At 38.9% G+C, this 60,948-nt stretch overlaps 4 protein-coding genes and 1 pseudogene across 4 annotated transcripts; 3 read left to right on the top strand and 2 right to left on the bottom strand.

The window, feature by feature from the left end:
- Positions 1-971: 971 nt before the first annotated feature.
- Positions 972-1,904, top strand: LOC129402435 (olfactory receptor 2G3-like). The gene has a single exon (XM_055128998.1). The coding sequence runs from the start codon at positions 972-974 to the stop codon at positions 1,902-1,904; it is 933 nt and encodes a 310-aa protein (XP_054984973.1).
- A 13,732-nt stretch (positions 1,905-15,636) lies between these two features.
- Positions 15,637-20,320, bottom strand: LOC129402431 (olfactory receptor 2G3-like). Its single transcript, XM_055128995.1, has 2 exons — positions 19,406-20,320; positions 15,637-15,672 (listed from the first exon to the last, which is right to left on the bottom strand). Exons 1-2 carry the CDS (start codon positions 20,318-20,320, stop codon positions 15,637-15,639), a joined length of 951 nt encoding a protein of 316 aa, XP_054984970.1.
- A 9,041-nt stretch (positions 20,321-29,361) lies between these two features.
- On the top strand, positions 29,362-30,297 carry LOC101558304 (olfactory receptor 2G3-like). The gene has a single exon (XM_004622137.2). The coding sequence runs from the start codon at positions 29,362-29,364 to the stop codon at positions 30,295-30,297; it is 936 nt and encodes a 311-aa protein (XP_004622194.2).
- Positions 30,298-42,418: 12,121 nt separating this feature from the next.
- LOC129402429 (putative olfactory receptor 2B8) lies at positions 42,419-43,350 on the bottom strand (annotated as a pseudogene).
- A 9,931-nt stretch (positions 43,351-53,281) lies between these two features.
- LOC101540015 (olfactory receptor 2G3-like) lies at positions 53,282-54,217 on the top strand. Its single transcript, XM_004622104.2, has one exon. The coding sequence runs from the start codon at positions 53,282-53,284 to the stop codon at positions 54,215-54,217; it is 936 nt and encodes a 311-aa protein (XP_004622161.2).
- The last annotated feature ends 6,731 nt before the right edge of the window (positions 54,218-60,948 follow it).

Here is a 60,948-nt window from a genome sequence, read left to right as displayed (position 1 = left end):
ATACATATGTAAAATCTGTAAAAAATATCCAAGATTGGTAGCGTTCTACTTTGAACTCCATCAAATGTGGTGCGGTGCTCTTGGAGTATGGGTAATGTGTGGCATGAAGTGTCCAGGGGTAGGATCACCTGTGGGTGAGACTGGGCCCGAGCATGTGGTGAGTGGCCGTGAGCAGGTGGCAGTTGAGTTCTGGAGGTTTGAAGCTGCTGGGCTGGGTCCCTTGGGGGAGAACGGGATCTCACCCGCCCCCACCTGGGTTCCCCGAGTGAAACAGCCTGGCACGGGGTCAGCAGCACGGTTATGGCGAGGGTCATGTTATGCTCCCTTCCGGGAGAGAGAAGGACATGAGACTCTGGATAGTGGCCCGTGACGAGATTATTTGGCGAGAGTCAGAGGCGGCTTTTGAGTGTGAGTGCTGAGTTGCCGGAGACAGGGGGATACCCAAACATTATTCTAAACCTTTTTTTTAACCTAAGTGTGTTTTTAATCAAAGCGTATGTGCATTAGCACACATCTGTATATTCCTTTACTTCCTTGTCTACTAGCAAAATTGCATAACTCAAACCGAAGCTTTAATGATAGCACTGTAGCACTGTCGTAGCACTGTTATCCTGATGCTTATCAATTTGCTTGAGCGGGCACCGGTAACGTCTTCATTGTGAGACTTGTTGTTACTGTTTTTGGCATTTCCAATATGCCACGGGTAGCTTGCCAGGCTCTGCCGTGTGGGCAGGATACTCTTGGTAGCTTGCCGGGATCTCCGAGAGGACTGGAGGAATCCAACCCAGGTCGGCCGCGTCCAGGGCAAATACCCTACCTTCGGTGCCATCGCTCCATCCAATGATAATTATCAAAAAATATGAAATGGATCTAATGTGTATTGAGACAAAAATGATAATAAAAAGAATAATTTTTTTGGATAAAATTCCCCCTGTTCATTTTTTATTTTTTTTTTTTATCCCAACAGACCAATGGAACAAAACAATGAAACAGATAATGGATATTTTGTCTTGCTCGGATTCTCAGACCAGCCCCGAGTGGAGTTCATCCTCTTTGTGTTGGTTTTGGTCTCCTACCTTCTGACGATTGTTGGGAACTCAGCCATCATCCTGGTGTCCCGCCTGGATGCCAAACTCCAGACACCCATGTATTTCTTCCTCACCAACCTCTCCTTACTGGACCTGGGCTTCACAACCAGCACTGTCCCTCAGTTACTGTGGAATTTGAAGGGACCATCCAAGACCATCACATGGACTGGCTGTGCCATCCAACTCTACGTGGGCCTGTCCTTGGGTTCCACGGAATGTGTCCTCCTGACTATCATGGCATTTGATCGCTATGTAGCTGTGTGCAAACCTCTCAATTACACCACCATCATGCACCCCTCCTTCTGCAAGGCCCTAGCAGGAGTGGCATGGGCGAGTGGATTAGGAAATAGTCTCATCCAAGTATCGATCACACTTCGACTTCCTCGATGTGGGCGTCATCGTCTGGATCACTTTGTATGTGAAGTGCCTGCCATGGTCAAGTTGTCATGTGTTGACATACATGCAAATGAGGTCCAGCTTTTTGTGGCCACACTAGTTCTCATCCTTATTCCAATGTCACTGATACTGCTCTCCTATGGCCTCATTGTGCAAGCAGTGGTAAAACTTAAGTCAGTCCAAGCTTGGCGCAAGGCTCTTGGGACCTGTGGCTCTCATCTGATAGTGGTGTCCTTCTTCTTTGGGACCAGCTCGGTCATATACATCAAACCACAGAAGTACTACGGCTATGTCGACGGAAAGTTCCTTACACTCTTCTATGCAGTTTTTACTCCCACCCTTAATCCCCTCATATATACTCTCAGGAATAAGGATGTGAAGGGAGCTCTGAGGAGATTGTTGAGAATAGATGAAAAGTGAGTTTCTTAGTTGGAAAGTGACTTAAGATGTATGTTCTTGCATATAGAATATACCAGTTTATTATTTTTCTGTATGTACGTACAGTGTAAATAGCATGTTTTTGAAAAAATTTTGCTTTTTGGATCATACCTGGTGATGCACAGGGGTTACTCCTGGCTCATACACCCAGGAATTACTACTGGCGCTGCTCAAGGGACCATTTGGGATGCTGTGAATTCAACTCTGTTCGGCTAAGTGCAAGTCAAATGTTCTACCTGCTGTGCAATCACTCCAGCACCCCCCCAAAAAAACACTTTTATGTTCATCTTGGAAGGTCATGGAACTTCTTTGTCTGAATATTTATGTTGTGCGTGGGAATAAAAAAAATTGAGAGATTAAAAAATATTTTTTTAAATTATTCTGAAGGAAAAACTCATCTATTTACAAGCATATGTGTTAAGTATAATTTATTGGTTAACTCTAGGTGGAATAAAATGATGGGATAAGAACAAAGGGGAAATGATAAAATTATTATTATTTTGAAATAAAGCAAAATAGTATCTTTGGTGTGATCAATTATAGTTTGTATTAAGAAACATGGGTTATATCTTTCAATACTATGCAAATTGTATTTTAATATCAAAAAAAGAAAAATTATGTTGTATATAGAAGCAATGACTTTTTTACCTCTGGTAATTGTAGTGTTAAGGAAGCTCAAGTTTTGTTAACTGTAAAAAACTTCTGCCAGGGTGCGACCGGGGGAGAGCCCCAGCAACTCTCCCTGTTGGCTGCCCCGGGTTTCGGGGAGTTCGTCCCCGGGCCAGTCGCCCAGCTGGAGCGGTCCATGGGGCAGACGAAAGAGGAAACGAGGGCCAAGCCGGTTGATTGATCAGATGCCCTTGATTCCTTTCTCTCCACAGGCCTGTTCCAGCCTCTCTGAGCTCTAGCTCTCCATTTCTCCTCTCTCCTCTCTCTCCCCCAGCACTCTTCCTCCTCAGCTCCTCACTGCATCATTGCTGTCTGGATTCTCTTCTACTTGTCTCTTCCCCCCTTCTTGTTTCTCTAGGCTAAACCCAGTCTGGCAGTAAAATCAACATAAAAAAGCCCTTCCTGAGGGCCACCAATTTCAAAGGAAACACCACCTAGGGACATTCCCAAGCCCTTCCTGACTGCCAGCAGGCAAGTTATCTCTTAAGGTGTTTTCCTCCTTTCCTCAGTCCAGAAACTCATTAACATCTTAATACTAGTTATTTTTGTATGGACACAGTAAAAGATACCTTGAGGCTTGCAGGGCAGCTCTCCTGGAAACATCTTGCCATAGACTCAGACTACTGTGATCAGGCCATTTTAATCATTCCTCACCCTAGCAGGGTCTGAATCTAGTTATTGCTTTTTGGATCATGACAGCATTTGTCCATGATCAAGCTCTTAACTTATAGTTAAGCATTAGGCACGTTGGCCAGGCCCATCTCGATGCTAGAGTAGCACATAACTCACCGCTTGCCCTGGGTCCATCCCGTCCCTTGTTAGGACCCTGCTTTTGGGGGTGCTAGGAAGTAAGGGCAGCTAAGGCTTAGGTCAAGAAAGAACAGATGCCCAGGAGGAAAATAATTCCTCCTATAATAATAATTTATTCAATAATTTATTGAAAATAATAATTCAAATGATTCCCAGGTTACAAAGCATAGCATTTGCTACAGTCTTCCTGTTCCCATACAAAAGGACATGACTTTGAATAAACTATGCAAAGGACACAAGGAGAAGAGAAAAACAATATTTATAAGTCAACAGCACACAAAGAAAGAAGTTACAAATAAACACAGAGGAAAGTTCCCAATAAACCTAAACTACCTGATGCTAAGTTATCCTAGAGTTAACAAAGTCCATTTAAAAAGTACAGAAGTTTTTCCAGTAACTTTCCTATGTTCAACCTCACTTTGTTGTCACATGATAAACACAAAACTTGGCTGATATGGGATTTATTTTTTTTTTTTTTAATTTATTTATTTTTAATTAGAGAATCACCGTGAGGGTACAGTTACAGATTTATACACTTCTGTGCTCACACTTCCCTCATACAAAGTTTGGGAACCCATCCCTTCACCAGTGCCCATTCTCCACCACCCGTAAACCCAGTGTCACTCCCACCCTCCCCAATCCCATCTCCCCCCCACCCCACCCTGCCACTGTGGCAAGGCATTCCCTTCTGCTTTCTCTCTCTAATTAGCTGTTGTGGTTTGCAACAAAGGTGTTGAGTGGCCGCTGTGCTCAGTCTCTAGCCCTCATTCAGCCCGCAACTCCCTTCCCCCACATGGCCTTCGACTGCAATGTAGTTGATGATCGCTTCTCTGAGTTGACCTTTCCCCGGAACGTGAGGCCAGCCTCGAAGCCATGGAGTCAACCTCCTGGTACTTATTTCTACAGTTCTTGGGTGTTAGTCTCCCACTCTGTTATTCTATATACCATAGATGAGTGCAATCTTTCTATGTCTGTCTCTCTCTTTCTGGCTCATTTCACTCAGCATGAAACTTTTCATGCCCATCCACTTAACTACAAAATTCTTGACCTCCTTTTTTCTAACAGCTGCATAGTATTCCATTGTATAGATGTACCAAAGTTTCCTCAACCAGTCATCCGTTCTGGGGCATTCGGGTTTTTTCCAGATTCTGGCTATTGTAAACAGTGCTGCGATGAACATACATGTGCAGATGTTGTTTCGATTGTACTTTTTTGCCTCTCTGGGATATATTCCCAGCAGTGGTATTGCTGGGTCAAATGGGAATTCAATATCTAATTTTTTGAGAGTCGTCCAAATTGTTTTCCAGAAGGGCTGAACCAGTCGGCATTCCCACCAGCAGTGAAGAAGGGTCCCTTTCTCCCCATATCCTCTCCAACAGCGGTTGCTTTTGTTCTTTTGGATGTGTGCTAGTCTCTGTGGTGTGAGGTGGTATCTCATGGTTGTTTTGATCTGCATCTCTCTGATGATTAGTGATGTAGAGCACTTTTTCATGTGCCTTTTGGCCATTCGTATTTCTTCCTTGGTAAAGTTTCTGTTCATTTCTTTGCCCCATTTTTTGATGGGGTTGGATGTTTTCTTCTTGTAGAGCTCAACCAGTGCTTTATATACCATTGATATCAACCCCTTATCTGATGGGTATTGTGTAAATATCCTTTCCCATTCTGTGGATAGTCTTTGTACTCTGGTCACTGTATCTCTTGCGGTGCAGAAGCTTTTTAGTTTAATGTAGTCCCATTTGTTGATCTCTGTTTTTACTAGATTGCTTAGTTCCGTGTCACCTTTGAAGATACCCTTATCTTCAATATCGTGGAGGGTTTCTCCGACCTTGTCTTCAATGTACCTTATGGTTTGTGGTCTAATGTTGAGGTCTTTAATCCATTTTGATCTGACTTTTGTGCATGGTGTCAGGTCAAGGTCTAAACCCATTTTTTTGCATGTGGTTGTCCAGTTGTGCCAGCACCATTTGTTAAAGAGGCTTTCCTTGCTCCACTTCACTTCTTTTGCTCCCTTATCAAAGATTAGATGGTCATACATTTGGGGTTGTGTGTAGGGATATTCCACCCTGTTCCATTGGTCTACGGCTCTGCCTTTGTTCCAGTACCATGCTGTTTTAATTGTTACTGCTTTGTAGTAAAGTTTGAGGTTGGGGATGGTGATGCCTCCCATCATCTTTTTCCCAAGAATTGTTTTAGCTATCCTTGGACGTTTGTTATTCCATATGAATTTTAGGATTGCTTGATCCATTTCTTTGAAGAATGTCATGGGTATATTTATAGGGATCGCATTGAATCTGTATAATGCTTTAGGGAGTATTGCCATTTTGACAACATTGATTCTCCCTATCCACGAGCAGGGTATATGTTTCCATTTCCTCATGTCCTCTTTGATTTAATGGAGTAGCGTTATGTAGTTTTCTTTGTAAAGGTCTTTTACTTCCTTGGTTAAGCTGATTCCGAGGTACCTGATTTTCTGGGGCACGATTGTGAATGGGATTGCTTTTTTCATGTCCCTTTCCTCTGCCTCATTGTTTGCATATATGAAGGCCATGGATTTTTGGGTATTGATTTTGTAGCCTGCAACTTTACTGTATAAGTCTATTGTTTCTAAGAGTTTCTTAGTAGAGGTTTTAGGCTTCTCTAGATATAGTATCATGTCGTCTGCAAATAGTGAGAGTTTGATTTCTTCCCTTCCTATCTGGATGCCCTTAATCTCTTTTTCTTGTCTAATAGCTATCGCAAGTACTTCCAGTACTATATTGAAGAGGAGTGGTGAGAGTGGGCATCCTTGTCTTGTGCCTGATCTCAGAGGAAAGGCCCTTAGTTTTTCCCCGTTGAGGATAATGCTTGCCGTAGGCTTGTGATAGATGGCTTCGACTATCTTGAGGAAAGTTCCTCCAAACCCCATTTTGGCGAGGGTTTTCATCATGAAAGGATGTTGGATCTTGTCAAATGCTTTCTCTGCATCTATTGATATGATCATATGGTTTTTATCTTTCCTTTTGTTGATATGCTGGATTATGTTGATTGATTTCCGAATGTTAAACCATCCTTGCATCCCTGGGATGAATCCCACTTGGTCGTGGTGTATGATCTTTTTGATGAGTTGTTGGATCCTATTTGCTAGTATTTTGTTGAGGATCTTCGCATCGGTGTTCATCAGGGAAATTGGTCTGTAATTTTCTTTCTTAGTGGTGTCTTTGTTTGCTTTTGGTATTAGGGAGATATGTGCTTCATAGAAACTGTTTGGGAGAGTTCCTGTTTTTTCAATTTCCTGGAAAAGTTTGAGGAAAACAGGCAATAGGTCTTCTTTAAATGTTTGGAAGAATTCGCCAGTGAAACCATCTGGGCCTGGGCTTTTGTTTTTGGGGAGGTTTTTGATTACCGTTTCAATTTCCTTAACATTGATGGGTCTATTCAGGTATTCCAGGTCTTCTTTCTTCAGTCTTGGGAGATTGTAGGAATCAAGGAATCCATCCATTTCTTTTAGGTTCTCCTTTTTTGTGGCGTAAAGACTTTCAAAGTAGTCTCTAATGATCTTTTGAATCTCACTGGTTTCTGTTATGATGTCCCCCTTTTCATTTCTGATTCGATTTATTAGAGTTTTCTCTCTTTCTTTCTTTGTGAGACTTGCTAGCGGTTTATCAATCTTATTTATTTTCTCAAAGAACCAACTCTTTGTTTCATTGATCTTTCGGATTGTTTTTTTGGTTTCGATGTCATTAATTTCTGCTCTAATTTTTATTATTTCTTTCCTTCGGTCTGGTTTGGGGTCCTTTTTCTGGTCCTTTTCTAGGGTCTTGAGTCGTAAAGTCAAGCTATCTATGTGGGTCCTTTCTTCCTTCCTGAGGAATGCTTGGAGAGCTATAAATTTTCCCCTTAACACGGCTTTAGCTGCGTCCCATAGGTTTTGGTAGCTCGTGTCTTCATTCTCATTTGTTTCTAAGTATCTTTTGATTTCTTCCTTGATTTCCTTCTTGACCCACTCATTGTTCAACATGGAATTGTTTAATTTCCAGGTGTTTGATTTGATTTTCCGTATTTGTGGGTGGTTAGCTTCTATCTTCAGTGCATCGTGGTCTGAAAAGATGGTTGATACAATTTCTATTTTTCCGATTCGATTGAGGTATGTTCTGGGGCCCAGTACATGGTCTATTTTTGAAAATGTTCCATGTGCACTGGAAAAGAATGTGTATTCTTTCTTTTTGGGGTGTAAGGCCCTGTATAGGTCTATTAGGCCTCTCTCTTCAATTTCTTCATTCAGGGTCAGTGTTTCCTTGTTGAGTTTTGTTCTTGTGGATCTATCTAGAGGTGATAAGGCCGTATTGAAGTCTCCGACTACAATTGTGCTGTTAGTGATGTCCTCTTTGAAGTCTGTTAGGAGTCGTTTTAAATATTTAGCCGGTCGTTCGTTAGGAGCATATACGTTTAAGAGTGTGATTTCTTCCTGTTGTACATATCCCTTGATAAACAGAAAATGACCTTCGCTGTCCCTTTTGATCTTTTTCATCCTGAAATCTATGTTGTCGGATACCAGGATGGCCACTCCAGCTTTTTTAAGGGGGTTGTTTGCTTGGAGGATTGTTTTCCATCCTTTGACTTTGAGTCTATGTTTACTCTGTTTGTTCAGGTGTGTTTCTTGCAGGCAACAGAATGTTGGGTTTAATTTCCGGATCCATTTAGCTACTCTGTGTCTCTTGATAGGTGCATTTAGGCCATTGACATTGAGAGAGATTATTGTGATGTGGTTTTGTGTCATCTTTCTGTGGGATTTGTTGTTCTTATGGGGCTCCTCCTTGCCTTACAGTAGCCCCTTTAGACCTTCTTTCAAGATTGGTTTTGAGTCTATGAAGGACCTGAGCTGTTGTTTATCCGAGAAGTAGTGTATGGTTCCTTCGAGTTTGAGTGAGAGTTTAGCCGGATAAAGTATTCTTGGTGAGGCATTCATTTCGTTGAGTTTTTTCACTATGTCCCACCATTGTCTTCGGGCTCGGAGGGTTTCTTCTGACAGATCGGCCGTAAATCTGAGGGGTGCTCCTTTGTATGTGATTTCCCTCTTTGACCTTGCTACTTGTAGAATTGTGTCTCTATCTACAGCATCCGCCATTCTGACTATGATATGCCTTGGAGTCTTTTTATTTGGGTCTCTTTTTGCTGGCACTCTTCGGACTTCTTGTATCTGGACGCCTGCCTTGTCCAGCTCTGGGAATTTCTTAGCGATGATGTCTTTGACTATGTTTTTTTCATTGGGGTTACTTCCCTGTGGTTCTGGTACTCCAATGATTCTTATGTTGTTCCTCTTGAAGTCATCCCCCAGGGCTCTGATTCGCTCTATAGCCATTTTGAGGTCTTTGGCCATGATTTGTTGCTGTCTGTAAGCTTTCTGCAGCTCATCCTCAAGCTCGCTGATTCTGTCTTCGGCTGTAGTCATTCTGCTGTTGAGGGCATCTAGTGAGATTTTTATTTCATCTACCGATTGCTTTATTTGTGAGACTTCGGTTCGAAGGTTTGAAATTTCTGCTCTCATTTCTGCTCTGATTTCTTCCTGTATTTTCTTGGTAGACCGTTCGAGCGCTTGATTCATCTCCTCCCTTAATTTATTGGATGTCTGTTCCATATTTGCTTGGAGTAGGTCGACTCTCCTCCATATTTCCTCTCTGAATTGTTTATCTGAGAGGTCGTAGATGTTGGGAGACTCTTTTGAGGTTTCTAGTATCTTTTGTTCTCCCTCTCTTGGTGGAGGGGATTTTCGCTGTTTCTTCATATTGTCACGGAAGTGCAGAGTTGGAACCTTGTAGTTCTTTATTCCTCTTCCTTTTTGTGGGAAGAAGGGGCTCCGATTGTGCTAAACTTCCCTTATTCACTGATAGCTTTTATAGTGTCAGCCTAAGCTAATGGCTATTTTGCGTAAATGTTTGAGATTGCAAAAGTGAGTTTTGAAAGGAATACACAGTACGGATTGAGCTGAGGTAGCAAAGAATAACTGCGGCCGCGTTAGCGTTGGCCGCTCCGGAAATAAGCCACGCCCACTTTTTAGGCCACGCCCCCTGAGATGAGGACACGCCCCTAAGCAGCAGAGTGGGGATTGGTCAGGATCCGACGGCGGCGGCAGACAGGTGCCAGGCAGGGGCTTCAGGAGAAGCCCCGAGCCGCGGCGGGCAGGGGGCAGGGAGGGGACTTCTCCGCGCTGAGGCAGGCTCTCCAAGGGATTGCCTGTTTACCTGCAGGATGGAGATTGGTCAGGATCCGACGGCGGCGGCGGACAGGTGCCAGGCAGGGGCTTCAGGAGAAGCCCCGAGCCGCGGCGGGCAGGGGGCGGGGAGGGGACTTCTCCCGGGATTTATTTTGAATAATTAAAATTATCAAAATATTATTTTTTGGGCTTATTTTGGGTCACACCTGGCGATGCACAGGGGTTACTCCTGGCTCTGCACTCAGGAATCACTCCTGGCAGACTTCAGGGAACTATATGGGATGCTGGGAAACAAATTTGGGTCGGTTGCATGCAAGGCAAACACCCTACCCGGTGTGCTATCGCTCCAGCCCCCAAATAAATTTTTTAATACAAACTTCTACATAAAATTTCTATTTCCAAGAACTTGCTGGCAATAAGTGAGGGCTCATTGTATTGCTTGCAACATTTTGTGACTGAACAGGAAAATGCAGAACACTAAGTGGAAGTAAAGAATTAAAACATGTATTCTTCAAACATTTGAGAAATTGGAGTTTATTTTATTATGAGAACAAGGAGTCACATATAGATAAAGTTAAATAAAATATTAGAGGAGGTAAAACTATGAGTGAAAAATTTAGATACTTAATAGGGCAAGAAAAGAAGAAAATAGAATATCTTTGGAAGATTCTTGGAAAAATGTAAGATAAATGTTTTTGCTGAGACTGGAGAAGAGAAAGTCAAAGTGTAGTCTTTGTAGAACTCCCAGGACTGGATTTTCTTCTTTTAGTGAAGGGTATGAGTGTACATCAGTTTCCCATGATAGATCTAAAGTTCATTTTTGCTTTCTTCCTCCTTTTCAATATCCCATAGAATCTGTCTTCTTTCCTTATCTCACTTCCTCCATTTCTTAGGGGTTTTTTTTCATATTTTTTGGGTCACACTCGGCAATGCTCAGGGGTTACTTCTGGCTCTGCACTCAGGAATTCCTCCTGGTGGTGCTCAAAGGACCATATGGATCCTGGGAATCGAACCTGGGTTGGTAGCGTGCAAGGCAAACGCCCTACCCACTGTGCTATCGCTCCGGCCCCTCCAATTCTTATCTCAATCACATCTTACAAGTGAATATTTGGTGGAAATGTGTCAGAAATTTAAATGCAAATTCAAGAATGTGTTTAAATTTCTTTAAGATCCTGGGGTTTGGGTCATACCCAGTGATGCTCCAGGGCTATTCTTGGAGGCTCCCTGGCAGTGTTGGGGGCGGGGCGAGGGGGGAGACAAACCATATTTGATGCTGGAGATCTAACTGTGGTTGGTCACATGCGAGGCAAATTTTTGTTTTTGTTTTTTTACTTCTTGTGCTATCTTCCTAGTTCTACTTAAAAAAAATATTTTAAAACACGGCAAATAAGGTCATAGTGTTAAAAATAAGAAACAAATAATCAAGTTGGTGGAAACCTGGAATTTTATGCTCATCTGGAGTCATTTAAACTAGAATAAAATCACCTCTGGGGCAAAGTTTCTAGGGCAATTAAAGCTATAGCTAAAAACGTAGAAAAATAGGACAAAATAAGGTATGAATAAGCCAGTTCAGGTATTTTTATCAATGTGATCACAGATATCAAGATGTTAAAGTGCCTCAAAAGCTGGCATGTGAACTGCAAGATCTTTGTGGGCCTGAAGGGAAGGGCTATTGTAAAGCAGAGAGTGTGTTTCCTTGCTAAGGGCATTCGCACTCACAATTAAACTCTGACCTTCCAACCAGACATGCTCCCAAACTCTTCAGCTCAGAAGAAAGGATGAGGAATGTGAATGAGATCAAAGGAATGAGTTGAGACAACTTTAGGGTATTAGGTGAAGACTTTTGGGGTCTGGAGATGTAGGTCAGGGATTAAAACAAACTTCCCTTGCATGTGTCTGGCCCACCCTTGTTTGAATCTCCAATACCAAGTATGTTCCCCTGAGCTTTGCCAGGGGTCCCATTTGAGCACAGAGCTAGGAATAGCCCCAAAGCAGCACTGGGTGCAAAACCAAACTGAAGCAAAGCAAAAATGCCCACAGGGCTGGGAAGATGTACTGTGGGTAAGATACTTGTTTTGCACACGGTCGATCCCATTTGATATCCAGCATGGCATATGGTCCCCTGAGCACCACCAAAAGAGAGACCCATGCACAGAACCAGGAGCAAACTCTGAGCACTTCTGGGTGTGTCCAAACCCTCCCCTCCAACAAAAGTTTAAAACGATTTTTTATGCACAGACCTAAATAGAGCAACGTAAATATGCGCAGGGATTTCACTTAGAGTTAGTGTTGAGTTAGGTCTCTATAATGTTTCTTTTAAAGACAGTAATGACATCAGGTATTATTTTAATTCTTTAATTTCTCTCAAGTTCATGTTTGTAAGTGCTTTAAAATAGGTGTTCAGATTTATACTTCTGCATGTGGCTATTCAGTCTTCCCTGAATATTTATCAAAAAGAACATTCCTGCTTTTTTTTTTTTTTTTTTTTTTTAAAGAGCATTCTTCTGAACAGCCATGATCCCAGAGGCACACAAACCAATCACTGGACCAAGTGGCTTTTGGCATAAATGCTCCTGGACTGTGACTTAAGCTATGGCCTGGTGCTGCCCTGGGGAAAGAGCATTGTCCCTTCTGCCTTCTCCCTCAACAGCAGATGGCGACTGACATCTTTCAGAGCTATTGAACAGAGAGGTATGAGCTTGCAGTGATGGCGCACATGGGTACTCTCGGGATGGGGGTTGGGGGCTGAACCAGCCCAGTTCCCAGCCAGGACGAGACCCCGAGCAGCCACCCACGAGCGGCTCCTCTGCTTCTGAATGGCCATGATCCCAGAAGCACATAAACCAATCTGAGAACCCAGTGGCTTCTGGTGAAATCTCTCTGGACTTAGATGCTCTTCATTATCAGCAATAGAAAACAAATCATCTAATGATGACTTTTCGGCAGGTCTGATTGTTGGGGGAAAGTTCTAAATAATAATAGTGGGTCTTCTGTTGAAAACTCAAATGTAATCAAAGTAAAGAGAGTAAGTGAAAATCTTCTGCCACACAGATGGGGTGGGTTGGATAGGGGGCATAGTGGGGGTCTTGGTGGTGGAACATGTGTACTGGTGAAGGGATGGGTGTTTTGATCATTGGATGACTGAGAATTAAAACTGAAAGCTTTGTAACTGTTCTCACGGTGATTCAAGAAAGATAAATAAATAAATAAATAAATAAATAAATAAATGAAAAGAACATTCTTTCCTGTTGATTATTCTTCTTTTCCTTGTCAAGAGTTTGCTTACCAGGTGTGAGAGTTTATTTCAGTCTATTCAGCTTCTGTATCTCTAGTCTACTTGTCATATGTCACCTGTAGTCCCGTTGATCTTCGATTTGCTTGAGCGGATGCCAGTAATGTCACCATTTGTCCCTGTTGTGTGCTAGTGCAGCACAATGATATTTGCTTGATCCAGGAATGGGAAGAGCCTAAAATCGATCATTCAGGGATTTGACGAAGAAATCTGACCATCTAGTTGGTGGGTGGCCACGTGGTCTTTTGACGTCCGGTGGAATCCAGTCGGTAACAGCTCTAGTCCAGCGGTCATCTCTGAATCACATTACATGTACAGCCCATCTGATTTTTGATGCCTTGGCAAATGAGACAGCATCCCTGATTCTTGACCGTCGAGGGAAGGCAGAATTCCGGATTCCTTCTCTCACTTGAGTGAGATGTGATACTCCTAGCATAGCTCTTTTGATTCCTCTTTGGGATACCCGAATAGTGTTCTCATCCTGTTTGCATAGGGCCCAGGTCTCTCTTTTTTTTTTATAAGAAATATTTTATTGAATCACCGTGAAAAAAAATTACAAAGCTTTCAGGTTTAAGTCACAGTCAAGTACTGATTAAACCCTCATCCCTTCACCAGTGCACATGTTCCACCACCAAGAACCCCAATACACCCCCCTCCTGCCCCACCGCCCACCTAAGTAGCTAATGATATTCCTGTTATTCTCTATATACTTTGAGTACATTCCATATTTCCATACAGAACTCACTATTATTGTTTGGAAATTTTCCCCAACAATCAGGCCTGCTGAATAGGCATCATCTAATAATTTCTCTTCATTGCTGAGAGTGAAGACTCTGAGTCCGCGCGGCTGCAAGAGAGGCCCTTCGGTTTTGGGTTTCTAATATTTTAGCTCAGTTCACAGTCAAAATGCATGGCTGCAAGAATCCGCTCTGGTGCCAAAATGGGTTAGGAGACCTCAGGATCACAGTCTCTAGGCGCGGAGGGTCTGCTTCTCGTGCCGCAGCTCCAGATCCAGGGCACAGGTCTCTGAGGCATATGTTAGTGCAGGAAGAATGGAGGAATCGAAAAGATGTGCCCAGAGTTGGAGGTTCTTCGTCCTCTTAACCACTTCTTTGATGCTCTTGAAGGTATTTCACGCTGCTCTCTTTCTCCTGCGCAGTTCTGGCCCAAGTCGTTCCTCATGTTGATTTCTCGACCCAGGTACACATAGCTGCTGCATTCGGAGATGTTTGTTCCATTGAGAGCAAATGGAGCTTCAGGGACTAGTTCGTTTTTCATGAGCATCGTCTTGTTGAGATTCAGCTGCAATCTTACCTTTCCACACTCGAGGTAGAAGTCGGCTAGCATTTGTGCTGCTTGGCCAATGTTTGGCGTTATGAGAACAATGTCATCAGCGAAGCGGAGGTGGTGTAATTGTCGACTGTCTATCTTCACTCCCCTTCCTTCCCATTCCAGTTGTCGCATGATGTTTTCAAGGGTGGCACTGATGAGTTTCGGAGAAATGGTATCACCCTCCTGCACCCCTCTCTTTACATCAATGATCACTTCCTTGTAGAATGGTGAGACAATTCTGTGACAGAGCCTGGCAAGCTACCTGTGGCATATTTGATATGCCAAAAACAGTAACAAGTCTCACAATGGAGACATTACTGGTGCCCGCTTGAGCAAATCAATGAAAATGGGATGTCAAGCTGTTAGCTAAAATTTCCTTTCTCATCACCTCTAGTCTCTATTCTTTCCTCTCTCTTTTCTTCCTGTCCCCCTTCCATTTCCATTCCGTTTTTTTGCTTCATTTTTAAGAGTCACTTACCTATTACTTGCTCTTCTGCTTAGATATTTTGTCTCTTCTCTAGTTTACTCTAACAGTTCCTAAAAACAATTATCTCCAAGAAAAATGTCCTGTTTATCACAATATAAAGATTTTATTTTGCTCTTTGGGGTACAGTGAAGATGTTGGACCAGAGGACTTAGATCTTCTACTTCATAACTGTCTTTTCGAACTTCATAAAAATTTAGCATTTTTTATATTCAGATTTATGTATGAGTGAAAATGAGATGAGATATATGTGCAAAGCAAGGGATAGTCAGGAGTAACAATAATTGTATTTTTGATCTTGTAATATTCTGACATAATATTCTCCTAATTTGATCTAATTTATCCTTATTAAATTTAATTATCTCTTATACAAAATCTCCAGAGTAGTTACACATTTACTTTTATATTTGGGTAAAGTTGCAGTCACCCGAAAACATGGGAAAGTAATTTAATCCTCTTTTGTCTTGAAATATATGGAAAAATGTGATTTGTTTTCTCTGCTTAAGTATGAAAAGTGCAACACACTTATTTTATGTGTGTCACCCTTTCCATGGTGGTAACAGAGCTTAAGAGCCTAGATCATGTCCCCACAATTTATTTATTAACTCTATAATTCATGGTAAATTCCTAACATCTAAAACTCACAGGTTTTTCTCTGTCTAAAGTGAGAACTTCAAAATATTTGTTCTATATTTGGAAATATAAGCTATGTGGTAAAAACTCAGCATATAAAACATATCAACTGTCATCAGTGAAATGTTGATATTACTAATAATCAGGACATTAAACCAAGTGACTCTAATGGCAAAATATACATGTTTCCCAGGTATGAACCATGAGGGTAATCACTTGTCACTATTAATACGATACAGTCCCATTTGTGATGATCATGCATTCTGATTTCGACAGCTGACCAAACACTTTTTTAAATTTTAATTTAAACATGCAATAGACAATCCAATAGTATTCTGGTCTGATTTAATTATTTTGACCCAACAAAACCTAATGATTGTAACAATTAAATTTACTTCTTATTTTACTATCTGTAGTTTCCCACTCCCGAGTCTAGGGGAAAACATAGTTCTCACACAAGTCTAAATAACTGTCACTGTCACTGTCACTGTCATCCTGTTGCTCATTGATTTGCTTGACGGGCACCAGTAACATCTCCATTGTGAGACTTGTTGATTACACTATGCAGCACAACTCACACTCAAATAGTCAACCTCCAAAACCATAATTTAGGTCACACGGCATAGCAATATCCAGTGAAGGCTTGGTTGGCAAAGTTTTAAAAGCTATCTTCGTGTGATATGTTACTCACCTGTATAATTTCCCATATTTTTGAGTTTTCTTTTATATAGCTTTGTAATGGCAAAATGTTTCTATTATTTTCAGTCACCACTTTCACATTATTATAATCTCTTACTCATTTATCACATTAAGATTTAATCAAAGTAAATTTGTATGACATAAACATACAGTCTATGCTCTTGAATAACATTTTTCAGATGAAAACTAGTACAAATATATGATAGGCAAAACCATAGATCACTGTCACTGTCACTCTCATCCCGTTGCTCCTCAATTTGTTTGAGTGGGCTCCAGTAACATCTCTCATTGTGATACTTAATGTTACTGTTTTTGGCATATCAAATACTCCACGGGTAGCTTGCCAGGCTCTGCCATGCGGGTGCAATACTCTCGGTAGCTTGCCTGGCTCTCAGAGAAGGGCAGAGGAATTGAAAATGCATGAAAGGCGAACCCCCAACCGCTGTGCCCAAACCATAGATAAGCATATAAAATTTATTCTTAAATAATTTATCTAAAATTTTTGCAAAACTGTATGATTATCACTTTGAAGTATTAGAACACCTGAGAATTCCCCACAACTAGCTTTTGTCATTCTAGGCAATATGTTTTGTGATTTATGCAACAATTAAAATAATTTGTTACAGTCGGCATAAAATAAAGCAAAAGACAAAGTATATTCAATGTTTTACATTTGATAAATTGATAGTAAAGATTATATTTATTGAATACCATGAAGAACTTTTCACTTATTCATTTTGATTTTTTGGGGGCCACATCTGATAGTTTGTGGGGGCTACTCCCGGTGTGGTGCTTGGAGGTACTGCAGACAGTGCTGGGGGGACGATGCAGTACCTGGGTTTAACCTGGGGCACTCTCATGCAATGTATATAGTCCAGCTCTTTGAGCCATGTCCTAGCAAGAGTACTAGTTTAGAGGAAGACATTAAATTACAATGATGTATCTTAGGGGCTGGAGCCATAGCACAGTGGTTGGGTGTTCGCCTTTCATGCGGTTGATGACCCGAGTTCGATTCCTCCGCCCTCTCGGAGAGCTCAGCAAGCTACTGAGAATATGGAGCCTCGCGGCAGAGCCTGGCAAGCTACTGTGCATATTGGATATGCCAAAAACAGTAACAATAAGTCTCTCAATGAGAGATGTTACTGGTGCCCGCTCGAACAAATTGATGAGCAATGGGATGACAGTGACAGTGATGTAACTTAAGTTAACAAAATTACTTTCCAACTGAAGAATGTCCTGAACCTGTTCAGGCTGAGGCCATCAACTATGGAGGATAGAAATCAAATCACAGATTTTCAGTTGGACACACACACACACACACACACACACACACACACGTCTATATATATAAATAAATGTAGGATGGCACCTTTGATTTTAATAATTGTATTAATTTTTTATTGAATAAAAAGTCAAGTCGCCTGTTTTCGAGTTCAGTCCACATTTCTCAATTTCATCCTCAAAATCATTAAAGTAGATAGACATAGAGGCTGTGTAAAATAGCTGATTAAGGATCTGAGGTTGGAGAAAAAGATGTTTTTCTGGTGTGAAACCATGAAATTAAATTCTACACAAAATGATATGAATCCAGAGGAATGGTTAAGAGGAACCGAGGGAGACAAGAGAGAGGTTCTGGAAGCTAAGATGGAAGAACTAGTGATTTCGAGCAGAAAAGATTGCTTTGAAGAAGACTGGGAGAACAGGAGGAGCAGGCAGTAGGAGTAAAGGCACTTTGTATTGCAGAGTCCCCAGTGACACTTGGACGGTGGTGAGAATGCGTGTTGTAGAGACAGGTTTGATGGGGAGGCCAAAAGCCTTAGGAAGGCACTGTCCTCAAACCGAGGTGTCATACCACCACAAGCAAGAGCGAAAACTACCTTTCACTAAATTCTAAATACATAGAAAAAATAAGTCAGCTCTTAAGTATTTTGTCTAATATGGCCTTCAAATTAATACCTCACAACATTATTTTGGTTATTCTACATGCATGGAAATTGCTGACCTAGAAGTAACATTTATTGCCTGAATGGAGGAGAGAAGGTGGTGTATGGGAGGGGTCCTTGGGACACTGATGAGGGGAAGTGGGCACCACGTGGTGAGTGTGGTATTGAAATGATGTTGCAAATATACTGTCGATCATTAGCAGTATTATAAACTAGATATCACAAGAAAAATGGAGTGTGGAAAAAAGAAAATTCTTTGTTATAATTAATAAGAAAATCCTCCTGGGCCAGAGAGATAACATGGGGGTTAGGAGCTTGCCTTGTTTGCAGCTGACCTCAGTTTAATCCATAGCATGGCATATGGTTTTCCAAGTACCCAGGAGACATCACTGAGCATAGCCAGGAGGAAGCCCTGAGTACTCGGGATGTGGCCTATTTCCCCATTTGTCTTAGAGTGCATGTCTAAAGTATTGATAAAGAGAAATCAAAGGTTTTTCCATGCTGGTAAGAACCGAATAAAAGAAACATTCAGTTATTGACTCAATATCCCTTGGGCCTCTTTGTCCATGAGAGGGGAAGGTTAGAAATATCCTTGGGTGTAATTAATCCCAGATGTCTCTACTGAATGAAAAGGAATCAACAATTCTCCGAAGAAGGCAAACTGGAAGGTAATGACGAGTTTTCCAGCGGAAACTATGAATGAAACCTAGCGCACAGGATCATTGATTGTGAGCCTGAGAGGAAGGAAAAACATCCTCAGGTCAACCCAAACCTTCATACAATGCTATGATCTGAGTTCTCACTTCGTGAGGGAGAAGAGTCATTACTGTGATGACAAAATGGATTTATACAATATCTGTAGGACATTAACTCCAGGATATCATGATGTCCATACATACATACATACATACATACATACATACATATACATAGATATTCATATATATTTTTACAAAATACAGCACAGTGGATAGGGCATTTGCCTTGCACACAGCCGACCCATGTTCGATTCGTCCACTCCTCACGGAGAGCCTGGCAAGCTACCGAGAGTATCTTGCCCGCACGGCAAAGCCTGGCAAGCTACCCGTGGCATATTGGAAATGCCAAAAACAGTAACAACAAGTCTCACAATGGAGAAAGATGTTACTGGTGCCCGCTCGAGCAAATAGATGAGCAACAGTATAACAGTGACAGTTATAGGATTTGTTTCTGGATCTTTACAAAAGGGCCCCTCTCCTTATGCCCCTGGAGACTAAGATTTCAAGTTAGTAACTTCAGATATCATTGAAAGGAAATTATGTTGTAATTTTATTTAGATATAGCTGTAGTACTTTGAGTGAGAAGAGAAAGTATGACAAAGCTTAACAGTCCTTAATATTTTGGTGTCAGCATGAAGTGATTTTGCACTTCAGCCTAGGGGGGGTCTCTGACCAGCAGCCTTTTTAAGGCTGACTTAAACTCTTTGTTCCTCAAGGTGTAGATCAGAGGATTAAGTGAGGGTGTCACTACAGTGTAGAAGAGGGTGAGGAATTTTGTGTGATTCTGTGTGTACTTACTCTTAGGCTGAATGTAGACAGCAATTGCAGTCCCGAAGAACAAGATGACAACAATTAGATGGGACCCACAGGTACCAAACGCTTTCTTCCTGCCCTCAGCTGATTGTATCTTGAGCACACTTCTAACGATGCAGCCATAGGAGACCAGGATAAGCCCTAGAGGTGTGACCACGTACAGGACGCTAGCTACAGAGAGCTCATGTTCCAGGAAGGCTGTGTTGCCACAGGCAATTTTAATCAGTGCAGGTTCCTCACACATGAAATCATCCATCCTGTTGTGGCCACAAAGAGGCAGCTGGAAAACTAGGATGGTCTGAACTGTGGATTCCACAAAACCACTGATCCAGGCCACTGCTGCGAGTCGCTGGAGAAGCCTGGGGTGCATGATGACTCCATAGTGGAGGGGCCGGCAGATGGCATTGAAGCGGTCATAGGCCATCACGGTCAGGAGGACACACTCTGTGGAGCCCAGCCCCAGGGAGATGTAGAGCTGCACCACACAGCCCGTGTAGGTGATGGTCTTCTTGGGGCCCCTGAGGTTCCAGAGCATCTGTGGGACAATACTGGTAGTGAAACAGAGGTCCAGGAAGGAGAGATTGGAGAGGAAGAAATACATGGGCGTGTGGAGTTTGGGGTTCAAATACGACACCAATATGATAGCTGTGTTCCCCAATAGGGTCATGATGTATATGACAGAGATGACCAGGAGGAGAACCAGCTCCAGCTGGGGCTGGTCAGAGAAGCCTAGTAAGATAAATTCTGCTGGCTGGCTAAAATTTGTCTCTTTCATGGCTTCTGATGAATCACCTGTTTTGATCATTCCTGTTTTCTGCCTGTGGAAATAAAATCAGATATCCTATCCAATGGAAATATTAATTGAACAGAAGGATGAAATAATGCAAAAAAATGAAATGAGATAAACTGCTATCAAAAAAGAGACCGATGTGCAGTACCTAAATAGCAAGTGTGTTGAAGTGGAAACATTAGAATTTAGAAAATGTATTAAATTTGTATACCAAGAACTTAATATTAATAGCAAACAATGATGATAAAATACATAGTCCATCAATGTGCACACTGCCAAAAGAAAGGAAATAAAAATTAACATGATTGGTATATTGTTATTTAAATCATAGATATAAAAGTTAATCTTAAATAATGTAAGTGTGAACAAGAATCAGTTATACACAAAAGGAAATAGAAAAATTAGGTTAATTATAATTTTCTAAAGAAATATAGTTAGGTACGATTACATATTGTTATCTGTTTTTGTTTGAAGAATGTAACTCCCAGAGATGTGACTACAAATTGATAACAGTTAAGGAAACTGACCTGATTTCCCTATTTTGATTTTTGCTCTGCCATCTGTGTAGTTACTGCTCTCTAGAAAATATAGTTTACAGTTAGATAAGCAAATGTCAAACCCTGTGACAACTACTTCCACATGCCATTGTGGCAATCACATCCTAATACAATCCACTGATGTTTTAATTTATTTATCATGTGTCATTAAAATTATTCATTGCAAGGATTCAAAAATAATTTTATGAAAGTTTATATTTCTGGACTATCATTTTTGGAGTTCACAATATGACTGTAGTAGGTTGATTATCTTAAGATGAAAAACCTAAATAATGCCCTTCAAAACAAACACTCTGAATAAATGTTTCTTACATATCTTTAAACATTTTGACTAGAGAATAAAGTTCTTTTTCTAGAGTCCTAGACAAGTGACTAGACAGCTAATAAGGGTAAGGTGCATTCAGGTGGTCACCATATTCAATCCTTATTACTGCATCTGCTTATAGTTACCTAAACACCACCAGAGTTTCGAGTAATCTCTGAGTTTACTGTTTTTGGCTAAAAAAAAAAGGCACCAGACTGATAAGTCTGAGGTACATTTCATAATTTAAGAGGGTAAGTGGTTTTATTTTTCTCTTCCTTGGCAATAATTAGGTGTACTTTTGCTAAGGTTTAACTGTTAGGTGATTTGGAAAAGATTCTTCTATTTTTTAATAACTAAAAAGAAGGTAAACAACCATGGTGACCACATTGTTAAACATGTATGTTTCTGGCAGAGTATTTTCATGGTAAAACAAAATATTGAGTAGAGGGATGGGTTCTCGAGCATTGTATGACTGAAACACAAGCACGTAAATATGTAAATCTGTAGCTGTACCCTCATGGTGATTCACTAATAAAAAATAATAAGTTAAATTTTTAAAATGAATTTTTTTTCTAAAATTTGTTTAATTCAAATTAAGAAGTTACTTGTTTTGATAGAGTTTCAAGCGTTATAAGGGATGTGAAACCCCAACAAGTTTGTAACTCTATATAGCTTCCATCAGTGTTAAGTGTATTTTCAATTACTGGTGAAATACTGTAGCCTCAAGTAAGCATATATTTGATCAAATTAATTAAACACAAAATAAAATGCTGCTTTATTATAAAAAACATTTGAATGCATTTATAAAGTTAGATATTTGAAAACATTGATGTGCTAAAATAAAATATTTCAATGCATTGATAGATGTTGATGTACCAAAATAAAACATGAAAAGCATTGATATTTAGATAAATATTTGAATACATTGACTTTATCTGGATAAATTTACTATACTACACAGAAAAGAGTAAAAGCATGCTGTTGAAAAATTGGATATCTACTAAAGAAAGACAATGAGTGGCCTCACTTTGCTTGATGAATCTATATTATCAATTTTCCCTTGTGGCTTTATATTCCAAGATAACCAACATTCTACAATGAAACATCACACTGAAAATTTTCTCTACTCCTTTAACACACCATTTAACCAAGTTGAGATAAGGAATTTATGCCTGTAAAGAGAGTGAGCATTTTAGGCAATGACATAGTAATTATATATAAAAATTGTGTCCTAAACAAAATATCCCCGGATTGCCTCAACTTTTAAAATACATGTTCTTCTCCCCACCCTTTCCCACAAACACTCCCTGCCCAAACACGAGGAAAGATAACAAACCAGGCACTGAGGTTGTTGCTTCATTCACAATGGTAGTTCCTTGACCGATAGACAGCAGACAAAGCACCTGATGGGCAATCTGCAACCTCATGCTCTCCTGCAAAATCCTCAACATGCTCAAGCTGTCTTTAGATGGGAGATCAGTGGTGGTGAGCTTGTTCGCTCAGCAGTAGACATCTCTGGAGCTTTTCTCAGGCTACTTCCTGCTGCTATATTAGGGAGGGAGATGGGTCTCTAGAGAGAGCAGAGACACAGAGGTATGTACTTCCATGGGAAGACAATAGATTGTTATCACCATAAATTGCTATTAGACCCACATGTATGCACACACATATTTTTTTGCAGAGGTATTCTATTTTTTATTGAATCACCATGAGATAAACTTGTAAAACTTTCATGTTTAACTTTCAATCATACAATGATCAGACTCCCAACCCTCCATTAGTGCAAATTCTCCACCACCAATGTCTCTAGTATACCCCCCTCTCATTTCCAAGCCTGCCCCTGCCTCCATGGCAGAAAATTTCCCCCATACTCTCTTTCTATTTGGGGGCATTATGGTTTGCAATACAGATACTGAGAGGTTATCACGTTTGGTCCTTTAACTTTCAGCACTCATCTCCCATCCCGAGAGATTCCTCCAACCATCATTGTCTGACTGATCCCATCTTTATTCCAGCTGCCTTCTCCCCCAGCTCTTGAGACAGGCTCCCATCTCGGGGGCAATATACCTGGCCACAAAGGTATTCTTAACAGATACCTTTACTTGACCATGCGAGGTATTTGTTATCTGCTATGGAATAAGAGTCAGGGAAAGGAATTAAAATAGTAGGCAGTGAGAACATGATTTGGTTCTACTCAAAACAATTTCACTAGATGTCAAAAGCCAGTAAGTTAAACTATTTTTTCAAATAAGCTATTCAAATGTTAAAAATAGTTCGTTGGGATTTTTTTTTTGCTTTTTTTTGGGGGGGGGGGTCACACCTGACCGTGCACAGGGATCACTCCTGGCTCTGCATTCAGAAATTACCAGTCGGTACTCAGGGGACCATATGGGATGTTGGGAATCAAAGCCGGGCCAGCCATGTTCAAGGGCAAATGCCCTACCCGCTGTGCTATCACTCCGGCCCTCATTATGACGTTAAATGTAACCGTCATTGTTGTAAATTCTTTTTGTATATATGAGTTTAGAGATGTTTATATTGGTATGAAGTTTCCTGAAATGAATACCCAGTGATTGAAGAGTTAAGAAGTGGCTGTAGGGAAATAGCATATATTGAGAAGGTGTAATTGGGGATTATACGTATTGGGGATTCCTGAAAAGTTATACACAATGGGGTAAGACTGATATTTTGTATAAAAGGAAGAGAAATATTGCAAACTCTAGGATACTTTTAGAAATGAATTTAAAACAGCCTTCACATCATAACGGAATTAAGCCAAAGATGCAGAATTGCCACATCATCTTAAAATATGCAATGATTTTCTGCATTTATCCCTAAAACAGCTGGCATACTCTACACCAATGTCCTCATGTTACTTCCAGTTTACTCTCTCAACCCCAGCAACCACTTCCTGCTTCCTGTTCTCAATTCTGCAGTCCAGGTCCAGGGAGAAGGTCTGTTATCATTTGGCACGCACCCCCATTGAATCTCTTCTACACACAGATGAGTCTGGTCATGTTGCATTTGTCCTTCTACCTCTGATGTATTTTGCTTAAGTTGATGCCCTCCAATTCCATCCAAGCTGCAGCAAATTGCATGGTTCGTTTTGGGGGTATTTGCTGAGGGCGCTACCTGTTCTTATGAGAGTCTCCCTGATGGTTTCCATAGAGGCCGAGGTCATCTGCATTCCTACTGATGGTGGGTAGGAATGACATCCCCCGCCTCACCCCAACACTGGTTGTTTTTGCTCTTTTGATGCTTTTCAGTCTCACTGATGTGAGGCAATATCTCATTATTGATTTAATTTGTCATGAAGATTGCATTTTTATGTACCTATTAGATATCTGTTGGTCTTCTTTGAGAAAGTGTTTATTCAGTTCTCCCCATTTTTGATGGAATTTCTGCAGTTTTGTTCATTATGCAAGTGCTTTATGAATCTGGGATATTAGCCCTTTGTCACATCTACAAATCAGAAGAACTATCATCCTTAAATTAAGTATATAATTATTGTAGAAATATTTAAACCAAATATATCATTATAAATATAATTGCAGAAATTAATAATTGAAGTTAAAATTGTAAACAAATTTAATGATCAATAAGACAAAACTTATTTAAATTAATGTGCTTACCATCTATTGACATGAAAATTATTTATATTTATTATTTTTTCAATGCCAGAAATCAAACCTAGGCCTCACAAATGGAAGTCAAGTGCTCTACCTCAGAACCACATCATGGTCCTATGCTTACTACTGAACAGACCTGTAATTAAAGCAGAACTTGTGTTGCTTATATGATTATATTCATAATTTTGAATAGCAAATATATTGCTTCCCTGTACCCCTTTACCTTTTCACATGAGAAAGAATATACTAACATTTACATTTATTCATATTTTATTTTTATAAGGTTTTCCACAATAATGCATTACATTTAATATTCCAACACTAATCCCACCACCATTAGACATTACCACCACCATTAAAAGGTTTGAGTATGGATGAGAGACTTTTTCTATAAAATTTCCTGGCAGGGGACAAAGCAAAAGTTTACTTGGAAAATACCTTCATTTAAACTTCTCCTGAGAAAACCCAGCTCTGGACAGTGTACAGCTCCACAGTAATTAAAAAATCCTGAGATACAATCCTCAGGGTATTAAGAGACTCCATATCCTATGTTCTTTTAATTTTCTCTAATTTGATTTTTATCTAGGGATTGTTGGTTAAGAAATATTTACTTTCACCCAGGCTATAGATATTGGACAGTGATATTCACTTCAAGGAAGAAATTCTAATATGTTAAAGTCAGGTCACAATTTCTTCTTTTCTGTATGATAGTGAAGATAAAAGATAGAAGGGGATGACTATATAAGTAAGTAATCTCTCTTCTCCCATCTCTGGAACTTTTTCTCTCTGATTTTGTTTCTGCTTGCATTGACTGACTCAACTACTGTAAAGAGTCACAACGTCTCAGCTATAGCTACTTCTCAGGAGCCCTTTGAGAAGTCTAACCTCGATGCATCTTTGCATAGCCATGTTCACACATCAGGAATAACCAGAAAAATGTATGGGGAAAATACACTTGAGCTTTTTGCAAAGCTGCTCTTTTCCTGGCCAGGTCTTCTTTCTCAAATAGCCCATGATCATTTCTGTTCATATTTCAGGATTTGGAATGATGTATTTGTATTTTGCTATTATGTTTTGGGCTTAACATGTAGGTAGATAGATATAGATACCTTATGTGCAAACATGAATTTCTATTCTTCTACTTATTAGGTGTCATGTCACCACCCTTTAGCCTACAGACACACCAGTATGCATGTGTACTTGACTGTAGAGGAGCAACTTCAAATTTTATTCCAATTAAAATTTAATATAGTTTAGGGTAAACTAATGTTATTATAAATATTTTAAGTTAATATGACAAAATTAATAAATTAATTGGTAATTTCATTTATTCTCAGATTATTTTAATAGAGTCTTCAAACCTTATATCTTCGATTCAGGTTGTGAAGAGATTAGAAATGACATCATATTTCCAGGTCCAGTCTATAGGTTGGTCTACTTACAAATGAGAGAAAGAGGAGAGAATGTAGGACTATTTTCAACATAATCAGGATAGGAAGTTAGCACTTATGTAAGAGTAGAAGTGAAGGTGTTCCTCAAAGCCTTCTTTTAGAATTCTTGTCTTTGAAAAATTTCAGAGAATATTCTACTCAGTACAGCATACAACTCCATGCTAAACAATAAATTTTGAAGTACATGTACTATAGATAAAATATACAAGGGGAATAATTAGATATATGAATTTTTTAAATAAATCTCTTATAAATCATTCACTCTGAAGATCCACATGTATGCCGTTAGTTCTCATAAAAGTAACAAATTTATTTCTGATTTTTGTTTCTGCTTCTGTTATAGCTTAAGTTAATATTTCATTACATCAGGTGATTTTGAAACTTGATGCCTAATTAGAGAATGGGTAATTCAAAAATTTCTGTGCTTTGGGAAATGTAAATGAATATTTTGGAAGATAATACTTTACAAGCAATTCAATTTTAAGCTGGATTTTAAAAACTTTTTAAAGTATCTAAGTTATGTTATTTTCTGGAAATCATGGAAATAATATATATTTTAATGTGATATAATTTTTTGAGAGTTCTAGAAACTTTGATTGTCAAAGTGGAATACTTAGAGAAAAGATTTATCTCACTTTCTCAAATGTTCATAAAAGGAAAAGGTTGAAGTAAACTTTTTTTTTTGTAAAAGCATAAAGGAAGTGTGACTTTTAGAAATGAAAGCTAAGATATAAACTTGGGAAATTTTAGTATTTGATTGTTGAACAGAATTAGGAGTATGTGGGTTTTAGAACTTTATATAACATGAATTCTCATACTTTTTCAGTAGAATTTGTTACTTGCTATATAAATATAAACAGCTTTAGACTAAATAATTTAGGGACTTCTTACACTATTTTTATAGGAACATAAATTGGTACCACAATTCTGGAAAATAATTTGATTGTTTAAAATTAATATGTCTCAGAAATATGCAGTCTCGCTCCTGACAGTATATTATTAGAGAGACATTTCTTGTTTATAAGATATGCATGACATATATGATGTTATAAATAAATAAAATATCAATATCAGTATCTCAGAGATCTGTGCACACCATGTTCATTGAAACTATGCACGATAGATAATAAATTGGAATAGCCGATATGCCCTTCAAAGGTGAATGAATACAGAGAATAAATGTTTATGAAGAGCATACACACATATTAATATTGTTTAGCATGAGAAAGAAAGAAATTCTTCCATTTGGTATAATCTGGAAAATCAGGGGACATGGTGCAACATGAAATTAGACAAAAGCAAATATCATGTGTTATAACTTATATGAGGAATCGAAAAATACAAAAAGGCTGACATAATAGTCACAGAGAATAGAATAATGAAATCCCAAGGCTGTGGGAGAGAGAGGAGACATGAAGTTCATGTAATAAAGGTACACATTCTCAGTAAAGACATACGTTTTGAGGAGTTAGTGTGAAACATAGAGACCATAATTAGTAAAATGACATTGTTTACTTGAATGTTGCTATAAGTAGAGTTTAAACATTCTGTCTTCTGCTCCCATATACACACACAAAGTTAACTATATTATATATGAGGACCAGGTGTGAAATTTTTGTTCTATAAGATCATTCTGCTTTATAAAATATCAAGTTATCCTTGTGTATAGTTTCAGGATAACAATTATATTTGAAAAGTATTCAGTGCCTTAAAAATTTAAAAAAGAAAAAAGAAAATAGTTATCTAAACTTGCAATTATCCAATTTCACAGGCAATTTTATTTTCTGAAATTTAAACATTTTTGAACAAAACTACAACTTAGCTTTCACTTTTCCAAAAAATAAGTATTTCAGTAAGAAACTATCTTAAAATGTTATCTTAAGAGAGATCAGATGATGTTATTGAAAAATTCTAAGGGAAGAAATGTGGTAGAAAATATAATTCAGAACATTTATTGTGCAAAACACAGTAACATACGTGACAAAGATATACTATTTCATAATTTTGCTAAGTGACAATGCTTTTCCCTAGATTTGTGTTACCTTGAAAAAAATGTCCTGTGCTTATGCTTCAGAAGTTCAAGTCAAAAGCTTTACCATTGGATCACATATGTGACCCTTTAACCTTATTATTTTTGACTTTATATTAATATTTTTATTTTTATTTATTTTTTTGCTTTTTGGGTCACACCCACCGATGCATAGGGGTCACTCCTGGCTCTGCACTCAGGAATTATCCCTGGTGGTGCTAGGGGACCATATGGGGTACTGGGAATTGAACCCATATCGGCCACATGTAAGCAAACCCCCTACCCGCTGTTTTATCAAATGTTTTCATCAAAAGCACTTGTGCTGTCTAAAGAGGTATCACATCTGAGTTGTGTGTTTGTGATTTTTGTGTGCATGTCTCACAAATATCTTTTCAGTATCAAACTTAAGCTCAAGTTTTATGGTAAAACATGCAGCTGCTGAAAATTAGAAAATCATTTCACTCCCCTTTATATTGAAATTGAGACCGTTACACCGTACTGGATCAGATTATTGGTACAAAGCTAAAGTGGATGCTCAATAGTCAAAACACATATTGCATGTTTGAGACTCAGGTTTAATCCCCGGCATCATCACTCTAAATCAAACGACAAAGGAGACATAATACCACAACCCACCTTGCCATGAGTTAGAGAAAATATATTTGTTTTCCTAACATATTATATTGCTGTACATTATTTTTGCATCACAAATTCTGTTAGAATGGACAATTTCATCACTCATAATTGATTTCTTATTGGACGTTTAAGTCAGTCTATCTTTATTTCCTTTCCCTTCCCCTCTACTAACAAAAGTATAACCCAAACTGGAAAGTTTAATAATAATCAAGAATGGGAAATGTAGCTAATGCATTTTGAGACAAAAAGATGAAAATGGAAAAATAAACAAAGTAGCAATGCAATTTTTTTCTTTTCTGTGTAACCTCACTAATTAAAGTAACTCACCTAAGAATTTACTGCAAATATGGTGAGTGAGTCATCACATTTTTCTCAATAGAATTCCCTGTGTTCATTTTCATCTTTTATTTTAACAGACCAATGGAACAGGACAATGAAACATCTGAGGGAGATTTTGTCTTGCTCGGATTCTCAGACCAGCCCCAACTGGAGCTCATCCTTTTTGTGGTGGTTTTGGTCTCCTACCTTCTGACAATAGTTGGCAACTCAGCCATCATCCTTGTGTCCCTCCTAGACCCCAAACTCCAGACACCCATGTATTTCTTCCTCACCAACCTCTCCTTAATTGACCTTTGCTTCACTACCAGCATCGTCCCTCAGTTACTGTGGAATTTGAAGGGACCATCCAAGACCATCACCTGGACTGGCTGCGCCATCCAACTCTATGTGTCCCTGTCCCTGGGTTCCACAGAATGTGTCCTCCTGACTATCATGGCATTTGACCGCTATGTAGCTGTGTGCAAACCTCTCAATTACACCACCATCATGCACCCCTCCTTCTGCAAGGCCCTAGCAGCAGTGGCATGGGTGAGTGGAGTCGGGAACACTCTCATCCAAGGCACCATCACCCTTCGGCTTCCTCGATGTGGACACCATCGTCTGCAACACTTCTTATGTGAGGTGCCTGTCATGGTCAAGTTGGCTTGTGTTGACATACATGCAAATGAGGTCCAGCTTTTTGTGGCCACACTAGTTCTCATCCTTATTCCCATGTTATTGATACTATTCTCCTATGGACTCATTGTGCAAGCAGTGGTAAAACTTAAGTCAGCCCAAGCTTGGCGCAAGGCTCTTGGGACCTGTGGCTCTCATCTGATAGTGGTGTCCTTCTTCTTTGGGACCAGCTCAGTCATATACATCAAACCACAGAAGTACTATGGCTATGTTGAGGGAAAGTATCTTACACTCTTCTATAGTGTTGCGACTCCCACCCTCAACCCCCTCATATATACGCTGAGGAACAAGGATGTGAAAGGAGCTCTGAGGAGATTGTTCAGAAGAGAACCCAGTGCCTAAGCAAAGGTCAGGGAAAGTGACTTTTTGTGCTAGAAGGTAATTTAAGAAGCATATCATTAAATAACTGCTACTACAGATGGAAGAAACACGTTGATGACCTTTCTGTATTTACATATGATATGACTAATATTATTTGAAAAAGAAACATTTAGATTCAACTGTAGCTCAGGGTTCCATGAGTGTGAGTGAGAGAGTGAGAGAGAGAGAGAGAAACAGAGAGAGAGAAAGAGATGAAGAGAGTGATGGAGAGGGAAATATTTTTACATTCTCTCAGTATCTGGAGAGTTGAAGAATATACTAAGATTATTGTCTTTTACAAAGAATTTATCTTTCTAAGTAAATGGATTTTTTACTCATTTGTTTGTGATTAGTTAATTCATGTTTATTCAAATAGAAAAATTTGAAGCATATATTAATTTCAGGAAGTCATGTAGTATTGTCTTTTCTTTTACTTTTTCTTTTTATTAGTGAATCACCGTGAGGGTACAGTTACAGATTTACATATTTTTTGCTTGTGTTTCGGTCATACATTGCTCGAGAACTCATCCCTCCACCAGTGCCCATTCTCCACCACCGATGATCCCTGTATCCCTCCCACCCCACATCACATGCCTCCCGCCCCATCCCACCTCTGTGGCAGGGCATTCCCTTTTGTTCTCTCGCTCCTTTTGGGGGTTGTGGTTTGCAATAGGGGTATTGAGTGGCCATCGTGTTCAATCTATAGTCTAATTTCAGCACGCATCTCTCATCCTGAGTGGGTCCTCCAACCGTACTTTACTTGGTGTTCCTTTCTCTATCTGAGCTGTCTTTTCCCCCAGCAGGTGAGGCCGGCTTCCAAGTCATGGAGCCAACCTCCTGGTACTTATTTCTTCTATTCTTGGTTGTTAGTCTCCTATTCTGTTATTTTATATTCCACAGATGAGTGCAATCTTTCTATGTCTGTCTCTCTTTCTAACTCATTTCACTTAACATGACACTTTCCATGTTGATCCACTTATAAGCAAAGTTCATGACTTCATCTTTTTTAACAGCTGCATAGTATTCCATTCTGCAGATGTACCAAAGTTTCTTTAACCAGTCATCTGTTCTCGGGCACTTGTTTATTTTTCCAGATCAGATTCTAGCTATTGTAAAATAGTGCTCCGATGAGCATATAAGTGCAGATGTCATTTTGACTATACTTTTTTGCCTCTCTGGGTTATATTCCCAGAAGTGATATTTCTGGGTCAAATTGGAGCTCGATGTCTAATTTTTTGAGAATTGTCCATATTGTTTTCCAAAAGGGCTGAACCAGTTGGCATTCCTTTCTCTCCACATCCACGCCAACACCGGTTTTTTTGTTCTTTTGGATGTGTTGCCAGTCTCTGTGATGTGAAGTGGTATCTCATAGTTGCTTTGATCTGCATCTCCCTGATGATTAGTGATGAAAATGTAGTATTTTCTTTGCAAAAGAACCCTGAAATATTATTTTAAATACATTGCATACATGATCCTCAATCTTTCTGTATCTATCAAATCCTGAACTTGATAATTATAAGGATACTGGGAAAAGCAATGGGTATCAGATAGAATTAAATAGTAAGCTTTTCCTTTAGAGGCAGAATCCATTTTATGTATAGTATATGAACTTCTGGTATTTCATTATAATTTCTGAAGTATACTTATATAGCTTAGCAATTTTTTATATTTTTATTTTAAAAGGAAATATTTTTGGGTAGATTCACAGATTTGTTCTCTCACATAAAAAACATTTTCAGAATTTTCTTGTAAACAGACTGTGCAAACTTAGCAACAATGTAGTAATAGCATTGTAAATACATTTTTTCTTTTGTCTGATTTTGGTTTTTCCCTTTCATTAATCACACCTATCCATTCTCAGGGCTTATTTCTTGGAGGACCACTTGTTGTGGCAGGGATGGGACCATGTACAATGTTGGCCATACCTGGTGACCACATGTGGTATCCAACTGTATTTGGTGTGAACAGAGACCAGCAAGCACCTAACCCGGTACTGTCTCTCCAGCTCTGAAATCTTCATGATTTCCCTAATAGCATTTTTCATTACTCTAGCTTCCTTTACTGTAAAGGATACAGTATATGCCACACAAAACATACACCAAGTGACTATTCATGTTAATGGTCAGAGTCTGGTCAACAGCAGGCTGTTAGTTATGTTTTGGGCCAGTCAAAAGTTATATGCCAATTTTCAACTGTAGTTCATTTGTGACCCTCGTGTTCTTAAAGGTCATCTGCATTTTGCTATAAGATATTTATCTGTATTCCTTTGAGAAGTATATTTAACTAAAAAACAAAATTAAAAAATAAATATATGCATACTAAGGAAAATTCCAGTAGGGTGAGTATTCATTTAGCGAATTTTAGCCTTTACACTTTAAGGACACTAATTCAAAGTTTAGCTTAATTAAAAAAACAAACAAACAGAAGCGCTACCGTTTCTTTATTAAATTATAGAAAAAAGGGGGAGAAGAGGAGGCAGCTGTGGGGCTCGGCCCCACCCCGGCCTGGCGCTTTCTGAGAGGGTCTGGGGGAGGCCCAGGGGATCAGGCAGGGGAGGGACGGCGGGGACATGAGGCTGGGATGCCAAGGGGAGGACCCAGAGACATCAGAGGAGGGACGGGGGAGGGCGGGGGAGGGGGCGAGGGCTGGGACTGGAGCAGGGGGCAGGGCGGAGGATGCACCGCGGCAGTGAGGACGGGGGCCAGTGTGGAGGGGCGAAATGAGGAGGCTGGGGCGCACGGGGAGGTGGCAGCTCCGGGGTGGCCGAGCAGGCACCAGGTAAGGGCGGCCGAGCTGGTCTGGTCCCACCTGCCTGGGAGAACCGAGGACAGAGGGTCCTGTGCGGCGAAACCTGGTGCCCGGGCGCGGGCACGGCGCGGGGGGAGGGGGGAGTAGGGGTCTTAACTTAATGTTTTAATGATTTTTTTTAATTTAATGATTTTTCCACTTTATTCATGGTTATAATCTCAGTCTCTGCCGTCAGACTTTTCAGTCATGGTATTAGTTTATACTCATTATGATTGCAAATAGAGAAATGTGTGAAATATGACAATAGGAGTGTGTGCACAGATATGTTAATACATCTTACCTTCACTCCTAGCTCCATCTCACTCTCTGAAAATAGTATGTGTATATAATAGCTCTGAGATATTCTGTTTTTATATGTTTATTTAAAAATGCATCGCAATAGCTCATTATGTGAAACATCTTAAACTTTTTTTTTCTTGTTGGGTCACACCTGGAGATGCACAGGGGTTACTCCTGGCTCTGCACTCAGGAATCACCCCTGGCTGTGCTCAGGGGGCCATATGGGATGCTGGGAATCGAACCCGAGTCGACTGCCTGCAGGCAAATGCCCTACCTGCTGTGCTATCACTCCAGCCCCAAACATCTTAAACTTTTGTATTGAATACACTCCTATAATTTTTTTTACTGATGTTAAGAGTCCACACCAGTTTTTTAGCTATAGGCTTATCTCATTATTCTGAATGGATACATAATGTTACATTAGAAAAGAGTATTCAACAACTTAAGGCCTGTGGTCATTTATGTTGTTTGTATTCTTTTGAGAAGGCAAATAATGCTGCAGTGAAGATTTGTGTATACCTATCTCTATTTTCACGTGTGAAAACATTAAGTGAATGTTTATAATTAAAATTTCTCAAAGAGACACATTCATTTTATGTATGATAATTAATTTTTTTACAAATATTTTAAAAACAAAGGGGATTTTCAACACACTATTAGATAAAAATGTTTTCATGACAAACCTTAGTTAAATATGTATCCCAAGGTAAATAAGTTTTCTCTGCATACATGAATAAACCATTTTATCATATTTAAAAGACACCTGTTTGTGTGTTTCTGTGTTTTTATTTCTTTAAGTCTTTTATATGAAATCAGTTACTGCCCTCCTGCAATACCAGTTTATTAATCAAGTAGTGTGTTAAATGATTTTTTTGTAGATACTGATGATATCCTCACCTTTTCTCATTTTCTATAAAATGGATTAAGATGTTGTGAAATATATATGGAATTAGACATTATACAGCTCTAAAAAAAGACCCAAATCATGCAATTTGTAGGGTAACATGGTGGAGCTAGGGGATATCATGTTGGGTGAAGTCAGTCAGAAGGAAGGGGACAGATACAGAATGACCTCACATATGTGGGAACTAAAGTTGCACAACAAGGTAGGGACAAAGGCCAAAGGCAAAACAACAGGAAAGCTGATCCACACAATTGAGTTGTCAGCAGTGGGAGTTAAAAGAGAGAAACTCTGGGCTCCTTAGGGAAAGAAGATGGATACACTGCTGATGTGTTTTCAAACTGTGTGCATGGGAAAACACTAGCTATCAATATTGTAAATCACAGAACCTCAATCAATAAACTCACCCTAAAGGCAAACCAACCAAAGACCTAGTGTTAAATACTGAAATCTCAAAAATACTCAGATTGATTCATGAAGGCACAAAATGAGAAATCCTTAATATCTACACATATGTGTGTGCATAAAATATACACTGAATCAGGATCAAAAGGATACTTTTGATACAGATACTTCAGAAACAAAGAAAAGATCAAGCGAGGTTAATTATAAATAACCTTATGCCCCTCAGATGGAGGAGTCAGAAGAAAGGGGTCCATTTTTAGGATGACTGAACCTCCTGAGACTTCATCAAATATCCTGGACAAGTCAACCATGATTAAGAAAATAGAATCTGCAATGAAAAAAAATCTCCCCAAGTCCAAAAGCCTGGTGCCAAATTGTTCATTATAAAGTTCTACCAAATTTTAAAGAAGATGTGCTACCTGTACTCCTCAAATGTTCCAAATATCAGAGACAGGAATCTTTCTGAAGAGCTCCGATGAAGCCAACATTATTCTAATTCCAAAAACTGAATGAGATATTTCTACAAAAGGAAATTGATCAACACGCATGATTAACACTGATACAAAGAGCTGCAAGAGGATCTTCTTGAACCAAATCTACCAATATAGTAAGAGGATCATACCCCATGATGAAATTGAATTCATTCTAGGAATGCAAGGATAATTTAATATATGCAAATAAATTAATGTAATTCACCATATCAACCAAGGAGAGGACTAAATATAATATGACAACATCAATTGATAGGGTACTTTGGCAGGGTCCAATATCCATTCATGATAAAATTTTAATCAAAATAGGGAAAAATCAGATATACCTCAATATTGTAGGTATGTTTACCACCTTCATTATTATTAATTGTAGTTTTAACTTGCCTTATAGCAGTTATGCAATAAAATTAATGCAAAGAACTCTTGTGATTTTACTTTATGCTTTGTAAATTTTAAATTTATTGCATAATTGAATCAAGGTGAGATACACAGTTACAAAGTTGTTCAGGACTGGATTTCACTCATATAATGTTCTAACACCCGTCCCTTCACAGCGTACATCCCTTGTGATTTTATGTGCTAATAATGAACCAGACAATAACGAAGCACCGAAGACAGCTCCATAGTGAGGCGCATGTCTTGTGCGTGGCTAACCCAGGTCTGACCTATGGCACTCCATATGGTCCCTTGAGCTCCAGGAAAGATTCCTGAGCACAGAGTTAGGAGTAAGCCCTGAGCAATGCTGAGTGAAACCCCAAACCCAGGAAAAAAACTAACAGTAAAATGAAACAAAAACAGAATTAGAGAGAACAGATACTTCTATGAAATGGGCATATGACTGGCCAATAAGCATATAAAAAAGTGTTCATCATCACACTATGGGGGAAATGCAAATCAAATGGCAATGAGGGATGTTCTCATGCCAGTTTGAATGACGTATATCCCCAACAAAGACACTTCAAACACTAGAACCAACTAGTGTTGTTGGGGATGTGGTGCAAAGAAAAATCATAATTGACTCTTGGTGGGAATATTTTCTGGCTCAACTTCTGTGGAAAGCAGTGTGGATGTTTCATAAGACCCAGCAATGCTACTTCTAGGCATCCAGCTCTCCAAATCAAATCCATTAATTAAAAAAGATATATGCAGACCCTATGTTTATTGTAGCACTTAGTACAATAACGTGGGTATGAAAACAACCCAAAGGTCCAAGGACAGGTGAACAGGCAAAGAAGTTGTTGCATATATAAGCAATGGAATACAGTGTAGCCACAAGAAAACAAATTGAGGCTCACAGTTTGTTGCAATTTGGATGAAGCTGAAGGGTATTATGTCAAGTGAAACAAGGTAGAAAGAGAAGGTCAAGCACTGAATGATCTCACTCATCTCTAGTGTGTCGACAAACCAAGAAAGCGTATAAAAATATGTTGTTAACAAATCCGGTCCTGTGTATTACAGATTGGACAGTACCAGGTTATGGATGAGTGTAGCAAGAATGAAGAAGATTGGTGACTGGAAGTGAGTAACAAAATCTTTTCCTGGAGGGTCTTGGCATGTTGATGGTGAAGAGGTGAAATAATTATGGACATCAAAACCATGCATGTCAACATTACCATAAACACATGACCTAAACAATAATAATTAAGCATTTTTCAAAACAGTGGCAGAAGGTCATCAGCATTTTGGTAGAGGTGCAAAATCTTTGTACACCAGAACTAAAGTTGTTAATACTATTGTAAACATGTTATTGAAACTAACAAACTACAGTAAGTATTGAAAAATTTTAAAAAGTTGTAAAACCTGGAATAAATCACTTCAAGGGCCATCCACAATAACTTAATAGATGATTGGCTTATTGATGAGTAGAATTTCTTTATAGAAACAAAGAGTTAATAATAGAGACAAGGAATTAATAATATTAATAATAGAAACAAAAATTTCTTAACAGAAACAAAGAATGATCTTTCAAAAACCACTAAAGATCAAGTTCAAAGAGTTTGCATTTCAACATTATAAAGGTTCATATATAAATGCTTATAATTGAACCCAAAAGTAGAGAGAGAGTATGGGGAATATTGTCTACCATAGAGGCAGGGGACAGGTGGGTAAGGTGGCGTATACCCGGGATATTTGTGGTGGGGAATGTGCACTGGTGGAGGGATGGGTGTTTGATCATTTGAGATTGTAACCCAAACATGAAATCTTGTAACTATCTCACGGTGATTCAATAAAATAAAAAAATTGATATATTACATTAAGTAATACCTAATGAAATTTTCATTGTTTTCTAATTATTAATGGAAAATATATTTGTATTTTTTATATTTCTTTCTTCCTTCCTTCCTTCCTTCCTTCCTTTCCTTCTTTCTTCCTTCCTTCCTCCTTCCTTTCTTTCTTTCTTTCTTTCTCTCTCTCTCTCTCTCTTTCTTTCTTTCTTTCTTTCTTTCTTTCTTTCTTTCTTTCTTTCTTTCTTTCTTTCTTTCTTTCTTTCTTTCTTTCTTTCTTTCTTTCTTTCTTTCTTTCTTTCTTTCTTTCTTTCTTCCTTCCTTTCTTTCTTTCTAACTTTCTTTCCAGGAAGGGAGCATACAATGAGCCTCCCATAACTATGCCATCAGACTTTGCGTCAAGCTGTTAACACACGAGGTATTATCACTCAGGTTGCCCCAGAGGGGTGCAGATGAGAACTCTTCCCTCCCCAAGGGAACCAGCCCTGGCAGCCGACCTCAACTACCCAACTGCTGCCATGCTTCAGGCCGCTTTTTACATGCACAGACTGAGCCTCATGCTTGTGTGAACATATTCCTGGAATGCATGGCCACTTCTCTTCGAGAGCCCAGCAAGCTTCTTTGTTAAAAGAAGTCATCTGTTCATGGTCATCTGTTCTTGGGCACTCAGGTTTTTTCCAGATTTTGGTTATTATAAACAGTGCTTCGATGAACATATATGTCCAGATATCATTTCGACTATACTTTTTTGCCTCTCTGGGATATATTCCCAGAAGTGGTATGACTTGGTCAAATGGGAGCTCAATTTCTAATTTTTTGAGAATAGTCCATATTGTTTTCCTAAAGGGCTGAACCAGTCGGCATTCCCACTAACAGTGAAGGAGAGTCCCTTTCTCCCTACATCCGCTAACACTGGTTTCTTTTGTCATTTTGGATGTGGGCCAGTCTCTGTGGTGTGAGATGGTATTTCATTGTTGTTTTGATCTGCATCTCCCTGATGATTAGCGATGAAGAGTATTTCCTCATGTGTCTTTTGGCCATTCAGATGTCTTCTTTGAGAAAGTTTCTGTTCATTTCATCACCCCATTATCTTTCTTTCTTTTTTTTTTTGCTTTTTGGGTCACACCTGGCAATGCACAGGGGTTACTCCTGACTCTGCACTCAGGAGTTACTCCTGGTGGTACTCAGAGGACCACTTAGGATACTGGGATCAAAACCTGAGTCGGCCGTGTGCAAGGCAAATACCCTACCCGCTGTGCTATCGCTCCAGCCCCTCATGGCCCCATTTTATGATGGGGTTGGAGTTTTTCTTCTTGTGGAGTTCAACCAGAGCCTTATATATTCTTGATATCAACCCAGCTTACCTCCCCACCCCAAGCAGAGCTCCTGGTGGCTGAAGACCTCTGGAGCCTAGCCACAGCCATGCTCAAGGCCCCTCTCCACATGTTCGTATGAGCCTCAAGCATGAAGGAACTGGCAGAGGAACCCAGGTGTGTGGGACCTGGGGCTGAGACGTCCAAGGCTGCTCGGATCAGGACTGGGCCTCCTCTGCCTAGATTTCCCATCTCCCAGTAACTAGGTGGTGGTCACACCCAGGGACTTTCCCTGGCGCTGTGTAATCCTGTCAATGGCCAACATCCAAAGATTTAAAAGCCAGGTCCCTCTGGGAAAACCTGGCAAACTACTGGGAGTTTCACGCCCAAATGGGAGAGCCTGGCAAAGTCCCCATGGTGTATTAATATGCCCAAACCAGTAGCAAGCTGGGTCTCATTCCTTTTACCCTGAAAGAGCCTCCAGTACGGCATCGTTGGAAGGATGAGTATAGAGAGGCTTCTAAAATCTGAGGGCTTGGACGAATGGAGATGCTACTGAGACCACTCGAGAAATTTGACGATCAATGGGATGATGATGATGATGATGATGATGATGATGATGATGATGATGATGATGATGATAAGCTAGTAGTTCCCCACAACTAGTTTATGTTAGGTCTAGGAAAAGTATCTTTTGATTTGTGCAACAATTAAAGCATTTTATGTTACAATAGGCATAAAATAAAGCAAGAGGAAAAGTATTTTCAATGCTTTATGTTTGAGAAATTGAGAGTAAAGGTAATATTTATTGATTACTGTGAAGAAGTTTTCATTTACTCATTTTGGTTTTTTGGCTTAAAAGCAAGCTCCCGGAAGAGAGCGATGCAGAGTCTCTTGCCCACACGCCTGACTGTCTTCCCCGGGGCCCCTTGGAGGAGATGGGCTCCAACTTCCCTCCCTGCCCCGAGCAGAGCTCCCAGCGGCCTAAGACCTCCAGAACCTAGCCACCGCCACCGCCATGCTCCAGGCCCCTCTACACACGTTTGGACAAGCCTCAAGCATGAAGGTGCCGGAAGAGTAACCCAAGTGTGTGGGACCCAGGGCTGAGACCTCCAAGCCTTCTCAGATCAGGACTGGGCCTCTTCCGCCCAGATTGCCCATTTTCTAGTAGCAGGTGGTCACACCCAGGGACTGCACCCTGCGCCATGCAATCCCATCAATGGCCAACATCCAGAGACTTAAAAGCAAGTTCTTGGAAGTGCATGGCCTTGAAGCTGCTCTGCAATATCTTATAGCCTAGATCTCCCTCTGGGAGAAACTGGCAAGCTACTGAGAGTTTCCTGCCCACAAGGGAGAGCCTTGCAAACTCGTCATGGTTTACACATATGCCAAAACCAGTAACAAGCTGGGTCTCATTCCCCTGCCCCTGAAAGAGCCTCCAATGCGGCATTGTTGGGAAGGACAAGTAGAGAGAGGCTTTTAAAATCTCAGGGTTAGGATGAATGGAGATGTTACTGAGACTGCTTGAGAAATTCGATGATCAACAGAGTTTTTTGGGGGGCCACATCTGATAGTGCTTAGGGGCTACTCCCAGTGTGGGGCTTGGAGGTACTGCAGACAGTGCTGGGGGTGACGATGCAGTACCTGGGTTTATCCTGGGACACTCTCATGCAAAGTATATAGTCAAGTTCTTTGAGCCATATCCCTAGCAAGACTACTAGTTTAGAGGAAGACATTAAATTACAATGATGCATCTTAAGTAAACAAAGTTACTTTTCAGCCAAAGAATGTCTTGAGCATGTAAAGGATCAGAGGACATCAACTATGGAGGATGGAAATCAAATCACTGGTTTTCAATTGTACGCACACACACGTATCTATATATGTATACTAAATGTAGGATGGCACCTCTGATTTTAATAATTGTATTAATTTTTTATTGAATTAAAAAGTCAAGTTGCCTGTTTCCAAGTTCAGCCCATGTTTTTTTTTTTATTTCATCCTCAAAATCAGTAAGGTAGATAGACTTAGAGGCTGTGTAAAAAAGCTGATTAAGGATCTGAGGTTGAAGAAAAAGATGTTTTTCTGGTGTGAAACCATGAAAATAAATTCTATACAAAATGATATGAATCCAGAGGAATGGTTAGGAGGAACTGAGGGAGACAAGAGAGAGGTTCTGGAGGCTAAGATGGAAGAAATAGTGATTTCGAGCAGAACAGATTGCTTTGAAGAAGACTGGGAGAAAAGGAGGAGCAGGCTGTAGGAGTAAAGGCACTTTGTGTTGCAGAGTCCCCAGTGACACTTGGACGGTGGTGAGAATGTGAGTTGTAGAGACCGGTCTGATGGGGAGGCCACAATCAATGAACAAAACCCCCTTAATGGTGGCTGCTCCCCTGGGTCCCACCCCTAAAGAGCCTTAGGAAGGCATTGTCCTCAAAACCTGCTGTCAAGGTAGTGAACTACCTTTCACTAAATTCTAAATACATCAAAGAAATAGGTCAGCTCTTAAGTATTTTGTCAAATATGGCCTTCAAATGAATACCTCTCAACATAATTTTGGTTATTCTACCTGCCTGAAAATTGTGACCCAGAAGTAACATTTATTGCCTGAGGAGCAGGAGAGGAGGTGGTGGATGGGAGGGGTCCTTGGGACACTGATGAGGGGAAGTGGGCACCGGGTGGTGAGTGTGGTATTGAAATTGTGTATGCAAGTAAACTGTCAATCATTAGTAGCATTATAAATTAGATATCACAATAAAAATAGAGTGTGGAAGAAGACAATTCTTTGATACTATTAATTAAACAAAAACCCTTTGGGGCCAGAGAGATAACATGGGGGTTAGGAACTTGCCTTGTTTGCAGCTGACCTCAGTATAATCCATAGCATGGCACATGGTTTTAAAGTACCCAGGAGAGATCACTGAGCATAGAGCCAGGAGGAAGCCCTGAGTACTCGGGATGTGGCCTATTTCCCCATTTGTCTTAGAGTGCATGTCTAAAGTATTGATAAAGAGAAATCAAAGGTTTTTCCATGCTGGTAAGAATCGAATAAGAGAAACATTCAGTTGTTGACTCAATATCCCTTGGGCCTCTTTGTCCATGAGAGGGGAAAGTTAGGAATAACCTTGGGTGTAATTAATCCCAGATGTCTCTACTGAATGAAAAGGAATCAACAATTCTCCAAAGAAGGCAAACTGGAAGATAATGACGAGTTTTCCAGCGGAAACTATGAATGAAACCTAGCGCACAGGATCATTGATTGTGAGCCTGAGAGGAAGGAAAAACATCCTCAGGTCAACCCAAACCTCCACACGATGCTATGATCAGAGTTCTCACTTTGTGAGGCAGAAGACTCACTACTGTGATGACAAAATGGATTTATATAATGTCAGTAGGACATTAACTCCAGGATGACCATGATGTCCGTACATACATACACATACACATATATTCATATATATTTTTACAAAATATTTATTAGTTTATTGTATCTTTACAAAATAGTCCCACTCCTTACCCCCCAGGAGACTAAGATTTCAACTTCAGGTGTCATTGAAAGGAAATTACGATCTAATTTTATTGAGATTTAGCTGTAGTACTTTGAGTGAGAAGAGAAAGTATGACAAAGCTTAACAGTCCTTAATATTTTGGTGTCAGCATGAAGTGATTTTGGACTTCAGCCTAGGGGGGGTCTCTGATCAGCAGCCTTTTTAAGGCTGACTTAAACTCTTTGTTCCTCAAGGTGTAGATCAGAGGATTAAGTGAGGGTGTCACTACAGTGTAGAAGAGGGTGAGGAACTTAGTGTGATTCTGTGTGTACTTACTCTTAGGCTGAATGTAGACACACATCGCAGTCCCGAAGAACAAGATGACAACAATTAGATGGGACCCACAGGTACCAAACGCTTTCTCCTGCCCTCAGCTGATTGTATCTTGAGCACACTTCTAACGATGCAGCCATAAGAGACCAGAATAAGTGCCAGAGGTGTGACCACAAACAGGGAGCTAGCTACAGAGAGCTCATTTTCCAGGAAGGCTGTGTTGCCACAGGCAATTTTAATCAGTGCAGGTTCCTCACACATGAAATCATCCACCCTGTTGTGGCCACAAAAGGGCAGCTGGAAAACTAGGATGGTCTGAACTGTGGACCCCACAAAAGCACTGATCCAGGCCACTGCTGTAAGTTGCTGGAGAAGCCTGGGGTGCATGATGACTCCATAGTGGAGGGGCCGGCAGATGGCATTGAAGCGGTCATAGGCCATCACGGTCAGGAGGACACACTCTGTGGAGCCCAGCCCCAGGGAGATGTAGAGCTGCACCACACAGCCCGTGTAGGTGATGGTCTTCTTGGGGCCCCTGAGGTTCCAGAGCATCTGTGGGACAACACTGGTAGTGAAACTGAGGTCCAGGAAGGAGAGATTGGAGAGGAAGAAATACATGGGCGTGTGGAGTTTGGGGTTCAAATGTGAAACCAATATGATAGCTGTGTTCCCCAATAGGGTCATGATGTATATGACAGAGATGACCAGGAGGAGAACCAGCTCCAGCTGGGGCTGGTCAGAGAAGCCTAGTAAGATAAATTCTGCTGGCTGGCTAAAATTTGTCTCTTTCATGGCTTCTGATGAATCACCTGTTTTGATCATTCCTGTTTTCTGCCTGTGGAAATAAAATCAGACATCCTAACCAATGGAAATACTGAGTAGAACAGAAGGATGGAATAATGCAAAAAATGAAATGAGATAAACTGCTATCAAAAAAGAGACCGATGTGCAGTCCTGAAATAGCAAATATATTGTAGTGGAAATATGAATTTAGGAAACATATTAGTATGTCAAGATTGACTTGGTATACATAGCAAGTTGTGATGGTAAAATGCATAGACAATGGGCAGACTGCCAAAAGAAAGACAATAGAAAATAACATGATTGGTATATTGTTATTTAGATCAGAGATAGAAAAGTTAAATTTAAATAATGTAAATAAATATGAGTCATTTTTTTCACAGCAGGAGATACAGAAAAAAATAGATTATTTAGAATTTCCTAGGACCTTTCTAAAAAAAGATAAGTACGATTATCCCTTGTGTTATTTGTTTTTGTTTGAAGCCAGTAACTGCCCATAGCAACAAACTGATAACAGTTAAGGAAAATGTATTCGATCTCCCTGTTTGAATTATTGCTCTGCTATCTTTGTAGTTAGTGCTCTCTAGAAAATATAATTTACAGTTTGGTAAGCAAATCTCTAACTCTGGTGGCAACTACTCCCACATGCTTTTCCTGCAATCACATCCTAACACAATTCACTGATGTTTAAATTTATTTATAAGTGTGTCATTAAATTTATTAATTGCAAAGCTTAGAAAATAAATTTAAAAAGCTTCATATTTCTGGATGGCCAGTTTTGGAGTTCACAATATGTCTGTAGTAGGTTGATTGATTATCTTAAGATGAAAAACCTAAATAATAGCCTTCAAAACAAACACTCTGAATAAATGTTTCCTACTACATATCTTTAAATATTTTGATTAGAAAATAGAATTCTTTCTCTAAGAGTCCTAGACAAGTGACTAGAGATATAATACAGGGGTAAGGCGGGGAAGGTGCATTGCAGGTGGTCATTGCGGTTCAATCCTTAGCACCATCTCTGTGTATGTTTCCTATGCACCACCAGATTTTAGAGTAATCCTTGAGTTTACTGGGTTTGGCTGAAAAAAGAAAAGCCCCAGCCTAATAAATCTGAGGTACATTTCATAGTTTAAGAGAGTAAGTGATTTAATTATTTTTTTCTTGGCAATATTTACATACACTTTGCCTAGGTTTTGCTCTTAGGTGATTTGAAAAAGGTTCCTTCATTTTTTAATAACAAAAAAGAAGGCAAACAACCATGGTGATCACATGTATGTCTCTGGCAAAGTATTTTCATGGTAAAATAAAATATTTGAATGTTTTCATGAAGTAAAATATTTGAGTGCATTGATAGACATTGATGTGCCAAAAGAAAACATAAAAGCATTGATATTTAGATAAATATTTGAATACATTGACTTTAGCTGGGAAAGTTTACTGTAGTAAACATAAAAGAGAAAAAACATGCTGTTTAATAATTGGATGTCTGCTGAAGAAAGACAATGAGTGGCCTCACTTTGCTTGATGAATCTATATTGTCAACCTTTCCCTTGTGACTTTATATTCCAAGATAACCAGCATTGTACTACAAAACATCACACTGAAAATCTTCTCTGCTCCTGTCACATACCATTTAACCAAATTGAAATTAGGAATTTATGCCTGTAAAGATAGTATTCTAGAAAACGACATAGTAATTATATATAAAAATTGACTCCTGAAAGCAATATCCCTGAATTGCTTACCTTTTAAAATACATGTTCTTATCCCCACCCCTTTCCACATACACTCCCTGCCCAAACTTGAGGAAAGATCACAAACCAGGCACTGAGGTTGTTGGTTCATTCACAATGGTAGTTTCTTGACCGATAGACAGCAGACAAAGCACCTAAATGGCAATTTGCAACCTCACGGTCTCCTACAAAATCCTCAACATCCTCAAGCTGTCTTTAGATGGGAGATCAGTGGTGTAGAGCTTGTCTACTCAGCAGTAGACATCTTTGGAGCTTTTCTTGGATACGGCCTGCTGCTATATTAGAGAGAGAGAGATGGGTCTCTAGAGAGAGCAGAGACGCAGAAGTATGTACTTCCGTGGGAATACAATAGATTGTTATCATCACAATTTGCTGCTATACACACATGTATTCACACACATATATTTTGCAAAGTATAATTTTTTTATTGAATTACTGTGAGATACAGTTACAAAGCTTTCATGTTTGAGTTTCAGTCATACAATGATCAAACAACCATCCCTCCATCAGTGCACATTCTCCAACACAAATATCTCCAGTATTCCCTTGCCCCTTTCCAAACTTCCCCTTGCCTCTATGGCAGACAATTTCCCCCCAGCTCTCGCTCTACTTTTGGGCATTATGGTTTGCATGCAGACACCAAGAGGTTATCAGGTTTGGTCCATTATCTTTCAGCATTCATCTCTCATCCTGAACAATCCCTCCAACTATCATTGTCTTACTGATCCCATTTTTATTCCAGCTGCCTCCTACCCCAGCTCTTGAGACATGCTTCCAACTACGGGGCAATATTCCTGGCCCCAGAGGTATTCTTGACAGATACCTTTATTCGACCATGCTAAGTGTTTGTTATCTGCTATGGAATAAGAGTCAGGAAATGGAGTTAATTGTAGGCGGTGAGAACATGCTTTGGTTCTAACTCAAAACAATTTCTGTGGGTTTCAATGGCCAGTAGATTAAACTATTTTTTCCAAATGTGTTATTAAAATGTTAAAAATAACCACAATACATCAGGTACTTTGAAGACATGGTCAGCAAAACCCTCCATGACATTGAAGTTAAAAGTATGTTTATTTATTTATTTTTTGCTTTTTTGGGGTCACACCTGGTCATGCACAGGGGTCAGTCCTGGCTCATGCACTCAGGAATTACCCCTGGAAGTGCTCAGGGGACCATATGGGATGCTGGATTCGAACCCGGGTCGGCTGTGTGCAAGGCAAACGCCCTATCCTCTGTGCTATTGCTCCAGCCCTGAAGTTAAAGGTATCTTTAAATGTGACACACCATTGGCCAAGCAAGTGGAAACAGAGATAAACAAATGGGACTACTTAATTTTTTTCCTGTTTTTTATTTATTGTATTTTATTTTTTAAATTTATTTATTTTTAATTAGTGAATCACCGTGAGGGTACAGTTACAGATTTATACACTTTTGTGCTCATGTTTCCAAAAGACACAGGAAAAAAATGCTCCTCATCACTAATCATCAGGGAGATGCAGGTCAAAACAATGAGATACCATCTCACCACCTAGACTGGCCTATATCCAAAAGAACAAAAGCAACCGGTGTTGGCACGGATGTGGGTAGAGCGGGACTCTCCTTCACTGTTGGTGGGTTGCTGACTGTTTCAGCCCTTTTGGAAATCAGTATTGACGCTTCTCATAAAATTTAAAATTGAGCCCCCATTTTACTCAGCAATACCACTTCTGGGAATATACCCTGAAGATGCAAAAAGGTATAGTCGAAATGATATCTGCACTTATATGTGTATTGCAGCACTGTTTACAATAGCCAAAATCTGGAAAAAACCCAAGTGCCCGAGAACAGATGACTAGCTAAAGAACCTTTGGAACATCTACACAATGGAATACTATGCAGCTGTTAGAAAAGGTGATGTCATGAAATTTGCATATAGGTGGATCAACATGAATAGTATCATGTTAAGTGAAATAAGTTAGAAAGAGACGGACAGATGTAGAAAGATTGCACTCATTTGTTTGTTGAATGTAAAGTAACAGAATGGGAGACTAACACCCAAGAATAGAAGAGGTAAGTACCAGGAGGATTACTCCAAAGCTTAGAAGCCAGCCTCGAATTCTGGGAGTAAAGGCAGCTCAGATAGAGCGGGACCACCAAGCATATGGTGCTAGGAGGGCCCACTTGGGATTGGAGATATGGACTGAAAGTAGACTATAGACCCAACATGATGGTCACTCAATACCTCTATTGCAAGCCACAACACCCAAAAGGAGAGAGAACAAAAGGGAATGCCCTGCCACAGAGGCAGAGTGGGGTGGGGGGAGTATGGGTTGGGGTGGTGGGAGAGATGCTGGGACATTGGTGGTGGAGAATGGGCACTTGTGAGGGATAGGCACTAGACCATTGTATGACTGAAATGCAAGCACAATAGTTTGTAAGTCGGTAACTGTACCTCACTCTGATTCACTAATAAAAATATTTAAAATATATTAAAATAGTTCTTTAGGACTTTAAATGTAGCCATTTTCATTATCAAATTCTTTTTGCATATGTGTGTTTAAAGATGCTTATATCGGTATAAACTTTCATGAAATGAATACCCAGTGATTGAAGATTTAAAAAGTGACTATAAAGAAATAGCATATAATGGGAAGGTCTAATTGGGGATCATACATATTGGGGATTCCTGAAACGTTGTATATAATGGGGGAAAAACTGGTATTTTGTATAGGAGGAAGAGGAATTTTGAAATTCTAGAATATTTTAGAAATAAATTCAAATCAGCCTTCACATCATAACAGAATTAAGATAAACATGCAGATTTGCTGGACTGAAGCAATAGCACAGAGGGTAGGGCATTTGCCTTGCACATGGCTGACCTGGGTTCAATTCCTCCGTCCCTCTCCAAGAGACCAGCAAGCTATGGAGAGTATCCTGCCCACACGGCAGAGCCTGGCATGCTACCCATGGCATATTCTATATTCTGAAAACAGTAAAAACAAGTCTCACAATGGAGATGTTACTGTGGCCCGCTCAAGCAAATTGATGAACAACTGGACAGACAGTGCTACAGTGCAGAGTTGCGATATCATCTTAAAATATGCAATGATTGGGGCTGAAGCAATAGCACAAAGAGTAGGGCATTTGCCTTGTACGCAGCCAACCCACGTTTGATTCCCAGCATCACATATGGTCCCCTGAGCACCACCAGGGGTAATTCCTAATTGCAGAGCCAGGAGTAAGCCCTGTGCATCACGGGGTGTTACCCAAAAAGCAAAAAAAAAAAAAAAAAAAAAAAAGGAATGATTTTCTGCATTTATCTCTAAAGCAAAGAGTCTCTTGCCCACACGCCTGGCTGTCTTCCTAGGGGCGCCTCAGAGATGATGGGCTCCATCTTCCCTCCCTGCCCCAAGCAGAGCTTCAGCAGCCAAAGACCACCGGAACCTAGTTGCAGCCATGCTCAAGGCCCCTCTTCACATGTTGGACAAGTCTCACGAATGAAGGTACTGGCAGAGGAACACAGGTGTGTGTAATCCCATCAACATCAATGGCCAACATCCAGAGACTTAAAAGCAAGCTCCCAGATATCTATAACCTACTTCTCCCTGGGGATTAACTAGCAAGCTACTGAGAGTTTCCTGCTCACATGGGACAGCCTTGCAAGCTTCCCATGGTGTATTCATATGCTAAAGCCAGTAAGAAGCTTGATCTCATTCCCCTGACCCTGAAAGAGCCTCCAATGTGGCATCCTTGCGAAGGGCGAGTGGAGAGAGGCTTCTAAAATCTCAAGGATAGGATGAATGAAGGGGTTACTGAGCCCACTCAAGAAATAGATGATCAATGGGATTTTGTTATTCGTGATTCGTGATCTCTAAAGCAGACTAGTAGGTTGGGTATCCTACTAGGGTATCCTAGCAGGGTATCCTACACCAATATCCTTCTGTTACTTCCGGTTCACTCTCCCATTCCCAACAACCACTTTCTGTTCTTTGGTGTTCTCGATTCTGTAATCCAGGTCGAGGGAGAAGGTCTGTTATCATTTGGCACTTACCACCGTTGAGCCTCTCTTACACACAGATGAGTGTGGTCATGTTGCATTTGTCCTTCTACCTCTGATGTATTTTGCTTAAATTGATGCCCTCCAGTTCTATCCAAGATGCAGCAGATTGCATGGTTCCTTTTGGGGGAATTTGCTGAGGGCTGGAGCTGTACTCTTATGAGAAGTCTCCTTGATGCTTTCCATAGAAGCTGAAGTCATCTGCATTCCTACTGGTGCTGTGTGAGGGTTCCAATCCTCTTCCTCACCTCCAACACTGGTTGTTTCTGCTCCTTTATTTGAATTTTTTTTTTAATTTTTTGAATCACCATGAGAACAGTTCCAAAGCTTTCCAGTTTAAGTCTTGATCATACAATGATCAAACACCTATCCCTTCACCAGTGCACATTTTCCACTACCAAGAACCCCAATATGTATGCCCCCATTCCCCCCTACCTATATGGCAGATGATTTCCAATTTACTCTCTCTCCACTGTGATCACATTCAATATTTCGATAAAAGACCCACCATTATCATTTGGAATTTCCCCTAACAATCAGACCTGCCAAAAAGCATAATTAGATAATTTGTTTTCTATTGCTGATTACGAAGAACATGTAATATCACACATCTGCAAAGCGGCCACGCGATTTTGGATTTCTGATATTTTAGTAATAAGTGTGCCTTTCAGGAGCCAGGAGCCATTCGTGGGTGGCAACTCGTGGCCTGGTGGGGGTGGGGAGATATGTTTCTGCTCTTTTTAATGTTTTCCAGTCTCACTGGTGTGAGGCAATATCTCATTGTTGCTTTAATTTTTAATGAAGATTACATTTTTATGTCCCTACTGGACATCTGTTTTGCTTCTTTTAGGAAGTATCTATTCCTTTCTCCCCATTTTTGATGGAATTTCTGCATTTTTGTTTGTTATGCAAATGCTTTATGAATTTTGGGTATTAGCCCTTTGTTACATATATGAATCATAAGAACAATCATCCTTAAATTAAATATATGATTATTTGAGAAATATATAAAACACATATATGGTTATAAATATAACCACAGAAATTTTTAGTTTCTATTAAAATTTTAAACAAATTTAATGACTAATAGAATGAAACGTATTTAAGTAAATGTGTTTAATATCTATTGACATGGAAATTATGCTTAATGCTTATTGTTTTTTTCAAAGCCAGATATCAAACACAGGCCTCACAAATGGAAGGCAAGTGCTCTACCTCAGAACCACATCATGGTCCTATGCTTACTACTGAACAGACCTGGTTATAAAAGGTGAAGTTGTGTTTCTTATATGATTATATTCAAAATTTTGAACAAGTATATTGCTTCCCCCCACCCCTATCCCTTTACCCACAACAAAAACTATATGAACATGCACAGTTTATTATATAATTAAATTTATTTATTTATTATTTTTATAAGGTTGTTCACAATAATTCTTTATATTTAAAATTCCAACACTAATCCCACCACCATAGGACCTTACCACCACCATTAAAAGATTTGCGTATGGATGAGAGACTTTTTCTAAGAATTTTCCTAGGCAGGGGACAAAGCAAAAGTTTACTTGGAAAATACCTTCATTTTAACTTCTCCTGAGAAAACCCAGCTCTGGACAGTGTACAGCTCTACGGTAATTAAAAAATCATGAGGTACAATCCCCAGGGTATTAAGAGACTCCATATCCTATGTTCTTTTAATTTTCTCTAATTTGATTTTTATCTAGGGATTGTTGGTTAAGAAATATTTACTTTCACCCAGGCTATAGATATTGGACAGTGATATTCACTTCAAGGAAGAAATTCTAATATGTTAAAGTCAGGTCACAATTTCTTCTTTTCTGTATGATAGTGAGGATAAAAGATAGAAGGGGATGACTATATAAGTAAGTAATCTCTCTTCTCCCATCTCTGGATCTTTTTCTCTCTGATTTTGCTTCTGCTTGCATTGACTGACTCAACTACTATAATGAGTCACAAAATCTCAGCTATAGCTACTTCTCAGGAGCCCTTTGCGAAGTCTAACCTCGATGCATCTTTGTTAAGCATAGCCATGTTCACACATCAGGAATAACCAGAAAAATGTACCGGGGAAAATGCACTTGAACTTTTTGCAAAGCTGCTCTTTTCCTGGCCAGGTCTTCTTTCTCAAATAGCCCATGATCATTTCTGTTCATATTTCAGGATTTGGAATGATGTATTTGTATTTTTCTATTGTGTTTTGGGCTTAATATTTAGGTAAATAGATTCATATACCTTTATGTATAAACATGAATTTCTATTCTTGTACTTTTTAGGTGTTATGTCACCACCCTTCAGCCTACAGACTGACCAGTATGCATGTGTACTTGACCATAGAGGAGCAACTTCAAATTTTATTCCAATTAAAATTTAATATAGTTTAGGATAAACTAATGTTATAAATATTTTAAATTATTATGACAAAATCAATAAATTAATTGGTATACCCATTTATTCTGATTATTTTAATAGAGTCTTCAAAACATATCTTCAATTCAGGTTATGAAGAGACCAGAAATGACCTCACACTTCCACAGTCAATATATAAGTTGGCCTTCTTACAAATGAAAGAAAGAGGAGAGAATGTAGGACTATTTTCAACATAATCAGGTTAGGAAGTTAGCACTTAAGTAAGAGTAGAAGTGAAGGTGATCCTGAAAGGTTTTTTAGAATTCTTGTCTTTGAAAATTTTCAGGGAAAACTCTGTTCTTTACAGCATACAGCTCCATGATAAATAAGAAATTGTGAAGTACATATACTGTAGATAAAATATATAAGGGAAATAATTAGATATATTTAATTATTAAATAAATCTGACATTAATAGTTCACTCTAAAGATCCACCCTTATGCTGTTAGTACTCATAAAAGCAACAAATTTACTTCTGTTTGTCTTTCTGCTTCTGTGATTACTTGATCTAATATTTTATTACATCAAGTGATTTTGAAACTTGATGCCTAATTAGAGAATGAGTAATTCCAAAATTTCTGTGGTTTGGGAATTCCAAATGAATATTTTGGAAGATAATACTTTAGAAAAAAATCAATTTTAAGCTGGATTTTAAACACTTTTTAAAGTATGTAAGTTATGTTATTTTCTGGTAATGATGGGAATAATACATGTTTTAATGTGATCTAATTTTTTGAGAGTTTTAGAAACTTTTATTGTCAAAGTGGACTATTTAGAGAAAAGATCTATCTAACTTTCTCAAATGTCCTATAAAGGGAAAAGGTTGAAACAAATTATGTTTTTTGAATAATTATAAAGGAATTGTGACTTTTATTAATAAAAGCTAAGATATAAATTTGGGAAATTTTAGTATTTGATTGTTGAACAGCATAAGGAGTATGTGGATTTTAGAAATTTATATAGCATGAGTTCTCAGACTTTTTCAGTCGAATTTGTTACTTGCTATATAAATATAAAAAAAAATCTTTAGACTAAAAAATTTAGGGACTTCTTATACAATTTTTATAGGAACATAAACTGTTCCACAATTCTGGAAAACAATTTGACTGGTTGTTTTGACAAGTTGGGACTGGTACACATTACTAGATCAGATTATTGGTACAAGGCTAAAGTGGATACTCAATAGTCATTTTGCATGTGGGAGACTCAGGTTTAATCCCCGGCATCATCACTCTAAATCAAACAAACAAAGGAGACATAACACCATAACCCAACCTATCTTGCCATGAGTCAGAGAAAACATATCTGTTTTCCTAACATATTATCTTGTTATACATTATTTTTGCATCACAAATTCTGTTAGAATGGATAATTTCATCACTCATAATTGATTTCTTATTGGACGTTTAAGTCCGTCTAACTTCATTTTCTTTCACTTCCCCTCTACTAACAAAAGTATAACAAAACCGGAAAATTTAACAACTATTAAAAAGTGGGAAATGTAGCTAATGTGTTTTGAGACAAAAAAATGATGATAATGAACAAATAAACAAAGTAGCAATGCAATTTTTTTCTTTTCTGCGTAGCCTCACTAATTAAAGTAACTCATTTAAGAATTTACTGCAAATATGATGAGTGAGTCGTCACATTTTTCTCGATAGAATTCCCTGTGTTCATTTTCATCTTTTATTTTAACAGTCCAATGGAACAAAACAATGAAACAGATAATGGATATTTTGTCTTGCTCGGATTCTCAGATCAGCCCCAACTGGAGTTCATCCTTTTTGTGGTGGTTTTGGTCTCCTACCTTCTGACAATAGTTGGCAACTCAGCCATCATCCTGGTGTCCCTCCTAGACCCCAAACTCCAGACACCCATGTATTTCTTCCTCACCAATCTCTCCTTTATTGACCTTGGCTTCACCACCAGCATCGTCCCTCAGTTACTGTGGAATTTGAAGGGACCATCCAAGACCATCACCTGGACTGGCTGCGTCATCCAACTCTACGTGTCCCTGTCCCTGGGTTCCACGGAATGTGTCCTCCTGACTATCATGGCATTTGATCGCTATGTAGCTGTGTGCAAACCTCTCAATTACACCACCATCATGCACCCCTCCTTCTGTAAGGCCCTAGCAGGTGTGGCATGGATGAGTGGAGTCGGGAACACTCTCATCCAAAGCACCATCACCCTTCGGCTTCCTCGATGTGGACACTACCGTCTGCAAAACTTCTTTTGTGAGGTACCTGTCTTGGTCAAGTTGGCTTGTGTAAACATACATGCAAATGAGGTTCAGCTTTTTGTGGCCACACTAGTTCTCATCCTTATTCCTATGTTATTGATACTATTCTCCTATGGGCTCATTGTGAAAGCAGTGATAAAACTTAAGTCAGCCCAAGCTTGGCGCAAGGCTCTTGGGACCTGTGGTTCTCATCTGATAGTGGTGTCCTTCTTCTTTGGGACTAGCATGGTCATATACATCAAACCACAGAAATACTATGGCTATGTTGAGGGAAAGTATCTTACACTCTTCTATACTGTTGTGACTCCCACCCTCAACCCCCTCATATATACACTGAGGAACAAGGATGTGAAGGGAGCTCTGAGGAGATTGTTCAGAAGAGAACCCAGTGCCTAAGCAAAGGTCAGGGAAAGTGACTTTCTGCGCTAGAAGGTAGTTTTAGGAAGCATATCATTAAATAACTGCTACTACAGATGGAAGAAACACGTTGATGACCTTTCTGTATTTACATATGATATGACTAATATTATTTGGAAAAAGAAACATTTAGATTCAAGTGTAAATTCATGGTTCCATCTCTGTGTGTGTTTGTGTGTGTGTTTGTGCCTGTGAGAGAGAGAGAGAGAGAGAGAGAGAGAGAGAGAGAGAGAGAGAGAGAGAGAGATGAAGAGAGTGATGGGTGATGGAGAGGTAAATATTTTTACATTCTTAAGTATCTGGAGAGTTGGCGAATATGCTAAGAAGTTTACAGTCTTATATGCTAAGAAGATTACAATCTTATAAAAACAATTTATCTTCCTATGACAAATGGATATTTTTACACATTTGTTTATGGTCAGTTAATTTATGTTTGTTCAAATAAAAAATTTTAAAGCTATATTATATTAGTTTCAGGAAATCACGTAGCATTTCCTTGGCAAAAGAATGCTAAAATAATATTATTTTAAATATATTGTATATATGATCCCCAGTCTTTCCATTGTCTATCAACCCCTGGACTTGATAATCATAAGAATACTGGGAAAAGCAATGGAAAGTATGATAGGATTGAATAGCAATATTTCTCCTTTAGATCCTGAATCCATTTCATGCAGAGTACATAAACTTCTGATATTTCGTTATAATTTCTGAAGCATAGTAAAATAGCTTAGTTTTTTTATATTTTAAAAGGACATAATAAGGCAGATTCACAGATCTGGTTCTCTCACATGAAAAACATTTTCAAGATTTTCTTGTAAGTGGAGGCACAAACTTATAAACAAGTGTAATATAGCACTGTAAATTCATTTTTTGTCTGATTTTTGTTTTATTCCCATTTATTTGTCACACCTGTCTGTGCTCAGGGTTTGTTTCTGGTGGTTCTTGGAGGACCATTTGTTGTGCCAGGGACAGAACCATGTGCAATGTGGCCATACTTGGTGACCACATGTGGTGTCCCACTGTATTTGGTGTCAGCAGAGACCAGGCGAGCACCTAACCCCTGTCTCTCCAGCCCTGAATTCTTCCTGATTTTTCTAAAAGCATTTTTCTTTACTCTAGCTTCCTTTACTGTAAATAATATAGTATATGCTACACAAAACATATGCTAAGTGACTATTCATGTTTTAGGGTCTGGTCAACAGCTTGCTGTTCGTTATGTTTTGGGAGAATCAAAAGCTATATGCCAATTTCCTGCTGTAGTTAATTTGAAGCCCCTAACACTCATGTTCTAAAGGGTCATCTGCATTTTGCTGTAAGATATTTATCTATATTTCTTTGACAAGTATATTTGAAATAAAAAAATCAAATTTGAAAATAAACATATGCATACTAAGGAAAATTCCAGTAGGATGAGTGTTCATTTAGCTAATTTTAGCCTTTACTCTTTAATGACTCTCATTCAAAGTTTAATATAGTGATATTCACACTTCTTTCATGTTTATAATCTCATTCTGTGCAGTGACATCCCCTGAAAGATTTTTTAGTTATGGTATTAGTTTGTCCTCATTATTATTAAAAAATAGAGAAATGAGTGAAATATGAAATCATAGAAGCATGTATACAGATATAAATATATGTTACCATCACTCCTAAATCCATATTATTCTCTGAAAATAATATGTGTATATGATAGCTCATAGATATTTGTTTTTATATATTTATTTATAAATGCATAATAATAGCTGATTATGTGAAACTTCTGACACTTTTGTATTGAATACATTCCTATAATTTTTATAATGATCTTAAGGGTCCACACCACTTTTGTAGCTATAGACTTATTTCATTATTCTGAATGGATACATAATGTTACATTTGGAAAGAGTATTCAAGAAGTTAAGGTCTGTGGTCATTCATGTTGGTTTTATTCTTTTGGTAAGGCAAATAATGCTGCAGTGAAGATTTGTGTATATCTCTCTCTATTTGCACATGTGAAAACATTAAATAAATGTTTATAATTGGAATTTCTTTAAAGAGACACATTCATTTTACATATGATAATTAAACTTTTTTACAAGTATTCTAAAAGCAAAGGGGATTTTCAACATACAATTAGATAAATATGTTTTATGACAAACCTTAGTTAAAATTGTGTCCCAGGATAAAAATGTTTTTCCTATATACATGAATGAACCATTTTATCTTACTTGAAAGACACCTCTTTGTATGTTTCTGTGTTTTTATTTAAGTCTTTTTTATGAAATCATTTAGTGCCTTCTTGCAATACTAGTTTATTGATCAAGAAGTTTGTTAACCGATTTTTTTGTAGATATATATGATAACCTCACCTTTTGTCATTTTCTATAAATGGATTAAGAAGTTGTGAAATATATATGGAATTAAATATTACACAGCTCTAAAAAAGACCAAAATCATGTAATTTGTAGTAATATGGATGGAGCTAGAGGATATCATGTTGGGTGAAGTCAGTCAGAAGGAAGGGGACAGATAGAGAATGACCTCACACATATGGGAACTAAAGTTACACAACATGATAGGGACAAAGGTCAAAGGCAAAACAACAGGAGAGCTAATCCACAAAATTGAGTTGTCAGAAGTGGGGGTTAAAAGAGAGAAACTCTGGGCTCCTTGGGGAAGGGAGGTGAGTACACTGCTGATTGCTGTGGTTTTGAAATTGTGTGCATGGGAAACCACTAGTTATCAATATTGTAAATCACAGAACTCAATCAATAAACTCAGCTAAAGACATACCAACAAAAGACCTAGTGTTAAATACTGAAATTTGACAAATACTCAGATTGATTCAAGAAGGGACAAAATGAGAAATCCCTAATATCTACACATATGTGTGTGCATAAAATATACACTGTATCAGAATCAAAAGGAAAGAAGTTGCAATAGATGCTTCAGAAACAAACAAAAGATCAATCGATGTTAACTATAAATAACTTTATGCCACTCACATGGAGGTGTCAGAAGAAAGGGGTGCATTTTTAAGATGATTCAACCTCCTGAGACTTCATCAAATATCCTGGACTAGTCAACTATGATTAAGAAAATAGAATCTGCAATGAAAAATTTTCCCCAAGTCCAAAAGCCTGGTGCCAAAAGGTTCATTAGAAAGTTCTACCAAACTTTTAAAGAAGATGTGCTACCTATACTCCTCAAATGTTCCAAATATCAGAGACAGGAATCTGTCTGAAGAGCTCTGATGAAGCCAACATTATTCTAATTCCAAAAACTGAATGAGATATCTCTACAAAAGGAAATTGATCAACACGCATGATGAACAATGATACAAAGAACTGCAAGAGAATCTCCATAAACCAATATAGTAAAAGGATCATACCCCATGATGAAGTTGAATTCATTCTAGCAATGCAAGGATAATTTAATATATGCAAATATAAATGTAATTCACCATATCAACCAAAGGAGAGGACTAAATATAATATGACAACATCAATTGATAAGATTCTTTGGCAGGGTCCAATATCCATTCATGATAAAATTTTAATCAAAATAAGGATAAAAGAGATGCACCTCAATACTGTAAGTATGTTCACCACCTTCACTATTATTAAATGTAATTTTAACTTGCCTTATAGCAATCATGCAATAAAATCAATGCACAGCACTCTCTCGTGATTTTAGTTTATATTTTGTAAATTTTAAATTTATTTTGTAAGTGAATCACGGTGAGATACACAGTTACAAAGTTGTTCAGGACTGGATTTCACTTATATGATGTTCCAACATCCGTCCCTTCACAGTGTACATCCCTTGTGATTTTATGTGCTAATAATTAGCCAGATGATAAAGAAGCACCAAAGACAGCTGCATAGTGAAGCACATCTCTTGTGCGTGGCTAACCCAGGTTTGATCTATGACACTCCACATGGTCCCTTGAGCTCTTCCAGGAAACATTTCTGAGCACAGAGTTAGGAGTAAGCCCTGAGCAATGCCGAGTGAAGTCCCAAACCCAGAAAAAAAAAACCAACAATAAAATGAAACAAAAACAGAAATAGAGAGTAGATCAAATACTTCCATGAAATGGGTATATGACTAGCTAATAAACATATAAAAAATTGTTCATCATCATGCTATTAGGGAATTGCAAATCAAATGGCAATGCGAGATGATCTTCACCAGTTTGAATGAAATATCCCCAGCAAAAAACTTGAAAAACTAGAACCAAGTAGTGTTTTTGGGGATATGGTGAAAAGAAAAATCCTAATTGACCCTTGGTGGAGTATTTTCTGGTTCAGCCTCTGTGTAAAACAGTGTGGATATTTCATAAGATCCTACAATGCTACTTCTAGGCATCCATCTCTCCAGTTCAAAACTATTAATTAAAAAAGATCTATGCAGATCCTATATTTATTGTAGCACTTAGTACAATAATGTGGGTATGAAAACAACCCAAAGGTCCAAAGACAGGTGAACAGGCAAAGAAGTTGTGGCATATATATCAATGGAATATTGTGTAGCCACAAGAAAAAAAATTGAAGCTCACAGTTGCAATTGGGATGGAGCTGAAGGGTATCATGTTGAGTTAAACAAGGTAGAAGGAGAAGGTCAAGCACTGATTATTTCACTCTAGTATGTAGATAAACCAAGGAAGAGTACAAAAATAAATATGTTGTTAACAAATCTGGTGCTCTGTATTACAGATTGGAGAGTACCAGGTTATGTGGTGACTGAAGCAAGAATGAAGAATGATGACTGGAAGTGAGTAACAAAATCTTTTGGTGGAGGGTCTTGACATGTTAATGGTGAAGAGGTGAGATGACTATGGACATCAAAACTATACATGTCAACATTATCATAAACACATGGTCTAAAAATAACAATTAAACATTCTTGCAAAAGATAGTGACTAAAGGTCATGGACATTTTGGTAGAGGTGCAAAATCTTTTGCAAACATGTTATTGAAACTAACAAACTACAGTAAATACTAAAAAAATTTAAAAATTGTAAAATATAGAAAAATCACTTCAAGAGCCATCCACAATAACTTAATAAATGATTGACTTATTGCTGAGTAGAATTTCATATTGAAATTATCATTATCATCATCACCCTGTTGATCATTGATTTTCTCAAGCAGTCTCAGTAACGACTCCATTCGTTGTAGCCCTGAGATTTTAGAAGCCTTTCTTTACTTTTCCTTCCCAACGATGCTGCATTGGAGGCTCTCTCTGGGTCAGGGGAATGAGACCCATCATTGTTACTGGTTTTGGCATATGAATACGCCATGGGAGCTTGCTACATTCTCTCATGCAGACAGGAAACTCTCGGTAGCTTGTCATGTTCTCTGAGAGAGAGAACTAGACTAGAAGATGTCATGCAGTCACTTTGTGGCTGAGCGCTTTCGGGAGCTTGGTTTTATAGTCTCTGGATGTTGGCTGTTGATGGGATTACACGGGCTGGGGACAATTTCTGGGTGTGACTGCCTAGCTATTGGAAAATGGGGGATCTGGGCAAAAGAGACCCAGTCCCGATCTGAGCAGGCTTGGAGATCTCATGATGGAAACAAGGAATTAATAATAGAAACAAAGAATTAATAATCTTTCAAAAAGAACAGAAAAGATTAAGTTCAAAGTGTTTGCACCTCGACATTTTAATGGTTCACATATAAACACATATAATTGATATATTACATTAAGTAACATACCCAATAAGATTTTCATAATGTTTTCTAATATTAATGAAAAATATATTCATATTTTGATAATATTTCCTTTATGCATTATCACAAAACAGAGTAAATCTGAATTTTGTAATTATCATATTCCTAATTTAGATATTACTATAGATTCATTAATTATCAGGTTTAGAAGTGAGATATCATTGTATCTAACATCCTACCCAAATAAATTTTTTTTGCAGGATGTTATTCTCCTTCACCTTATAGCTACACAATGTTGATGTGATTTTTAAGGGTAACATACTCAGTATTACCTGAAGGAGATAATTTAGACTTCCTTCTCTATTGAAATCATCTTTTTTTTTACTCTGAGCTACTTTACTTCTCCTTATCTTAATATGTAAAGAGGCAGATTTGATTTCTTTAATACATACCAGTTCACCAAACGAGTTGAGTCTCTGTGAGATTTTAATATAGTCACTCAAATAACTTTGTGGTGATGTCAACAATTTTATTTTCTCTATATTTGAGTTGGTAACTCCTGCTTTATGTGGTCAAAGTTAAAATCTGCTTCTTAAATTTTATATCTGATATTCTTACGCACTAGTGAAGTTCCACAGAACCAGTAATACAGAACTTTATGACCTCAGACTCTAGGCTCAACAGGACCCAGAAACAGAGATCCTCTGCCTGCTTCCACCAATCTCAGGCGACCGAGGGGTCACAGCCATAAGACCCACCAGCCGGCACCAGATAAATTCCTCAGGGGCCGACGTCCACTACATAACTGGCACCATGCCACACTCCAGGCTGCTTTTCTGGACTGTGTGGCCGCAAAGTGGCCACACAACACATCAGAAACACTTCTTACTCACTTTCCATCAGTGCTGTACCATATTTAATGGAGTTCGAATATGGTGTGAACCCTCAGAACACCTATATTGGTGATTGGAAGCCATCCTGAAAGCCACCATCCCTCTCGGGAGCCCAGCAAGCTACTGAGAGTATCCTACCTGCACGACAGGGCCTGGCATG

Source organism: Sorex araneus, chromosome 2 (genome assembly GCF_027595985.1).
Source record: "Sorex araneus isolate mSorAra2 chromosome 2, mSorAra2.pri, whole genome shotgun sequence".
Taxonomy (NCBI): domain Eukaryota; kingdom Metazoa; phylum Chordata; class Mammalia; order Eulipotyphla; family Soricidae; genus Sorex; species Sorex araneus.
The sequence above is the reverse complement of the archived record's forward strand: the minus strand, read 5'-3'. Positions and strand labels throughout refer to the sequence as shown.

Excerpts from the sequence above, each read along its gene's own strand:
- LOC129402435 (XM_055128998.1), top strand. The coding sequence starts at position 972 with ATGGAACAAAACAATGAAACAGATAATGGATATTTTGTCTTGCTCGGA.
- LOC129402431 (XM_055128995.1), bottom strand. The coding sequence starts at position 20,320 with ATGAAAGAGACAAATTTTAGCCAGCCAGCAGAATTTATCTTACTAGGC. Across the intron at positions 15,673-19,405 it reads CAGCCTTAAAAAGGCTGCTG|ACCAGAATACTATTGGATTG; the intron begins GTCAGAGACCCC and ends TAATTAAATCAG.
- LOC101558304 (XM_004622137.2), top strand. The coding sequence starts at position 29,362 with ATGGAACAGGACAATGAAACATCTGAGGGAGATTTTGTCTTGCTCGGA.
- LOC101540015 (XM_004622104.2), top strand. The coding sequence starts at position 53,282 with ATGGAACAAAACAATGAAACAGATAATGGATATTTTGTCTTGCTCGGA.